The sequence below is a fragment of the Lottia gigantea genome (genome assembly GCF_000327385.1).
Source record: "Lottia gigantea unplaced genomic scaffold LOTGIsca_72, whole genome shotgun sequence".
In the NCBI taxonomy this organism is placed as follows: Eukaryota; Metazoa; Mollusca; class Gastropoda; family Lottiidae; genus Lottia; species Lottia gigantea.
The window spans coordinates 458,289-530,377 of record NW_008710427.1 but is presented as its reverse complement, the minus strand read 5'-3'; the positions used below and the strand labels follow the sequence as shown (position 1 = coordinate 530,377).

Here is a 72,089-nt window from a genome sequence, read left to right as displayed (position 1 = left end):
CAGAAAAATGTCTTTAATGCTAAAAAGTTTTCACATTGTTTGCAAAACATAAATTGTGTGCTTTCACTTAATTTCACAATTTTCAGGAAACATTTGAGAATTTTGAGGTTCTCAAAATCTATTTCAATATTCTAATGAAAATAATCAGTTTGATCTTGAGGAGACAACCAATGCCTATTCATCTCAAATAGTTATAACTGTACATAAGATAACCTTATCATTAATGACATAAAAAAGGAATATCAATTTGTTAAAGAATGTCCTGCTTAAACTTGTGGCCATGATAAATTTTATCTGGTTTGAACCAGTTCAGAACCTTTCAATGATACATAATACAACATTGAAATTGCTTTTTTTTTTTTTATGAAATTGTTGTTTTGCATTGGCAATGACAACATAGATATTTGTCCATATTGATAATAAAAAGGGAGGTAATTGTGACTGTGGAAAACTACAGCCAAGCATGAACACATTACAAGTAATACCCAGTCACAGTAGCAACCCATCACCTTGCAGATGACTATCAAAATATAGGCCTACTTGATATTTATTGCAATGTTTTTAATTTTCTAAAATTAAAACTTAGTTGATAAAAAGTTCAACAACCTGTTTGAGACCATCAAAATCCAAACTTCCAGATAAAAAGATCAAAAGACAATATTCTGCTAACATGTGGAAAGCTTTATCTGTGTGCACTGAAAATTCCGGAGTGAAAAATTTGTTCATTTATATCAACAAATAAATATGCAGAAACAGACAAATAACATCTAATAGGACAAAGGCAACATTGAATGACCTTGATGTTGTAGAGGGATTGTTCTAGCAAAACTAAGAACAGTAAAAAGCTATAACTCATCTACACACACTAACATCTACTTAAACCAAACAATTATATAAACATTTCATCTAATAGTAAAATATATAGTTTTGATTAGAAAACAGGGGAAGGCCATATATATCATAACAATGATAAAACTACATAATACTCAACAAATAACAAATATAGTCCTCCTCCTACAGACAATAGTATTAGCCTTTAACATATCTCATAGAAAAAATAAATTTCCGATACAGTCTTTTTTCATTATGATGGTATGTGTATTCAAAAGGTGGAAAATAATAGGCACTGGTTTCCAATATTCAAAATAATGGGCTTCTTTATTTTTTTAAATCAAGGTTGGATATCAGAAATACACAACTGCCTGTGAAGCATATTTCATTTTATAAATTCAAATATATTTCAAATCTCCCTAAAATATATGTCCTAGGTAAAGTCATAAAAAAGGAAGATCAAGCAACACTTTAAGGCAAGCAATATATATCATTTTGGACACAAGCAACATTGTTCAAAAAAGAACCATTATATAAAAATTGTTCGCTGAAGCTCTAAAGTTTTCAATAATCATCTTCTGACCACTGTAAACTGAATAATATTTTGTCTATAATTTAAAACTGTTCAATATATATATATCACAATCATGTAATTTGTTTTTAAATGTCTACGAGTCAGAAATATAGCATGCAACTTGCAAGTTATAATAAAAATATTAAAAAGTTTTAGCTGTATTAGTGACTCGTTGTAAACCCATATTCAATGGTAAAAAGTCCTTTAAGAAATCAGTTGGAAAGGCAATCTAGGACAACCATTAATTTGAAGTTGATATCTAAGTAAATGATTGACAAAATATCATTCAACTTCTTGTGACACAAGAGTCCAGTGGTTAAGATTTTTTAGCCCATTTCAAATCATCATCTCTTGGTTTACATCCAGTGTATTTTTCAATAACATTCTCCAATACTGGCCAAAATCGTATAGCCTCTAATGGATAATTCAGCCAACCAGTGGTAATACAGAAATAAGTTTCATGTGGTGATACATGATGTATTCTATGGTGTTTTCTGGGTAGTATGATGTGTAAATCTTGAAATATGGTGATATATCTCGGAAGTCCAAAATAAGTATGGGACCATTTATGACACTGAAATAAACAATAACATGTAGCATATTGTAATAAAATTTCTAGAAGTAGCCATCCATAATAATTGTCTGATTTATCTTAAAAGTATGTATTCATAGATAAATATTGTCCAATCAAAATTGGCCCTGCTGTCTTGCTAGTATAATCTCAGCCAATCAAAACAAATCACTCATTACGAAGCAGCGTGTCATCAAATGTTTTGATTAATATGGATGGTACAGAATTACATAACATTTTCGATAAAGAATTGAAGTCGATAAAAACTCAAACCTTACTATTTAATGTATTTTAGTATTACTAAATACTACTAGCAAAGAATGTGTTATTATCCCTTCAAATGAGCGGCAGCAAATTGATTTTGTGTTTTGTTTACATGACTCATTTCCTATTTAAACAGCTGCAATCTCCTTTCCATGCCAACAAATGAAAGTGTAGTGGTCTTAGTTTAATATGGGTTAATAAGACCATTGCAAAATCCATATTTCTGATACTTGTGCTTCTAATATGCCATTACCATTATTATCATAGAGAACATTCTTTAATTGATAAATAAGACAATTATATGGATATATACTTCTGGAATATTTATTACTTCAACGTTTCAATGTGGTTCTCACAACTTCATCTATAACTTGTGCTTCTTATATGCCATTGAAGGATTATTCTTTAATTGTTTACAGACTAGTTTATTTATCAGCTCATGTTCACTGTGACTGAACACTGCTTTATCAGAAACTAGTTTGATTGTAACATTGTTCCAGGTTGTTATGATATTTTTAGCTAAATCTATACTCAAGATGATCTTACCTGGTTTGTAATACTGATAAATATTGCTAATAAGAATATATACCAATATGTATTAGTATTGGATTGTATAACCTCAAGACTATGAAATGTGAAGCCATAAGCTATATAAGCTAATCCTGGTATAACAATAGCAAAATTATCTCCATTAGTCTCAATAAAATCATGACGCGTGATTGAAGTGGGATCTATATGATGCTCTCGGAATGGACGAAGTAAAGTCTGAAAATAATATTTTTTAAAATTAATACCACTAAAGCCGCTTTTTTTACAATGAAAGTTACATCTGTGGACATGTAAATTCTGCCAATTTTGTCGCGTTGAACCAGATGAAAGCAATCAAAACTTGCTTATAATATGTTGACAACCCAGAAGAAAAGCTTAATAGAAGTATGCAAATAAGTCATCCAATTTCACTTTGTTTTGATTATAGTTCCAAAAGTTTTCAGACAATAATAGAAGTCAAATAAATCCTTCAACTACTTACTTTTCCTATTATTGGTAGATCTACAGATCCCCATGTATCAGCACCCCAGTGAACTAAACCACTCATAAAATCTGCTGTTACAATACCAAGCACTATCAATAAAAATATATCCAATAATAAATATAAGAAATAAACATAATATAACAAAAGAAAGAGCCTTATACCAGTCAATAGGAAATATTTACAAAAAGTATTCACAGAACTTTTCAATAATTTCAGATTTCGTAAAAATATTCAGGTGGGTAGTCAAGAGCCCTGAATATTCTCGTAAGTCATGAACATTCAATTTCAAATAACCCAATATCACCCTGCCACATCTTGGGGATCTACAATTCAAATAGAAGCACAATACAATTAAAGAAATAAAAGTAGTAATGCTTTAGATGATGATAATATACATACCTGCTGATATTAATACTGTATAAACATTGTCTAATCTAAATGTTGTACATAAATTATAAAAACAGTAGAGAAACAATCCTATACTAATCACAACACAAACAATCTCTTGTCTTCTTTTGCCTAAAAAATGAAAATAACAAACCATCAGACATGTTTACAAAAACAGCTAACACAAAGCATCCATATTCATATTAAATATATTGATTAGCTTACAGTAAATTATTATTAAAAACAAGTCTCCACTACCTCATTGTTTGTTGTTTTTAGTTATATATGGTTATATATATTGTTAGTGTTTTAATTCAATCTTATTAAAGATCAGAGTACAATTTGTTTTTTTTTTCATTTTTCTAATACAAGAAATATCAGGTTATGTTCAATATTCAAATAGAATCAACATTGGCACTTGTTGTTTGAGTAAAGTAAAATTTTGTCCATTACTTTTATTAGAATTGGAAAAGCAGCCTCAAATACCTCTACAATTGCATGTTTTGATAAACATGGGTTATCTGTACCATGTCAACCTGCAGAATATTTTCTTGTCATTTCAAAGCCACATCAAATTTATCATTTATTTTTCACATACAAAATGGCAGATTTTGGTTATTACCAAATATCAGTAAACGAAGTCACTTGACAAACTAGCGGATTCCGTGTCAGGATTCTATGGAACACAATGTGGGCCATATTCTTATGTTGTTTCAGTGACTTATAGAAATAAATCACTCTTACTTTTTACTTATCTAATTTTGTCAGCCACTATATTTTTTTAAACTATTGTTCTTTGAAGGAATTGTCACTAGTTATAAATTTTCGATCATTTGATCGTTATTAAAACAAAACCACCCCTAGTTTTCAATATAACATCTTTATTTCAATAATTTGTGTAGAAGAGTTAACTAAAGGTTGTTGACAAGTTAACTGAAGGTTGTTGACGAGTTAACTGTCCATGAGTTGACATGGACCCGCATGGAGACAAGTTGACTGAAAACCCCCATCTAAACGTCAATAAGTTTAAGCTTACTCTATTACTTTATCATTAAGACATTTTAAGATCAAAAACCTTCAATACAAGAAGGATATGAGAGGAATCATGTTCTGAATTATACGGTTCAACTATAATATAGAGGAGAGGCCCTACTTACATAAATGATAAAGCAAAGAACACAAAACAAGTTTTTCTAGCCTACCTGCCGTGTATTGACTTGCTAATTCTTTTGCTCCAGCGTGTGAAGGCCCCCAACGTGGTTTTCCAACAATGTCATTTTCTTCGGAGTACTGAATGTTTGAATTTGGATCATCCTCTGTCATAGAATGTTTTTGTATCTCTTTCTCTGACTGAATGCCCATTTTCAGTTCTGTTTTCTTCTCTTTTGACAACCAATGTATTAACTTCCGGTATTTCTCACCTAATGCCTAATGGCAGAAATAATTCTGTTCCCTTTTGATTAGTTAAAATAGAATATCATAAAAATAATTTTTACATTTATCAAATTCGTATAGATCTAAATCTAATATGTAATTATTTGTAACAGATAAAATAATTTTATCGATAATAAACTCTACCTAATCTTTTCATTTCAAGAGTTTTCTATTTGATACGACCTTGAACCTTTACCCTAGTCAAGTGTAAATTGAAAGTAGACCTTTGAGTTTCAGAGGGTGACGTGCTCGTTTGTTGTCAACATCGTTGATAAGGTGATCTAATCACACTTCAAGTTCAATATTATGTGATTGAAACAAGTGTCAGTATTGTGTCTATCAGCCCATATGATGTTAGTAATTAGTAATTAGGCCTAGATCTACATAAGCAGCCTTTCTCATTCTACTCTCATGCAGTTATGCATGAACGAGTTGAACTTAATTATTTTTTTGATGAACATTTTTTTAGTTATTGCCCTTGACTTAGTGAAAACACATCAAAATTTGTTTGTGAGCATGAAAGAGATCACAGTTTTTTTTATCTGATATTAGTGAAATTTGGTGTAAACATCTATATCAATGTTGTCAGATTTTTTGAAGAACTGTATTGGAGTTGCCCTTGACTTTGTTAAAAAATATGTTTGTGGATATTGACAAAAATTTGTAATATTATTCAATTATTCATTATCAGGGATGGCCGTATTGAGATCAATAAATATTATTTTAAATTGTATAAATTGATGGATAGTTATGATATAAAATCATATTTTCACATTATCAATTGTTTCATTGGTCTACATTTTCATCAACCCAAAGCCGATTGATGAAAATCAGTGCTGCTAAGTGTTAATATTGCAGACAAACAGTAATTATTTTCATATGAAAAGAAACTTGGCAAAGTTAATTACATGCTAATGGAAATACATTTTTAAACAATTTTTCTAGATATTGGAATAGAAGATGTTTAGTAACAAATACTTTAAGTACCTAATTGTCAGAGTAAGAAATGGTGTGCAAGTGTTTGATTACACAGCGAAAGCCTTGAAGCCTCACAAGCCAAAAGGAGTTGAAACTAAGGTATTCTATATTAATATAATTGTATTCTCAAAACATTTCAGTTATTCCTTCATGTATTTTTTCAAAATACGTGGCATTTGTGACTATTTTGCATTTATCAACATCAAGCTTCAAATGAGTATGTGTCACTTTCATAATAACAAAAATTGTTCAAAAATCACATCTCCCTTTGGTACACCTAATTGTAAATTAAATTCCCAACCATTTTGTAGAAAAAATAAGTCCTAAAAAACTCTAAAAATAAAACCTTGTTTAAGGCTGACTCCTTAATATTAGATATGTGAAAATTCCCTAATCAAGTTTTTAAATGTATGCATAGTAACCATACTTTATTTCCCTGTAAAATTTTAATAATATATACCTTGTTAATATTTTGATCAAAACATAAGTTACTCGAAAAGGTAGACCAATATTGTGAAGTAGTTCAGCGATGTGATATAACCAAGTAAAATGCTGGTCATGCTGCTATTTCCAGGTTAAACATTTTATTGATTACTGTAAGACTAAAGTTATTGGTGGTGCTGGGGGAAATGGTTGTATGTCATTATCAAGAGTTGATAAAAATGAATTTGCTGGTCCTGATGGAGGCAATGGTGGAAATGGAGGCCATGTAATATTTCAAGGTATTGCATGTCATTGACTTCTCTAACAAATTTACTCCTCAAAGCATTGTGTGCAGAATTTAACGTTTGAGTAAAATCTAATAACTTTAGGATTATTTTGCTCAACAATTTTAACTTGTGACTGACACTGACAGGTTATTGGCTGAGAAATTGTGCAGCAATCTTTTCTTTTCCGTATCATTATTTCTGTTGCAAATATCCAATTTTATTTTGATATTATATAAATATGGCAAAATTATTAATTAGATAACTCAATTAACCGACAATCTAATAAATTGATATTGTGTTTTTTTATAGCAAGTACAAATGTCAAATCCTTATCTCACTTATGGCCTATCATGAAAGGGAAAAATGGTAAAAAGGGTGCTAATAGATGTTGCCATGGTAAAAATGCTCCTCACACCTATATTCAAGTGAGTTTTTAAATATATCTATTTAATTTGTACTTTTTTAATGTGCTCATTTCAGTGATTCATTTCATTCATTGACTTGGCTTGAAAGTATCTGCAATTTTGGTATGGCTATGGCGTCATATTCATAGTCATACAAAGAGAGGTCGGGTACAAAAACCTGGCTTTGAGGCTACTAACCCTGTGACCTAAGGCATCGAGTTTTTTACAGTAAAACGTGAACAACCGACGTATATTGTCGGTGTCCCCTTCTGTTCGTTCACGTTTCTTGTAGTCTTGATAGAGATTACAGTTTTTATCTGAACTCGATGAAACTTGGTATGCATGTATATATTAATAAGATCTCAGTCAAGTTGGAATTTGGTAACTATAGGATAATGGCTTCAGGCTTATTGTCCTTAACTTAGTAAAAAATTTGAGATAGTATATACTTTTGGGTTACATATGATTAGATAGGATGCTTTATTTAGTTCAAAGATATAAAAGAATTACTTGATAATTACATTTCCTTGTGGTCATATTGACATAGTAGCACCTCTATTATTGTAGACAAAGCAAAATATCATTACCTTTCTGCTTAATCCTTGAAATAAACTATTCTATGTAAATTTATTGTATTAGCTGGCTTTTTGCTTTCCAATGACATTATAAAACATTATCAAATATTATAAAAATCATCACATTGATTGTATATGATGATATGAATAATTCAAAGTTTAAGAGAAACTAAGATACAAGATTCTAAGTTAAATTATTTAGTTACAAACATTTAAGGCCTAGTTGAGCCTGTTTTCTATCAGTTGATAAGTCTTTTATGTGTTTCTTTAGGTGCCATTAGGAACAGTGTTGAAATCAGAAACTGGTGAAACATTATGTTATCTAGATAATCTAGATGGCTATTTTATTGCTGGTAGAGGGGGGGCTGGTGGAAAAGGAAATGCTTTCTTTGCTTCTAGCACTTTTACTACTCCCAGGATCGCTGAAAATGGTGCTAAAGGAGAAGAGAGAGTTGTACATGTAGCCATGAATACTATGGCATATGCTGGATTGGTAGGTATTTTATATGCCCCTGTCTGTGGTTGAGTCTGATATTGGTTACAATCAAATTAATGGTTTTGGAGTTATTGGCCTTGACTGCGTTAAAACCTGATAAATTTAGCTTGTAGGCATAGTAGTGTAGTGTAGTGTATAATTTTTATCCGATCTTCATGAAACTTGGCATGTATGTATATATTGATGAGATAACACTCAAGTTCGAAATTGGTAACAATCAGATGAATTTTTTTTGAGTATGTTCCCCTCAAATTTGCGTCAAATTTGGCTTGTAGGCACGATAGAGACAACAGTATTTATTCCATCTTGATGGAACATGGTATGCATATATATATTGATGAGATCTACGTCAAGTTCTAAAATTGGTAATATTTGGATGAACGGTTTCAGACTCATTGCATTTGTGTGTACGTCTTGTTCATGTTCGAATTTGGTGATAATTTAATGAACTGTTTTAAGATTTTTGCCATGACTTATAGATATTTTCAAGATAATTTGAAAATTCATCATTAAGTCACTAAAGACTTTGTTATCATTTCTGACAGCTGGTATGTTACCTTGTCTGGCAAGCTATCTTGAGATTATTGAAAAACTGGAATTTAATACAGTACTAAAACTGTAAATAAAAACTAAAATTGGAAAATGATTGTGAAACCACAAGGGTTTATTTGGGACAGCAGGTGATCTAGATGAACATCTATTCCGGCACAAATGCTTATTAAACATGATTTTCATTTCTAAAGCTCTAGTAGTAATTGACAGGTATTTAATTATCTAGTCTGAAGATGTTCTTAATAATTAATCAGCAATATTTTTATACTTTTTTTAGATAGGCTTTCCAAATGCTGGTAAATCAACATTATTACGAGCTATATCTAGAGCTAGGCCCAAGGTAGCAGAGTATGCTTTTACAACCTTAAACCCACATATAGGCATGGTAATATATGATGATCAAAAACAAATATCAGGTCTGGTATCTTGCACTTATAATTACACCCCATGATTAGCCTATCCTTAATTTAACATTTACTTTACAAATGATGTTTCTATTGTGGTGCCCTAGAATGGAGACTAACCGGGTTTTTGCCATATTTTCATGTTCAAAGACGTGAGAATTGAAGGCTATCAACCCATCAATAGTTTAACAAATTGTATATATACCTCTTTTATAAATGAGCATCTTGAATGGTGGCACTAAACCTCTTATTTGAAGCCACAATTATACTACAGCTGGTAAATTATCTCTTTTATGTTTTAGTTGCTGACATTCCAGGTCTGATTGAAGGTTCACATGAAAATAGAGGTTTAGGAATAGACTTTCTACGACATATAGATCGTTGTTCTTGTTTACTGTTTGTGATAGATCTTTCTCGTGAAGAGCCATGGACACAGTTAGATTTATTAAAATATGAGTTAGAGCAGTATCAGAAAGGTTTGTCAAAAAGATCCCATGCTGTAATTGGTAATAAAATAGATATACCTGGTGCTGAAGACAATTTGGTTAGTCTTAGGGAACATGTAAATCTACCTGTAATAGGTATATCTGGTAAATATGAAATAGGAATTGATGAATTATTGACTCATTTACGTGAGATGTATGATGAATACCTTGGAAATGACGACACATCTTGAACAAGCACATAAAAGTATGGATGAGTACTGGTATAAGTGGTGCAACTTAATTCTGTGTCATGAATGGTTGAGCAACAGCTCAGTATTGAATTCACTGGTGAAGATGATACATCTGAATTGAGACTGTATCTTTGATGAACTACATAACTAAAATTGCTTTGAGTATCATTAAAGAATAAGTACAGTGTTATACAGATGCCAGAAAGAGGTATTTGGTAATGCATCTTGATAGTGATTGTAAATCATTGGTGGACAAAACGTGTTACTTTATAGATAAACATTGATCTGTCGGTAAAAATGATACATCTTGATTGTGATTGTTTATCTTAAGTAGACAGAACATGGTACTCTATTGATGAACATTAATTTGTTGGTGAAGATGATACATTTTTATTGTGATTGTGTGTCATTAGTGGACAAAATGTTGTATTGATGAAATAAATATGATAAATATAACTTATAAACATGCCAACAGAAATACAATGCTTCAAATATATCTAGTAACAATATATCAAGCACTATTCAACACACAGGCCATTACATGATTTAGTAAATGAATGGTTATATAACAATAATTTATCTTATGTTATAACCTTGAATAAATAGACAAATGCCTGATGCCACTCTGCATCTGAATTCTACATATCTCTATTCCTTTGGAGAGTCCTAAAAACTGATGTTTTTTTTTAAGGATAATCATTATCATTTGAATGAGTTTCTCCAATATGATATTTGTAAGTGGTTTTAAGAATAAATTTGACATTGTTGTCGAGGGAGGAGTGATAGGGGTATAAAAGAGCCACACCAAGGTAATAGATGTTTAATCATAACAAAAACCTGAAAGTACAGAGAATAACATTACAATCAGGTAACACATATACAAATAAAATAGAATAATCTCAATACTTTTACTTAATATATTAAAACATTAACAATCAGTTTATATATGCAAACATCAACACCTAAACCATGAAATATATGCACTTATGCATAGGGACAAATATACACAAGCTTAATTGAAATGATGAAATATAAAGAAACCTACCCTATAAAGGGGTTTTAAACTAAACTAATAACTAAAGGCGTTTTGTGGGTCGATTCGATTAGGTAGTACGATTTGGTGTAATTTGGTTTAGATTAGCAGTGGTCCACAAATGCGAATTTCAAATCGGCGATTTGGCAATATGGCTGCCTCCGCTGACAACCAATGAAAGACCGCTATTTTGATTACATTAGCAACTTCCACGTGCCGCCATCTTGGAAAAGTCTTATCGAATCGCCTAACCACATCCTGGGACGATTAGGACGATAAGCCAAATCAGTTTAGGTAACTGGCTCACAAATGTACTGATAAGCCTACTGATCGTCCTGGCTCGCAAACGCACAAAATAGCTAATCTACCTAATCGAATCGTGCGACAAAAGACTCAAGGTTGAGGCGAATCGAATATAAGGTGTAAATTTTTATAGTTTTAGTAAGAGTAAACTCCTACTCTGGCATTAGCAAAGTGGACGTGGGGTGAAGAACAGCAGCAGGCTTTTCTTAAATTGATGCACTGGTTAGTCCACCTATACTAGCTTATGCAGATTTTACTAAGCCTTTCATATTGCATACTGATGCTAGTGGTGACGGTTTAGGTGCTGTTCTCTATCAGGAAACTGATGGTAATAAGAGGGTAATTTCCTATGCCAGTCGATCTCTGTCTAAATCAGAGAAGAATTACACCACTCATAAGCTTGAGTTTTTAGCACTGAAATGGGCGGTTTGTGAAAAGTTTCACTAGTATTTATTTAACTCAAAGTTCACTGCATATACCGACAATAACCCTCTGACATACATCTTAACTACTGCCAAGTTAGATGCTACAGGTCACAGGTGGTTAGCTGCACTAATTAATTATAAAATTTCTTTCAGATTAGGAAAGGTAATAAGTTTGTCTCGTACTTTAGTGTTCAATTGTGTTTGACTTTGAATATTATTTTTTTTTTTTTAGTTTTGAACTTTGAATTTGGACTTTAATTACATTTGTTATTTGTATTTCAGTTTGTAATTCGTGATTGTATGTTGGTCATTTATTCAGTTTTTGAATTTATTGTGATTTTCATTTGTGATTTTGAAGTTGAGTTAGGTTGTCGTAGTTTTTGGTCTGTGTATTTCTGGTCTATCCCTGTTTCTTATATTCTGTTCTATTCAATTCTGTTTGTCACTGAGTTCATTTGCAATCTACTAACAAAAGTAAGCACGTGGATAGTGGTTATGGCTGTGTTGTCATTTTCAGTTGATTGTATTATGGGTTTCGTGTTTTGAGTTGAGTGTGTTTACAACTGATTGTGTTTTGAGTTGATTGTTTTTTTCAGTTGAATGCGTTTTGTGATTTGAGTTTTGGTATTCATTTTGATTGTAGTTTTCACCAAGTTAGTATATATTTGTATTTGTGTATCTTGTGTTCTACAATACTACACTGTGGGTGTTGTATTTGTTTGTACTTGTATTGAGTGTCATATCTTTGATCTTGTGTTCGCAATACTGCATTGTGAGTGTTTATGTGTTTATTTGATTGATTTTGTATTTCAGTTATTATGACTGTGTTGTGTGATTTTTCTATTTTTGTATTCATTTCAGTGTTTGTGCTAATAGTTTTCAATATATGATATTGTTTATATTTGTGGATTGTGTTTGTGATATTGGTGATCTTATTTTGTGTTTATTACAGTAACCTTGTGAACATCACTGTTATTTGTGTTTGTATTCTGTGTTTGTCATTGTTGTATTGATTCCATCATGGCTTCTGGAGGTTAGGATTTACCATCTCAGTTATTGGATCCCTTATCAGAGGAGCAGCAACACCTTGTGGATTCTTTCACCCGGATGGGTATGATAGGAGTGTTACTTAAGGCTCAGACGTCGGGTCAGCTGAATGATTGGATGTTTGGGTATTTAAAGGCACAGGGAGTTATACCTGAGGATGTAAGTCCTATTCATTCTGTAAGGAAAGAGGAGCAATCACATTCCAGTCATGATGCCTCTCCTACTGTAACATCACCTAAAATGATAAACTTATACCCAACCACCCAGGATTTCCTCTTTCTCTGGTGATCCTACTAGTAAGGATACTCCCTTTGATTTATGGCAATTCGAGGTGAGAAGTCTCTTGAAGGACAAGCAGTATGCGCCTGAGGCCATAAAAACTGCAGTGATTATGTCACTGAAAGGTGAAGCTGGAAGGGTGGCAATGAGGCTTTGTCATTCCGCAACTACTCGAATGCTGTTGGAAAAGCTAGAGAGCAGGTTCGGTAAGGTAGAGCAAGGTCAGTTTTTATTGTCACAGTTTTATTCAGCAAGTCAGCAGGCGGATGAAACAGTGTCTAAGTGGGCTTGTAGGATTGAAGACATATTAGATAAGGCACGTCAGGAGAGTGAAGTTGACTCAGACTCTTTTGAATCGAAGTTGAGGGTCAAGTTCTGGAGTGGACTTCGTCAGGAATTAAAGGATCGTTCCGCTCATAAATTTGACAGGTTGACTGATTTTGATGATCTCCTGAGAGAAGTAAGAAAGTTGGAAAAAGATGCTACAAGTGAGGGTAAAACTCCTAAACAGACCAAGACTCATAGTAAAATGGTCCAACAGTCGGATGATGACCTTAGGCAGTTAATTACATCATTGACAGGAATTATTAAAGAACTTAAGGGTGAAGGGGCTCAGTTGAACGGACAATGTCGGTCTTCAGAGAGTTTGTCTGCTACTGTCTGTGCACTGCAGAAAGAAGTGAGGGAAATGAAGGCAGGAACTGGATCTTTTGCAATGGAATCCAATGTTCCCAAGACATCTACTCCGAAATCTTCGACCTCTGTTCCTAGGAAGAGACAAGTTACTTGTTTTCATTGTGATCAGGTTGGTCATATGGCTATTGGGTGTAAAAATCCTAAGAAGGATTTAAACTAGCAAGTGTCACGAATGAGGGACAATTAGTTGACAGTTTGATACCCAGTCCCAATGAGAAGAAATTGATAGGTCACAGTAATACCACAGCTATGGAGATTAATGGTTGTATGACAACAGGATTGTCAGACACCGGGTCTACCATTTCAACCATATCACAGTCTTATTTTGAAGATTTTCTGGAAACAGAATCTTGTAGTTTGATTCCATTGACCGAGATACTGGTAGTTGAGGGTACAGGTGGAGACATTATACCCTATCTGGGTTATATTCCAGTTAAACTTAAGGTTCCTGGTCTAGGATCCATTGATTTGGATTTTTGTTTCTAATTGTACCTGATACACCTTTTAACAAGACAACACCAGTACTACTTGGCACTAATGTCCTTAAACCACTGAATGAGCAGTTTACACAGAGTGGTTTACCCAGTTACACTTTACCAGATGTTTGGTCATTTACCTTCAACTGTATGCAAGTACAGGAACGACAGTTGTCTGGTAAGGTTGGGTGTGTAAAGTTCTGCGAGAACAAATCAGTAACAATAGGCAGCAACAAGACTCTCTGTATGGTTGGTAGGGTTAGCAACTTGTCCGTGCCTTGCAGGCAAAGGGTTCTCTTTCAGAGGTCGGAGGATTCAGCTCTTCAAGCTGGTGTGGAGGTTACTCCGACTCTGATTGAGGTAGATCCAGGTGTGGCTAAGCAAGTTGTTGTTAGAGTATCTAACCTTTCCCTATCACCAGTCAGGATCTTCCCACACTCAGTCCTGTGTGAGTTGCATGTTGCTGATATTGTTAGGAGAGCATCTGTTAATGCTTTAACCACTGATAGACCTAAAGAATCGTCAGGGTCGTTCTTGGATGAGATTGACTTTGCATCTACAGCATTGTCAGATGAGAAGTTGGGTCAATTGAAAGAGTTTTTGTTGAATTGGCAGTGTATTTTCCCAGAATGACAAGGACATAGGGAGCGTCAGTTTGGTAAAACATAGGATTAGACTCACCGACGACATACCGTTCAAACAACCTCATAGGCGAATACCACCAGCTATGTATGAGGAAGTTAAACACCACGTTGAAGATCTTTTGGACGGAGACATCATTGAAAGAAGTCACAGCCCTTACGCATCACCGATTGTTCTGGCCCGAAAGAAAGATAACTCTCTTCGAATGTGTGTGGATTACAGGATGCTCAACAACAGGACTGTAAAAGACGCTTATGTGCTTCCAAGGATAGAGGAATTGTTCGACAATCTAGTGGGATGTCAATATATGACTTGATCATTTTCAGTAAAACCTACGATGAACATGAACATGAGAGGTTAGACAGAGTGTTTCAGAAACTAAAAGAACATGGAATAAAGTTGTCGCCTAAGAAGTGTGAGTTCTTTAAGAAGGAGGTTCGCTATTTAGGTCATATAGTGTCAGCAGAAGGAGTTAAGACAGATCCTAAAAAAACTGACAAGGTTGCATCTTGGTCTGAACCATCTAACCCTGATGAGCTGAGAAGTTTTCTTGGTTTTGTAGGATACTATAGGCGTTTTATCAAGCAGTTCTCTGTTATTGCTAAGCCTCTGAATGAGTTATTAATTGGAGGACCAATTTCAAAGAAGAGGAGAGCAAAGGCAAAGGAGGTTAACAAAGGTTAGCAAAGTGGACGTAAGGTGAAGAACAGCAGCAGGCTTTTCTTAAATTGAAAGAAGCATTGGTTAGTCCACCTATACTAGCTTATGCAGATTTTACTAAGCCTTTCATATTGCATACTGATGCTAGTGGTGACGGTTTAGGTGCTGTTCTCTATCAGGAAACTGATGGTAAAGAGAGGGCAATTTCTTATGCCAGTCGATCTCTGTCTAAATCAGAGAAGAATTACCCCACTCATAAGCTTGAGTTTTTAGCACTGAAATGGGCGGTTTGTGAAAAGTTTCACCAGTATTTATTTAACTCAAAGTTCACTGCATATACCGACAATAACCCTCTGACATACATCTTAACTACTGCCAAGTTAGATGCTACAGGTCACAGGTGGTTAGCTGCACTGGCTAATTATAATTTCATCATCCGGTATAGAGCTGGCAGATGCAGATGCTGATGCTTTAAGTAGACTAAATACAGAAGAGTTAGATGAACAAATTTTGGGTGCTTTGAAGAACATTGATGTGGATGATGGATATTGCCAAACGATCAGTATGTCCCATCAGGCAGCCCCAAGTCCTATTCAAGTAAGTTCATCATTGGTGGAGTCTGAGGATTGGAGGGTTAGACAGATGGAAGACCCAATACTTTCTAAGTTCATGCAGTATATCGAGAAAGGTGCTAAGGGTAAGATAGAAACCTCAACACCGCACGAATCCTCACTCTATAGAGAGCTAGATCATTTGGTCATTCGATCTGGAGTTTTGTTTAAGCGAGTGATGGATGGAGATGAAGAAGACTTAAGACTGGTATTACCATCAAGGTTTAGACAACAGGCACTTCATGGTATCCATGATGAACTAGGTCATCAGGGCAGAGACCGAACAGTATGTTTGGCTCGAGAGAGGTTCTATTGGCCGAGGATGACTAGTGATATTGATGATTATATAAGGAATTGTCCACGATGTTTGAGACGAAAGGCTATTCCACCAGCTTGTCCATTGCTAAATATCAAGTCAAGTAGTCCACTTGAACTAGTCTGCATGGATTATATGTGTGTAGAACCTAGTAAGGGTGGGTACGATAACATTTTGGTACTTACAGACCACTTTACAAGATACACACAGGCCATTCCAGTTAGGAATACTACGGCTAAAACAACAGCTAAAGCCTTGTTTGATCACTTTATTGTGCATTATGGCATCCCTCATAGACTGCATAGCGATCAAGGACAGCAATTTGAGGGAAAAGTGATTAAGGAGTTGTGTCAGCTAACTGGAATGACTAAGTCCAGAACAACTCCGTCCCATCAACAAGGAAACGGACAGTGCGAACGATTTAATCGTACGTTACTTAACATGTTGGGTACTTTAAACTCTGAACAGAAGCAGGATTGGAAGACGTATGTTTCCCCGTTAGTACACGCTTACAACAGTACCACCCATTCAGCAACTGGATTTTCCCCTTTCCAACTTATGTTTGGACGGAAGCCCATTCTTCCCATTGATGTTATATTTGGACTCGTGAATAAAGGTAAAGAGGACATTAAAAATTATAACACCTATGTGGATAGTTTGAAGGAGAGGCTTGCTTACCAAACAGCTGCTAATGAAGTGTCAAGGAACCACCAGAAACAGAAAGGTAAGTTTAATCTGAGAGCGAGGACCAACATCCTTGAACCTGGTGATAGGGTTTTAGTTCGCAGGTTAGCTTTCAAAGAAGGACGACACAAAATAGCTGACAGATGGGACAAGGTATTACGTCAACCACACACAGGAATTCCAGTTTATGAGGTGGTAAAGGAAGATGGAATTGGTAGGGTGCGTACTCTCCATAGGAATCATCTGTTACCCATCAGTTCGGTGCCTATTGAAGAAGATATAGGAGTCAAAAGACCACAGCCCAAGCCCAGAACAAGGACAAGGACAAGGGCCAACACAACTCATGAACATCTTGGAGAAGATAAAGATACAGGAGAGAGAGACGATGGAGATGATGATCGTGGGTATAGGGTGGAATTGGTAAATTACTTACCAAAAGCTAGCTCCACGGATAGCCCAGTGATCGTTGAAGATTTGACTGTTGTACCTGACCAAGAGGTAGCTCAGGATGATGTTGACAGGCCTACAGCATCAGTTGCAACACCAGATACTTCAGATGTATCAGAGGTTTCTGACGAGTCGTCTGCGATACTCCCTCGGAGATCAGAGAGAGCAACTTCTTTAAACGTCTTATTTTCAGATTTCTCCATTCCTGGTTAGGTACTTTACTGCCCACGGGTTCTTTAGTTTAAAAAAACCCTGTACAGGGTAGGTTTAGCTATTATATTATATTATTATGTATTTAGATTTGTCCTTATATATTGTAATTATGCATGATGTCCTTTCACGTATTTCATATATTTCATATGTTTATAGATATAAGGTGTAAATTTGTATAGTTTTATTAAGAGTAAACTCTTACTCAGTTTTAATATATATATATTTCATTTATTTCCTGATTGTAATTGCATTATTTGTACTTACAGGGTTTTGTTCTATGTTACGTAATAAACATCTAGTCAACTGAACCCTTGGTGTGGTTACTTAACCCATAATCCCCACCCGACAACATTACCAACAGGGATCTGGAAATCGAAGGATAAAGAATATTGTAGTGTAAGATATATTTAAAATGGAGAGCAATGCTGGGATTAATATATAGAAAAGTAATTGTAGTAATTAAGTATAATGTATGCAAAACTATTTAAAAGTTAGGAAGCCAGATGGCCGACAACTGGTAACCAGAGTAAACAAAAAGCGAGAACTATAAAACTATTAAATACAACATGCCTTAAACAAGAATATCCAAAATATTCAAAATACCAAGCTTCCGGAGGACACAACAGACTGTCCTTACAATATTAAAACACTGATTAATATAGTTCAGGTAAAATTAGAAAACTATGAGGTGATAGAAAATAACCTTATAACAATTAAATACATTTAATTTCACCCTTCAACAACATGAAAAAACAACCAAGTCATAACTGTATGGAAAATATAAACAAAAAAGATTTATGCCTATCTAGAGACATTGAATTTCTGTTGAAAATAAAACATAATTCAAAATATGTATACTTTTATGAATTTTATGTTAGATCTTTGAGAAGAAAAAGATTAATGAAAATATAATCAATGAGTTAGTCATTCAATATTCTTTCACAGGAAATCAATTGCACATAATCCCAGAAATAATATACCTTATAGCCTATAGTATATATTACCTCGGCTATGATATCTCTCTTGACCATGACTAATATTACTGACCTATATTTTATCAAAATATTATCAATTCATTAAACCTCTTCAAGTATGAAATACAATTCACCCAATTACCTCCCTTGAAGTGTGTTTGACCCATCTCAGAAACTTGAGAACATTTTTTTCTCCAAATTATCTCCCTTCAAGTTTGAAATCTTTTCTATCATTGAAAGAAGCTATGCTAATGTCTTTGATGATTTTGATTATGAAAGTCGAAAAATAAGTTTGTTTATCTTTCAAAATATTAGCTTAAGATCGATGGTTATGGGACATGTTTATGATTGTTTTATCAATATAACTAGTCTCTTTATGGAAAATATAACGCAGATCAAACATTTACAAAACCTCCACCTCCCCAAAAACATAAACAATTTTTCCAGTTTCGAAAAAAGCATAATTGCGAGGACAACAGGTGCTAATTACAAGGTTACCGTACCCAATATTACTACAAATACAATTATTTTAGTTCAAACTAATTTTGTGGTAAACTGTTGGTAAAATAAAACTAATTACTATACATGTAGTTGACTTCTAATTTGTCAAACATCATCAGATTTTACCAGTCGTTGAAAATGTGGGATTTGCAAAAAACAAAAACAAAAACCTGTTCTGTATTGTATTCGGTATGCTTACTAGAATTTACAGTTAAATGATAAAATACGCAAATATACCAAAAGGAGTCATTCAACTACAAGAACAATCATAGACAAATACATCACTGAATGTACATGAAATATTATGTACACTTTTATAAATGTACAACTCTATTTGTAACATATGCTGCATTTCCCAAGCGAACAAAGAAAAACAATTGGCAAATGGCTTCTGTTATTTAATTATGAACTTAAAGGATTTCTGGTTATATTTCATACAATTATAATAAAGGCCGTGATTATTGAAATTCATTTGATTTCACACAGATATATTTTAAGAATAATTATGATGATACATTCTGAATTCAAGTACTTAAAATTGTTAATAATACTCCATGATAATTAAATCTTTTTGTATGTACATTACAATTGTTAATTATGCTCCATAATAATTCAACCAGATTGCATGTACAATGAAATTTTAATTATGCTCCATAATAATTCAACCAGATTGCATGTACATTGAAATTTTAATTATGTTCCATAATAATTCAACCAGATTGCATGTACAATGAAATGTTAATTATGCTCCATAATAATTCAACCAGATTGCATGTACATTGAAATTTTAATTATGCTTAATAATAATTCAACTAGATTGCATGTACATTGAAATGTTAATTATGCTCCATAATAATTCAACCAGATTGCATGTACAATGAAATTTTAATTATGCTCCATAATAATTCAACCAGATTGGATGTACATTGAAATTTTAATTATGCTCCATAATAATTCAACCAGATTGCATGTACATTGAAATGTTAATTATGCTCCGCAATAATTCAACCAGATTGCATGTACAATGAAATTTTAATTATGCTCCATAATAATTCAACCAGATTGCATGTACATTGAAATTTTAATTATGCTCCATAATAATTCAATCAGATTGGATGTACATTGAAATTTTAATTATGCTCCATAATAATTCAACCAGATTGCATGTACATTGAAATGTTAATTATGCTCCGCAATAATTTAACCAGGTTGTATGTACATTAAAAAGTTATTATGTTTCATATTAATTCAAACCGAATGAAAATACAGAAAATGTTAATTATGCTCTATTATTATACAACCAGAGTGTATGTACATGCAATGTAAATGGTAAACGTAGTACTAACGAATCCCGAAACAACATATAGGCGAAACATGCTAGGTATGCTCTACAAGACAATACATTTTATGTACATGAAATGTTAATTATGCTCTATGATAATACAATTAGATTGCGTGTACATGAAAATGTTTAATATGCTTAATGGCAATACAATTAGATTGTGTGTACATGAACATGTTTAATATGCTTTATGAAGATACAATTAGATTGTGTGTACATGAACATGTTTAATATGCTTAATGGCAATACAATTAGATTGTGTGTACATGAACATGTTTAATATGCTTTATGAAGATACAATTAGATTGTGTGTACATGAACATGTTTAATATGCTTAATGGCAATACAATTAGATTGTGTGTACATGAACATGTTTAATATGCTTTATGAAGATACAATTAGATTGTGTGTACATGAACATGTTTAATATGATCAATACAATCTGACTGTATGTACATGAAAATGTTGAGTATGCTGTATGAAAATGCGATTGCGATTGAATGTACATGGAAACGTTTAATTATACAAGTAGCATGCTTTATGATTGTACAGTCAGATTGAATTGAATGCAAATCAAACAAGAAAATGAGTATGTTATATGCATGGAAACGTTTAATTATGCATGCTTTATGATTGTACAGTCAGATTGAATGTAAATCAAACATGGAAATGACAATGTTCTATGACAATCAGATTGTATATGCATGGACATGTTTAATTATGCTCAATGATGAAACAATTAGATTGTATGTACATGAAAATGTTGAGTATGGTCGATGCTAATACGATCACACTATAAGTATTTGGAAATAATAGGCATATACACATGTAAATATAATTTACACGATTGATTTAATCAATATTTTACTTAAATAGGAACAGACTTGAAGAAAAGGATACAATAATATATATGAAAATATTTGATAGAAATACAAATCGATATGAAAATCATCTAGGTAGACAAAAACTATATATGAAAACTATTAAAGTATTTAAATTATGTACAAAAATCATTAATGATATATTATATAGCATGAAAATGTTAATGTTAATGCACTCTACAACTATATTTAGATATTTTTGTAAAAAATATTTAGAATTTTGAACCAAGTGAAGTGATCTCTTTATACACCTTTAAAAACTGATCGATTTCATCGGATTTTGAAATCTGTACTGATGACAAAGGACTATTACCAGAAACCTGGAATAAATAGATTTAAATATAATGTGATTATGATATATTTATACCCGAATCAGTTGTTGATTACATTAGATGTTGTTCTTTGATCATTTACCATGTAAATAAAGCGACATAGCCGACGACCTAAGATACCAACAACTTGAGAACGTTTACATAGAAACAGAATACATAGAGTCTTTATGGATTAATTTTACTTCATTTCTAAGACTCAATGTGAGCTTCGGTATCTCAACTGAAAATAGAAAACTTCAACATGTACATTAATGAACCACACCAAAAATACCATATTACTTACCTTTGAAAGTTCGTAGATTGCTAAAGGATGGAAGATGGTAGCCGATATTAATAAATTATGATAAGCCTCGTGGTTATTTGTCCATTTTTGTCCAAAACCAAGTAACACTTGAGCAGATGGCTTGGGCCCCTGACCATTCACATAGTTATGAAGTGCTACCCTAAACGCTTTATAATCAAATATTTTATGACTTTGTTCATTTCTGTGTATTTTTGTAGGATTACTGGACTCTGGTGACGCAAAGAATACAACCACCCTGAAATAATAAGGACAGATGGTTTAGGATTAAAACAATCAAGAAGTACCTGCTTAAAAGGGGGAATTTGGGTTTCTGTTCAGTCAATATTTTGTTCTATAATATCAGTTTTATAATCGTACGTAACAACTATATATGAAATTAAACTAAATCTTTCAGTTAATCAGTATACTCGGCTCCAACCACATGTCAGTTATGATGGACCGATTGGATTTTTGAAGGAATATAATATTGTAGCTCAGAGAGGATATTAGTTCATTTGTGATACAGTCCATGTAATTTTAGACTAACCTGCATTTTCTGGTGGCATATACATCCCCATTTTTGCAATGAATGGATAATCCTCTATCTAAATGTTTCAACAACTCTTTAGTATAGCTGTGTTGTTCTGGGTTTGTTATTTGATGTAATGGAAATTCAATCGATTCTGCTAAAGGAAATCCATAAGCCTGAAACAAATAGTTTAAGACTGAACGTCTAGTTGTATGTGAACCGAAAAATACAATTGAATAGTATCAGTACCCAAACCCATGGTTTCCGCCCAACTGTTTTACCCCCGTGTTCAACCCACAAGAAGAAATCCAGAATGTTCATGTAATCAGAAAACTGGGATAGATGATGTCTGATCTGTAAGTAGTAGCAAATAGAGCAGATTTCATATTGTAGTAATAAATTATTAGTCTCTATGACTAATGAAATTGATCACTGTACATTACATTGAGAGGTGTTTTTTATATAGGCTATATTAAACTCATAAAAAGTCATAGTCAAAGTCATAGTGTGACATTGACATAAGTGTAGTTTACCCTATTACGATCTTCGTTTGTCATACAATTCATCTGCTGACCATAACATAATCTAATACCATCTTTATTGGTAATATGATATTGATCGGCAACCTGTTGTCTAAACTGCAATCTAACGATCAGTTCATGATCTGCAAAAAAATATCAATGACAAATGATTTTAGGTGGCTAAGAAAATCATATTTATCCCATGCTATGTATAAAACATAAGGGGAGTGTGTGTCGATTTCATAAAAACACGCGACTAAAATCTAGTTATAGGTGTTATAGTAGATATTCTCCTATAGAAGCACAAGCCTAGGTCACAAGTAGAGACTATGGATTTCAACATGAAAACTATTTTAATTCAAACAGAATATGTTTTACTGAATATTATTGTTGGATAAACAAAAAAATAGTCCCATTAACGATCGGAACCGCAAAAACAACCCCGAAATCCAAAACAACATCTTGGCAAAACCTTGGTAGCAGCTAATAAACTTTTCACATGAGGAAGTATATCAATAATTAAAATACTTGACATTATATCTAATGTATGGAATATCTTGCGTTTAGATCGGCCAGTATATCTGTTATGTATGGAATATCTGTCGTTTAGAAAGGTAAGTATAACTGTAATGTTGTTTAGAACGGTAAGTATATCTGTCATGTATGGAATATCTGTCGTTTAGATTCATTAGAACGGTAAGTATATCTGTAATGTATAGAAAATCTGTCGTTTAGATTCATTATAACGGTAAGTATATATGTAATGTATGGAACATCTGTCGTTTAGAACGGTAAGTATACATGTATCTATAATGTCGTTTTGAATGGTAAGTATATTTGTAATGTATGGAATATCTATCGTTTAGATTCATTAGAACGGTAAGTATATATGTAATGTATGGAACATCTGTCGTTTACAACGATAAGTATACATGTATCTATAATGTCGTTTAGAATGGTAAGTATATCTGTAATAATTATGATCTATTCGTTGCATTGAATGGTAAGTGTATCTGTAATATGATCTATTTGTTGCTTTGAATGGTAAGTATATGTAATAAACTAATATATTGTACACAATTTATGGTTTATTTGTCGTTTAGAAAGGTAAGTATATCTGTAATTTATGGTATATTTGTCGTTCAGAATTTTATGTAAACATATAGGCCTATCTGTAATGTCATCTTTACAATGTCAAGCTTAACCTCGTCTTATACCTTGACTGCAAAAGACAACTTTCTTGTATCACGATAGTCTGTAATTATGTGCGGTACATCTATCGTTAAGAAAAGTTAGTGTATCCTGTATCTGTATCCTGGCCTGAAGAAATGTATTTATATCTGAATGTTTGGCACATCTGTCGTTAAAAAAGATAAGTATATCTGTGTGGCACATCTGGCGTTAAGAAAGGTGTCTATTTCTATTTACCTGCAGGTTCCCTGTGACAAGGAAATTGCGAGACTGGGTTGATGTAAGGTGAGCGATCTCTGTTTAACATTCTTGACGACTCCGTTGAATAATCCAGAGGATATTGATTTTCACCTCTCGAAATAGAGCCATCTGAAATTATCAAATTATTATTATTATTAATTTTCATCTTATCTTCATCTGTGATTTAGCATCGATCGGTCTTGGTGAATTCCAATTCCTACATCTGACAACTGTTCAAATATCAGCCGAATGTTTTTGTGTGAACCAGTGTGCGTGTTCATAGATTAAGATTATTAATGTTAAAAGTAAAGGTTGTCAAACCTGTAGTATCCATGTCCTCTTCTTGTTTTATACCATCAGCTTTGTGTGTATTTTCTATACTGTGAATTATTCTATTCATAAAAACCTCGTTACTTGAATTACGTGCTCTCATTCCTACCAAATCTTTTACGTCTATTACACCTAAATCTGATGTAAGATCTGGATCGTCAACTGAAAATCAGAGAAACATCTTATAGTAATAGTAGTACGTATGTTGTTGTTATCCAGAAATGTAACTTGGCCAATCATTCCACTAGTTTGAGTAGCATGCAAATGAAAAGTTGCTTACCGGTATGTTGTTCTTCATATGAACAGTTCATGGCTCTTACAGTCTCTGGTATACATGGAGTTATCTTTGAAAGAAAAGAAAATCATATTATATTACTCGATACTTTTTCAGATAATAAAGGTTTATCGCTTGATAAAGTAGTTTAGTTTGACTACATTCACTACATTGATTTACGATTTCATTCACCACTAATTTGAAAAGGTTATTACTAAAAGTTTGACAATTTAATTTCTATCCTTTATTCCCAGTGCAAAACAAAGGTTAATTAGTAGGGGTATGGGATTATCATAACTGAAGTGAATAGCAAGGTCTGCAATAAAGGTCTGCTGATAGAGAATTGAATGTCGCCTGATTGACCTGTATACGTCCAACCAATTTTTCTCGAGAGGTAAATAAATTTCATATCAGTTCGAGAGTGTACTCAAAATTAGAATAAGGAAATTAGATTCACAGTTTTCATTGGACTAAATTTGATCTTCGGGCAATCAAAGCTGGTTATGCACGCGTCCTTCGGATTTCCCGGGGTGGTGACAACAGTCGATGACGTCTATATTTATAAATTTTATCCCTGAGAAAATTCATATTGTAAATTTATTCTTGGAGTAAATAAATATGTTTCAAACATAGTCAGAAAAGCTGAACTAGATCGCTTTCCTCTTAGTATAGGCCTATATCTGCTTTATTACAGGCAATTAAGTACTGGCTTCATCTGAATGACAATTTTCAATGCAGGTCCTATATATGGTCGTTCAAAGCCCTGACTATAGTTAGAGCCCACACCAATACATTTAATAACCATATAAATTCCTTCCTAATGATATTAGGCTTTCCTATGTATGGGATAACAAAGGCACTCCATCTATCCCAAGGCTGTTGTTCTCCAGAAAGAGGGCTCTCATTGAGATATCGACAGTGTTTTGTAAGATTTATGAAGGGTGAATTTAAATCATCTTCCATAGGAAACAAATGACGAACCTATTGTCACTTTAAATTTAAGTATGGTTTAGATGTCTGTAACACATACATTAAGAATTTCACAAAATTCAGAGTAAGTTGCCATTCATTACTTATAGAAAAGGGTAGATTAAGATACGCCCGTCGAAAATAGAATTTGTAATCAATGTCAACTGCCTCAAGTAGAAAATGAGATACATTGTTTGTACTTGTCTAAAATACAACACACTAAGGACCTTTCTATTCGAGGAAGTTCTTCACTTTGTTCCTGATCTTTCAGATATGTCGGATTTTGCCAAATTTGAATTTTTAATCAGTTTTGAACAAGGAGATATTTTAAAACCCACCATTATCTTTGTAAACAATGCTATACTGAGAACCTAAAAATGTATAGTATAATACTTGAAATAGAAATTGTTAACTTATTATAGCCTCCTATATAATAAGATAGTCTTTTTGAAGTATGGAGCATTTAGAAACACCATAATTATGTTCTTTCTATTTCATTGTAGACCTATATTTACTAAACATCGTTTATTGGATACCAGATCTTTATTAGCCATGAAGGTATTCTCCTTCCAACATTATTGTATATGATCCATGTCCTGTTTTGTCTCTGGTGACAATTCTCTGTATTGAATTATACGCCAATAAAATTATTATTATTATCAGACGTCATTGACAACAATAAACAAGAATTGCAAATGGTGGCATCTTGACATTTCACCGGCTCATGCCATTGACGTATAAAGCCGCGAATAAGACGGTGCGGAATAATGTCAACCTCGCCAAAATATATAAAGTAATAGTATAAAATATGTATGTAAAAGACTACCTTTTGAGAAGATAAATTCAATGGACCGTCTACAATTCTCTCATATTTTGGTTCCTTTTTTAAGTACTGATTTTCACCATTTTCCGCCATTTGAACTGAATTTGAATCTGTAAGTAGTAGTATTGTGGATATTTCGTTTATCAAATATAGGCCTACATAACAATCCGATAGTTCTATATATTATGTCTGTCCTGTACATCAAGCTACTGTGCTGTTATATTTGTAATTATATATTGTTAGAAATCCTTTTCTCTTAAAAAAGAATAAGCTTTAGGTATCCTATATAACTATCTGTTAACGCGATGAAAACTTCTTCCTCCGACTTTCATTCACAACTTTTCGTATTCCAGACAGTCATATATTAAAAATATGAGCAAATTACAAATGAATGCAGGGGTGGTGTGAACTTCAGCAGTGGTCACCTCGACCGGTACATATTACTTAACTGTAGACGAACATGACTTTCGGATTTTAAATTTGAAAAATGACTCTGACAGCTGATAAAAATAATACACAATGTTATGTCATCAAAAAACTTACTGTTTAAAAATTGATACACTCTATATGGTTCATCTCCATCTAATTGACTTCTTTCTTTTATTTCTCGGATATCTGGTAATTTATTCATCGCACATCGAAACCTCGTTTTCCAGCCTGGCCAATCTGCCTTATCAACTCCTTGACGAAATCTGCCTGTATGCACAGCCCATTCCTATATAGTGAGATATGACAGGATATTGTATAATATTGAAAGTAAATATTTCCTTATTTCTATTCAAGTTAAGCGAGATTATTTCGTGAAATCATCGTAGGCTTAACGAAAATGAATACATTTATTGGCTTTAATACACAAAATGAAATCAGATTAATATTAATAAACTTTCGATTAAGATTCAATGTGCATTGAAAAAAATCACAATAGTTCTAAAGTTATTCTCGTCATCGTCTTTAGAACCAAAGCAAAACAATGCAGATTAATAGAAAAGTTTAGATCAAATTCCATTGAAATGTCTTTATTCCAAATAAATACATTAGTAAAGGTGAAAACATGCTTTACAAACTTAGTATTTTCAGGTCCTATGCTTTTTTACCTTGAAAATTAATGAATTTTGTTCAGACCAATCTTGCTTTCCACCATGTTTCCACGGAATTCTGAAAATGTTTAGGTCTCGATCAATCCATTCAACACCAGGGAATCTGCAACTGTCAATTTTATTGGTAAGCCAAGGTCGGAATCTTTGCCTTCCATGGTATTCAGTGTTACATCCACTCATATCGCCACAACAGACCTGTAATAAGAAGCATAAACAATTTCCAAGCACGGCCCCTTAGTTATATTTAACCTATATTTTGACTGATTTGGACTGTTTCATAGCTTTTCAAGTGGCATACACGTCTCAGTAACACACCAATATATCCATATAGCATTGTCATATTATAGGTTTAAAATTGTCTTCATCTTCAAAAAGATGAATGCCAAAAATTAAGATTTATGAGTTTGCATACTTTTCAACATAACTAAAATTATTAAAAACTCATGCCTCCCTTTGGTTACAATTAAATCATATATCAGTTGAACATTTTAAAATTATTCTTGGTTTGTACATTAATATCAATACAGTGTGTAATCCTTTTTTTAATATAGACTTCATGATTTTGCTTTTAACTTTCAAAAATATTTCACCATAACATTTAGCTTTTTAAACTGTTATGTATAAATAAATAAGTTACTGGTATAGGTATTACTTACAGATGGAGAATAATTAGACGCCTCATCGTTGAACATTGTAGCTTTGTTCCGTAGTATAATTTTCCGAACTATACAAAATTCGCCAAATGCAGGCATTTTATGAGATTATCTTTAAGTCCCTAAATATTACTTATCCAATGAAAACCTTAGATGATTCAGAATTTAAATAATATTATGTGGGTTATCATTGTCCCAGAAACCCCGTTAACTCATACTAATACTATAGTCAGTGGTTTCATACGGAAATAATAAAATATCGATGAACGCTTTCCAAATTCATCTCGCCGGGTATTAATTCTAGTCTGATAGATAAGAACATTAAAATCATTCAAAAGTTAAGCACGATTTCCTTCAAAAGGAGGAAGTATGAAACATAGGGGGTGGGGGTTAATATTATGACACCCCCTCCCTTGGTAATGGAACAACAATTTTGGTGAACAATTAGCACGAAACATAAACAGATGAATTGGGCAATTTTACGTTTTGCTCATCTTTCCCAATAATTAGCTTATTTAAGATAGTGGGCATATCTATTGACAATAAGAGATCGGTAGTTGCATGTAAATATACAGGAATCGTGTAGTAATGATCGAGGCATTTATTGTGATAATGTTGAAGCAAATGGGGATACACTTTCAACTGAGACTGACTAGCCTCTGTCATTATTGTGATCCGTATACTACACATGTACAGACATTATTTTAATGCATGCTGGGTATATCGATCGCTTTGAAGCCTTTGCAATGTAAACAGGTAACGTACAGAGAGCGATAAAATATTTGTCTCGATTTTCTATTGAATATATAATATGTTGTAGCCAATATTGCATTGAGTTGGCTTTAACGCACCAAGATTAAACATAAAATTGTAATCAAATCTAGGAACGTCTAATAATGTTTCACCCAATTGCTTTTCTGTTCGTTACTGTTTATAACTTTGCTACTTTGATGCAACTTAATTGGCACAGATTACTCGAATATATGATTTTTTTTTTCATATCTACCCCAAAGTTTTTGTCAGGACAATCCCAGACAGGTGTTTCAGAGGAGGTTACATTTTGAATTAGAATAAAATCAGTTGCAAAAAGTCATGTCTTAGATGAGGTGTATGGTGTCAATGCTGTGGAAGTCTATTTGACTTCAATAAGAGATGATTTGATGATATCTTTCATAATATTAAATAGGCCTACTACTTTGTGGTCGTTACAAAGTTTTTTATCAACTGAGAATTTGAAAGGAGTGTGAAATGATAGCCTATGTATCATCGCATCACGAATACGGGTTTTGACATTAACCCGTAGGCTATTAAACTAAGCCCGCTACACTTCGTTTTGTGGGCGTGGAAATGAGAATTCAGAATGAGGCATTTCCCTTATGTAATTACAGCCTGCAAGCCAGTTTTCATTTTTTATGTAGGCCTATACTCAGAAAATCTATATTGCTTCGCCTCACTGGCGCGTGTCATTCGTGATAAGAAAATTATCTTCAGAAAATCACGCAAGCATGATAACCGCGTTGCGCAATACTAAAAACTAGGCTATACCTACATCAAATGTAATGTAATTCAAAATGATTGCATATTTACTGAAAAATCCTTTGAACTTATCAAGATCATAATGGACAAGCACAGGCCTAATTTCTTTCGTCTTTTTTTTTTAGATTTCCCCAACATTCCCGTGATATTATCAAAAGGACAAACGGTATTGCAAAATATTACATCAGAGCAGTGACGATTTATTAAAAGAAGATTTATAACAATAATTAATGAAATGACAAATCAAAATTACCTGCTAATTTAGTTCAGATAAAAATTTCCTGTCGTTTCTGACTCACCAAAGTCCCCTTATGCTGTAGCCTAAGACACCTTAAACATACTATGCTTTGGTGTATATACATGTAATTTCTTGTGAACGTTCTTTAGTTTCATTTTCCCCGAAACTAAAGTATTCTTGGAAAAGCTGAATTAAATCTAATATTAGAACAAGGTCGATAAGATGGCCTAGTTTCACAATGGTAGATTATTCAGTATAAATAGGTTGAACAACCAGGAAGTTATTTAAGCAGACGCCATATTTAAGGGACGCCCTTGTAAAAATACATTATCAATAAGGTAATAAAATAGCTAACCCACAATCACTATGTTTAACTGCGAGTGCGTGTTAGTTACAGGCATACAACAGGAATATTCATTCCATTTTCCTACTATAGCCTAAACCTTCAAATTCAATAATAGAATATTTTCATTGTTAATATTGCTCAATAGGCGTAGGCCTATACATCAGTTGTAGAGCGATATAATTATAGTATACATTCGATTGACAAATAGGCCTACTCAAGAACGATTCATCTAGAAATTGTTAAAATCCGAAATTTATTTAGCGTTGACATCCCTTTAATAATATGAATAATGTTATTGTAGACTATGTGCTTTTTATTCATGCGTAGTGCCAAATCATTACTAAGATTTCATGGGAAAAAAGAATAATACTTGGAAGAAATTGTAGTAGGCTGTAGATACCAAGCTTGGCAAACGATATAGACTATGCCTTCAATTCAACTTTCTTTCTGTCACATTTCATCCCTTCGGACCGGGAAAATTGACTTGAGAATGTGATGGAGATAAGAAATTTGACAATTTTATAAATCTTTTATGATTATACAAGACGTAGGATGCAAATTACATCACCCCTATCAAGCATTTTCCAATTTCGCTCCTGAAAATCATTTTTTTGCTGTATATTCACCGCATATTTATTTGTATTGGGAAACAAGTGGTTGCCTAACAAGATACGCCCATTTTCCCAATACAATTTCAGTATATCAAGGGCAGTCACCTATCTGTGTCAAATCATACCAAAAATCTTATTTGTGCAAGATATTGTTGATTTAAACCAACACACATTATTCAATAAAATTCTGACATAAACTGTCAACCTCTATCGTCAAAAAAATTCGATGCATTTTTAAGTCAAGGGAATAACTCAAATTCCGATAATCGTCAAATTCGAACTCATCATTATATATTCACACCAAATTTCATTTAAATTGGATAACAACTGTAGTCTCTATTGTGTTCACAACCATATTTTGACGCTTTTTTCATAAGCCAAGGGCAATAACTCAAAAAACGTTCATCGAAAGATCGTCAAATTCGAACTTGTCCAAGATCTCATTAATATAAATGTTCGCACCAAATCAAATCAAATCATTATAATGTAGGCGTATAAAAGCGAAGGTACAGAGCCCCCCCCCCCCCCTCCCCCCTCATTCCCCCTAGAAGAATGGTTTGTACCCCAAATTCTCGACACATGAACGGCATACGTTTTTGCCCGAAAATAAGTGTACGAGAATGCACCAAATCAATTCTATTTCTTAAAAGTCATGGAAAGAATCCCTTCAGAGGTTCTATATGGGAGGGTTGCACCACTGGCCCTTTTACAGAGCTGCCGCAGTTAAAATACAACATCGACTGTTGTCCCTCCCATTAAGTCAGTCTGCCCCCTATTTATACCCCAACTCTTGGGTGGCTGGCGCCGCCACTGATAAGCAAGCATGTACCAAATTGAGTCCAAATTCGCGAAAACTCGCTCCTTTGGGCTGATTTTGACGCATTTTTCAAGTTGATAGCATTAGCAATAACTCGTAACCCGTTCATCGAATAATCGTAAATTTCAAACTCGTTCGAAATCTCAGCAAGATAGAAAAGAAGCTGAAATTTGGTGACCGGTGGTATGCGTATGTGAATTGATAACAGACCAATTTTGACAACTTTTACGCTAAATCTAGGGTTATATACCACAACCATATACGCCTTCACGGCATGCGGATGGTCAAAACGAACCATCCAATTTAAGTTTCATCAAAATCGGTTGAAAACTAAGAGAGTAATAGCATACTCAAGATTTTGGGGCAAGGGCAATAGCTCAAATTCTTCGTTTTATGAATATGTATTTGATTCCATCAAAAAATCTAGTTTTTAGAGTGTTTACAAGCAAATGTTGACGGACGGACGGACGAGATGTGGGCGTATAAAAAACCGTTCTTTGTCAAATTTTAAGTCTATTTAGACCTTAAGCAAAAAGATTGATAATATTCCACTCCTATAGTGCTAGCAGGAAATGTTGACCGATGGATAGGGATGCTAAAATTATGCAATTAAACTTTCGCATACACTTGATGTTTAAAAAGTGATAACAAGTGGTTGTCTAGCAAGATACGCCCACTTGCCTGGTGCATTTTCAGTATATCAAGGGCGGTCACCAATCTGCGTCAAGTCGAACCATAAATCTAATTTGTACAAGATATTATTCATTTAAACAAACACACAAAATTTAATAAAATTTTGACATAAACTGTCACCTCTATCGCGTTTACAAGCCAACAAAGTTTGATGCCTCAAGGGCAATAACTCAAAAACCATTCATCGAAAGATCGCCAAATTCAAACTTGATACAGATCTCATCATTATTAATTTTCACACCAAATTTTATTTAAATCGAATGAAAACTCTAGTCTTTATTGTGTTCACAAACAAATTTTGACGTGTTTCTAAGTCAAGGGCAATAACTCAAAAATTGTTCATTGAAAATTCAAATTCAAACTTGACGAAGATCTAATGAATATAAATGATCACCCTAAATTTCATTAAAATCAGATAAAAACTGTAGCCTCTATTGTGAACGGACGGATGGGACGGACAGGGGTGACCACGTTATAATGTATATATAATATAAAATTAAGGATTAAACAACCTAGGTCTTTTAATGTAAATGATATTTTGATGCAAGTTGGTATTCTAGAAATTGTGATATAACATGCTGGTCCAAAGAGGTCAAGTCATTGCATGGTGAAAGAGTTTGGTGAAGATTTTTCAATAAGAAACACTATTTCAAAGGCAACCATACGATTTGCAGCTGCTTGAGCGTTTAGACTTTTGGTTGCGTCCATTTTGTAATCCATTTTATAACCATGTAATATATTGATCTGGAAATGGTAGACATCTCTATTATTATTTCAATTTAAGTACTATTTATAATAAACAAAACAACTTTATTCTCCTCAGGTTTAGTCTCAAGTCTTTAGTATCAATAAATATCAGGAAGTGTGTACGGTTCAGATAAAGTTAGCTCAAGTTAAAATTAATAGTAGTTTTAGCTGACTACCTAACATTTGAGTGTGTCATTTGATCAATACATGCATAACATTATTGCATAAGAGTATCTGTTATAAAATATAATATGCTACAATGGTTGTTTACACGCCTACTGTGTGTTACAATCAACATTTTACATGTAATCTACCTTCTTCAAAGTTTCAATTTTAGATTGCTTTTTAGGGTTGGCATTTATCCTTTATCCCGCATAAAGTTACTTTCAGCATTTTTTTCATTAGAGGAAACTATTAGAAATTGAGACACAATATTCTCACAGAAAGAAAAGAAATTTTTCCCTAATTTTCCAAATTCATAGCTTGTTAATGGAATACTACTGTATAGATCGATTTTAATATTTATTTCAAGTCCAATGATGGTTCTTGGAGGGTTACTTAAAACAATAAATAAGTATAAAAGCAAAATAACACATATTATGTTAACTTCCTGCCATCTATACAAACAATTGAAAAAATTCTAGATTCAAATTATAAAGATAGCTAGCAAGGTTTTATATACGCCCACTGACAGCTTTGATTTTAATTAAAAATATTTGGCAGTACAGTAACAATTACCAGTATGAAATATTCAACCTTCAGACATACACTTCTTTTGAACTTTTTGAGGCGATACTGAATAATATATGTTTCATCAAAATCTGTAAAGAATTGGGCCTTCTAGAGTGTTTACAAGCTAAAACTTTTAAGAACAAGGGCAATAACTCATACTAAATATTTTTCGATTCTTTTGATTTTTGATAGGGTTCATCCTTGGTTGATAACAACCACTCACCATCAAGACTTGTGCCTTAAGAGTGTTTGCAGGCTTAAAATTGTATGCGTTTTCAAGAACAAGGGCAATAACTCATACTAAATATTTACTATTTTTCTGATTTTCAATGGGTTCATCTTTGGGTGATTACTAACACTCATACCAAGTTTTCTGTCAAGAATTGGAGTGTTTACGAACCAAAATTGAACTTGTTTTCAAGAACAAGAGCAATAACTCATACAAGTATTTTTGATTTTTCTGATTTTGGGTGATAACAATCATACCAAGTTTCGTCGAAATCATTCAAGAATTGTGCCTTCTACAGTGTTTACAAGCAATTGTGGACAGAATGAAATGGGTGACGGCTAGTGTTGAAACGGTTAGTGAATTTTAGAAACCAGGTAATCGTCTGCAATAACCGTTTGTTACCCGGTTAATTACTAAAGATTATAAAAGGAGTCAAAAACAGCATTTGCGGCGGTAACTCACTGTTAACTAGAGTAGGTGTAAACAATTAACATAACGGTGCACACGGCGACTGTCGACAAACTAAGACCATCATGACGCGATTATCCAGAACGAGTACTTAGTTGAACTTATATAAAAAAAGAGGCTTGTTAATCTTGACCATAATTCTTGCAACTCGTTAGTGTTTTGATAATTGATACTGTATCTAGATTTATTAATCTCAATTATTCAATCAATAAAAGATGTTTATTTATTAAAGAAAACAGCTAAAAGACTCATACAGTGACGAATTTTCTGTCAAAAATTGCTCTCTTTTTACTTCTTATAAAATTGACGGTTAACCGATTATCTCAAATCAGACCCGGTTATCCGTGAAATACTACCCGAAATCGGTTAACTGATTAACCGTTTCAACACTAGTGACGGCGATATATTCACCCCCTATATAATGTGGGCGTATAAAAAGCACTAATAAATGAGATTTAAAAAACAATATTTATCCACAAAAAGCAATTTATCAAACATATCCCTCACAATGAAAAAGTGAAGTTTATGATAGGTTACAGCAGTAAACAACAATCCTGAACTCCAATAGACTAGAAAAGATATATAAATAATAATATCATTATCATTATATAAAACTGTAGGATTTTTAATGTAAAAATTCAGGTCTTGTTTTCCAAAACTGTTACGAAAATAAATCATAAAAAATCATGTTAGATTTTAACATGTTTACATTTTTATGTTAAGAGTTATGATTGTAAAAAAGGCTTTATGAAAAAGCAAGACAAGGCCTAGGAAATTTTCTTTTCATAAGAATGTTATATTTACCTGTGACATTCATAAACAAGCCTTAATTATAAAAGCACAGAAATACAAATTTGTAATGCCTATGTAAGAAAATTGTAAAAAATCAAAACAGAACATAGATAATCATTACTAAGGTCTTAACAGTTTTTAAAAATATCTTCAAATAAAAAACTCACCATCACTTCTTGCAAGACATACATGTATAAAATTGTACAATAATTCAATTTTATTTCTTATTTCTACCTGGCTGCCTTTAATGGGTTAGAAAAAACTGGGATAAAAAATTCTTATCCATCCTTTGATTCTAAAATTCATGAGTCTGGGTTCAAGATGTCTGTGGTATCCCAAGACATCATTTAAGTCATACATTTTTTTCTATTTTTTTTATACATATTTTTCTATTAACCCATGACCAGCTTCCAAGGGCTAACTCTTTACCTCAACTCCTTTTAACAGAAAGCCATGATCAAACTCAAATGGTGTCCTTTTTTATATAAACTTTACCCATCAGTCCATAGATAGAATTTTTGTTCTAAAAACGCTAAAATGAAGTTCCTCTTCGTTGCTTTTTTTTAGACATGAGTATGGAATTTACCATTTTGTTGACCTTTTAGATATTGAACTATAGTCTAAACATTACAGATAAAATTTCCAGTATTCAAAATCCTTCAGTAGCAGCCATAGATTTAGGTTATTGTTTGAAATAAGGTGATGAAATTCAGTCTGCTTTCTTACTTTCAACTGTAGAATCATCTTTTTCAGCACCATTACTAGCTTTGTTACGTTCTGAATAGGCATTATGAGGTAGAGGGTACAGACCTTCATCCGCAGCAGATGGGTTACCCAAAACAAAGTTCTGATAAGCTTGTAAATTCTGCTTACAATCATCTTCATCTTCAAAAGTATTTTTACCATGGACACTCACAAATCTTTTCTTTTCCTACAATCATTCAAAAATAGTTAAAACACCATAGAAGACTCATTACCTATTTGATACAATAACTTTTACAAGATCTTTTGAGATGATACTATTCATTGGTGCAAAGTCAAAAACTTTTCAGTTTAGAGACAATGCTTGGTAATAATATTTTCACTTTCAGCAAAGAATCAAATTGTATCTGGTGTGTTAGGAAGGTTAAAAGTGGAAAGTATTCTGTTGGGAATGAATCAATCCAGATGACAAGCTCAGACTAAGCTGGTGTCATTTAAAAGGAATAAATGATGTCCCCATGTAAGACTAGGTCGACTGAGGAACAAAGGGAGTTAACAAAACTAACAAGCTCTAATTCCATGAAGTCTTCTAGAAAATACATGTAATACATTAACTCTGACTATAAATATGGCTCAAATAAATAAATACTTACATCTTCTAACTGTTCTTCTTGAAACTTTTGCAACTGTCTTTGAAAACCAAAATTTGGGTTTGCACAAGATCTGGCACCTCGAATAGAATTTAAAGTATCTCTCCATTTTAAATCTGTTACTGTCATAATATATGCTGCTACTAAAGTTACACTTCTAGAAACACCAGCTAAACTGAAAGAAAAATGGATCCAATATTCAAGTGATACTACGTCTTAGAATTAACATAAAATTTAAGAATTTTAAACTTGGCGAATAATAGCCAGTAGATATACCTGGTGTCATAAATAACATAACAGGATCCTTATATAATCTGATAGATCCAAAAAACATAGTAATTATCCATAAATATGTAATTAACAATTGAAAAACGCTAAATATCAAGATTACGCATTTTTCAATAATTTCTTTTTTTATGAATTTTCCAATTTTCCAGATTTTACAGGGATTCTGTTGTAACTTTATGACACCAGGAACAGGTAAGCTAATAGACTAATATTGACCTTTTCGAGAACTTAAATTTTATATTCATTCTAAGACGTAGTATCACTTTAAGCTATTGAAGATGGGCATCACCATATCATGGCTAATTTTAAAATAAAAATTTTGATTGGGCGATAAGTATTTTTAAATTATTTAAAATATTCTGTCTATTTGTGATTGGGCGTAAAAAATCGCCAGTGATTTGAATAAACTTATTCGAGTGAAAAAAATACGCTTGTCTTCCCCTAGCATTATATCAAAGGCTTCGGCTATAAAATGGAGATTACATGTTTAACAATAACTTTTAAAAATATCTACCAATGAACAACTACATTCCCTCCACTTGAACGTGCTTTATGTATAAAATCATTGGATTGGCTAAAAAATTGCGTGAGATCTTGAGCAGGACAATCACTTGCAATAAGGCACAAATATTCTTTATTCTGAAAAAAAATGGTAATTGAAATATCAAAAGAAAAGGAGATGAAAACACTGGTATGATTTTACTCTGAATTTAAGAGTATATCAGTGTTATAACCAGATATGTTATCCAGAAAAAAATCATTGTCAATTATAACGTTAATAACTTTCTGTTAATGACAACAATTATTATAGAGTAATTGGTAATAATTATACACAAGAATGTCAATAACACTCTTAAAAAGACTGCAGTCTTATTTTGCTCTGTAAAATATATTATTTCACCTTTGATTTAGACTTATGCACCATTCACTTTGGACTTTCAGTACCTGAGAATCATAATTGGCTGAAGTGGCCAAATTCACAGCCCTTCTAACCTAAAACTGTTTTAATGTCCACTATATTATCTTAGATTCATATGATGATATTTCATTACTCACAGGCAATATAGGCGTTGCATTATCATGAATGGATAATATATGAGTTATGTTGTTTTCTGTTAGCTGCTTCTCATCTTTAGAATCACGAAAATTTCCAATGTACACCCCCTTAATAATCTGCAATAAATATCATAATAGTGTAGATAAAGAAATATTGTATGTATATATCACTGCCTAGCTATTGTTGCTGTATTTCACAGATCTTTACTCAAAGCACAGTATTTGGAATAAAATTAACTTACCATGAAAACTTTTTCCTGACAGTTATTAAAAAATGGCATGCATATGTGCCTCCTGTCCTGTTCATGCAGTGATATGAGTTATCTTAACTGGGAATTTACCTTATTCATTCCATTCCCCATGATCTAAATTTTCAACTCTTTAGATTTCACCATCTATACTACATTTCCACCTGTTAAGAAATAGTAATTGTAGAGTAAAATATAATTTGAGTCTTGAAGATGGTCAGTCATCAATGTAAGTTTCAAACAAAGATATACATGGCTTCTGACAGTGAGCTGTGAACACTTATACTAATTAGTTTTGCTAACAAATCACATTTCTGAGACCAATTTCTGTACCTAAGGTACAATTGACAACAGAAAATGGTCAACTGATCTTTTAGCACCAAGTACACATTTAAGTCAAAAGTTTTCTTGGAAGTTGACGGTAGAGTACTGTTAACTACCATCTTCGTATAAGACTAAATCACTGATAGTTTAAGGTATGAAAAATGACCAAAAATCATGATCACTTTGTATGAACAGGAAATATAAAGTCACGCAACCTAATTTTGTGCGAACCTAATTTCGGGCATCTCTGGACATGATGAATAATTCACATGTGCGACCTTGTGTGACTTCTACATTTGCATGTTTTGATAAACAAATTTCCTTATAATCCCAAGCTCTAATCGGAATTCCAAGTGTCGTCTGCTAGAATATATTCCTGTAAACAAAGTCACATGACGAACTAGCAGATTCCATGACAACAAAAAAATTCAATGAATTTTAGCAAATAAACTACTGTTACATTTTAGTCTATTTATATTATTTTGACAGTCATTTTTTTCTCAAATCATTGTTCTTTAATATCAAGTCATGACTATTGACAATTCTTTCACAGATAAATACTAAGATATGATAATTATACCACTGGATATCCATACATGTTTGGCTCAACTTATTTTATAGATCTAACATTGTACACGAAAATAGGTGATGCCTTTTGTGGCCGTTGTCAAGTTGGTTGCTCATGAAATATGGGTGAAAGTGAACCAATTGTAGTTATTTTATAGAATATCTGATGAATCATGTAAGAAACAACATTTTTTTTTTTTTTAAATTTAACTAAATTAATTCGATGTTGAATCCTTAAATGCACGAATTAAGATTAGTCACACAAGCTGTAATTTACCTATTTTGACTCGTGATGAGCAGATTTCTTAAGTCTGAAGATAACAATTATATATGATATATATGATATGCAGATATATCTCAAAACATTAATTTTAAAATATACTTGGTAAAGAAATAAAGTTGTCTTTAAGGTTTTTTACACATTCAATTGCTAACAATACAGTCAGTACGTTAGTAAGGCTATCATATCAATATCATATTCATAACATTTAGTCCTCATCCAACAAATCAGTTTTTCTGAGTAGGCCCTGTGATGGTTTATATCAAATTCATCTTCAAAGTTAATGCGTCAGTAGAGATATAAAACTGAATTAAGTTTTCTGTAGATTTACGGTGAAAATAGAAATTATTTTATTACCAAGATTCTATTTTTGTTTTTACTCGCCGAACTTGTCAGAAACTCGCTAAAGCTCTACTTCCTACTTGGATTCAGACAACAAATCCTGTTCAGATAAGAGTCAACCATACACATTATATGATGATTAACAGCATGCCTGCCTGGCGCCACATCCTTTCTTAAAATGCAAAATAAACACGACAAACAAGTCAGAAATAACAACCTCATAACACCAATGACCAATTTCAAAAGTTCAAGGGAGGTAACTGAGGAAACTATTTCCATTTAATTTTAACAGTTCAAGTGAGGGAACTGGTCACAGGAGTTATATCATGGAAATTATGCCATAAATACACGTAAATTGTTTATATGCAATCTGGGCCCGGGACCGTGCTCTCATCTTGATGAGCCACTATATCCAAATGAAATCTTTCTAGTGAATATTTCGGACAAAAAATGAGAGATTAATCGACGGTATAACAAAAGTGAAGATAACCTGATTTTGAATAAAAAATATTTGGCAGTATCACTATGAAATATTCAACCTTCAGTCATTTACTTCTTTTGAACGCGTTTTTAAGAACAAGGGTAATAACTCATACTAAATATTTTAAGATTTTTTCTGATTTCCAATAGGGTTCATCCTTGAGTTGTTACTAACAAACATGTTTCGTCAAAATCAGTCAAGAATTGTCCCTTCTTCAGTTTAATAGAGAACATTGATGACAATTGCACAGATAAAGTCCTAGAATTCATCACTGATGAAAGAGAACGCATCAAAATAGATCGTGCTCATAGTAAGACACAGGAAAAGGTCCGTTTATACTGAGCGCGACTACGACCGCGACCGCGAACGCGGCGTTCGCATTAGACTGTTTAGCCTGATTTTGTATGAGGTCGTTTATACTAGGGGCGAACGCGAATGCGGCCGAATTTCTGTTCGCGCGGAAAACCGCGGAGATTGCCTCCAAAGTTCATATCCGTCTGCCAGTTAACTCTGAGCTCGTTTCATCAGCGAATTTACGCGCATAAAGGTGCATTTATACAGAGCGCGAACGCGAACGCGACCGGCGCGAACGCGACTTTTCATCAGTTCAGTCATTCAAATAGAGCGCGAACACGAACGCGGAAAACCGTCGACGGCTTTCAATGCGGATCGCCTTTTTTGTTGTTAAACAAAGTGTGACAACAGTCAATTAAAAAGTAATTAATTAATGAATTGGTCCAATGTTATTTTCTTTATAAGTTCCATACCATTGATGAAACACGCAAAATAAATTGAATTTTTTTTAATAACACACCTTTCAGTCCAACCTTCTCTCCGATTCCCTTCCAAATATCTTTCTTTTTTACGAAGTTTTTTCAGCTTTGTCAAACAAAACTGGATTCTTTTCAACTTCTAAAATCAAAACTTCCGTTTTATCCATTGTTTGTACCCTACAAGCAAATTGGAAAAGCCATGTGCACAAGTTTCTATTTTAGGAAATGATGCAAGGGAGGTGGTACAAGCTGATTGGTTGATAGCAAGAAATCCGCCGCGACTTTCTGAAAAATTCGCTCTTGGGGCAATCTCGGCGGTCGACCGCGCGAACAAATATTTGTTGTTCGCGTTCGCATTCTATTTGAACGGTCTCTCTATAAAATGATGAAACCATTCCATGACGAAAAACCGCGTTCGCGTTTGCGTTCGCGTTCGCGCTCTGTATAAATGCACCTTAACGCCGCTTTCAATACGAACGATGATGCGTGCGGGCATATGTGAACATATGGTTTAGTCGTACTGAAGATAAAGTTAATCACAACAATCCAGATATTTATTTATGTTGTGTTTATATACCACATGAACGATCAAACTATTATAAATACATAGACCTGGATCTTTTTAACCTTATTGAGTTCCATTGTTTAAAATATAGTAATCTAGGTATACTTCTTGTAATTTGTGGTTTTAGCGCTAGAACGAGTGCCGACTCCGAAACAAGCAAGGACAACTTTGCATTCTAAATGGAAGCCGGCTCCTTTACATGCTTTACTCCAAACGGTTCAAGTGTTATTATGCATTGACTAATCCAATCTATCTTCAGTCTTTAAATTTAGTATCTTGAACACCTCGAAGTGTACTCAGACCATACACCACTTCACCTTGAGCTACCCTTTTCAAAGAAGTCCTTAATACCTAATAGTGATTACAATACACCCACTGAACCAGTAGGCAGTCAACGTTTCTTAAAGTGGAACTCTGACAAAGCTTCTGAGTTATACACTTCATTTACTGCCACAAATTTGTTCACAACAACCATTCCATGTACCATAAATCAAACGATTATAGATGCTTTAATCAGTGATGTGAGTAATAACATATTTGAGCGAGCTTTCATAGTTCTAGGTATTAGTGTCAGTTTCTCAAAAAATAAACATAAATTAAAGAAAAAATCAAGTGCATGGTTTGATAGTTCATGTCATACCTCGAGAAAACTATTTATTGACAGTAGAAATATTCATTCACATTTATTCCCATAAAGAATTATTCTGAATAAATGTTTTTTATTTAGAGGACTACAGGATGTTTACATTATTCTTATGTCATGCTCATAATATTTTGTCCTGTGGAAAACTCCACTAGTTCAAGGTTGTGTCAGCGTGTCCCTGCCTGGAGATTTTGAGTACATTCACTAGGTGGCGGTTACTAGGGGAAGTGTACCGATATTGGACCGATACATTAATTGGACCACCAGCATATCTCGTTATGATTTGGTTGGGTCAGAGGTCATCACTATGGGCCTAGAAGGTAGGTCACGTGACTGTCTGCCAAACAGTCTTGTGGTTAGTAACGATAGTGGCTGGATGAAAAAGAAAGCCCCGGTCTATTGATTTTAGATGGTCTAAAGGCTATAGATTTTACTCGTAACAATGGAATACTTATGCTTTCTCTCCCACCACACACTACCCATAGACTTCAGCCACTTGACCGAACATTTTATAAATCTCTGATGCCGTTCTATAATCAAGTAAGCGACACACATATTCGATCTGAAAAAGCAATCCTGATGGAATCGATGGATCGGTCAGAACGTTACCCTACAAATGATTGATAGAGATGATGACTTCTGACGAATTTCAATCGGATTGCTGTTGTTAGAACACTCCTATCACAGATGATAGCGCATATTTTGGAACATTTTGAAACCTATCGAGATGTTGATGAAAGTGTGGTGGATGCAGATCTTCCCTTGCACCATCTCCGATATGCATCGATAGAAGACCGTGTGGCGGCGATGTCAGAATATGCTGAAATGGTCTGCGAACTTGACATTTTAGCAACAGCTCGAGCGTTGAAATACATATGTATGTAAATGATGACATCATAAAAATTGGACCCGAGATTGACGGAGAACCACTTATGATGAAGTACACCATTGGTATTGAGGATAAAGGGCATTATGAAGCATTGGTCATTGCTTCAAGTGTTGCGCCATCCTCCCCTTCAAGTCGCTTCCCAGTACCGTTTGTGCCTCATCAATAACCACCCGCGACTGGTTCGCCATGTTATCCCCTATACCTAAGGTTCAGCCAGCAAAACAATCGGCGAGAACAATCTGTGCAAAGATAATTACATCAAGCCTATACAAAGCCAACCTTCTTGCGAAGGCTCTGCCTAAGCCCAAAGCACGACGCAAACTTAAAGTATCAACGAAGAAAGATACAGATAATAATATGGCAGTCAAGAAACCACCTAAGCGTAAAGCGAGTAAGTAGATCTTACCGGAGAGCAACCAAGAATACGATTCGGACGAAGATCCTTGGTTTTTTCTGGCTTGTGATGAGGATAGAGTCGAAAACATGGTTCGTTTCTCATCATGTGTCCAATGGATACACGAGGCATGCGCGGCTGGTATTCCACCATGGTATGAATGCCATGCATGCCAATGAAGACAATTTCACATTTTCATATTATACATGCTTAAAATTAAAAACAATGTTTCATGGTTTATTATTAATTTACTATCAAACCAAATGGAATATATTCAAATTGGACCAATGCCCCAAATCACTGAATGGTGATTTTCTTTGCCCGGGGGTAAGATACGGCGTTATATCCATAGTATGTTATGGACACTTGTATACCTCATGTTTACTAGGCTTTGAGACAGACTGCAATCTTTTGGTAGGTTAGAAAATTTATATTTTGTCAGTGTATTGATTTTTAAAGATTATTCTAACCTTTATAAGAAAGTAGTATTTTCTAGTATTCCTATGCTGATTTTCAAATTTGAAGGAGCTTTCTACTTCTAAGATTAAAATAGATTAGATCTTATTTTTAATTTTTATCATGCCATGCCATGGATGATTTTCTTGAGAATCCTGGAGGATGTTATATGAATAGAGTTGCAAAATATTTCCAATTCAATTGATTTTGTTATTGATTTCAGAATCTGAAACACAATTTTTTGATTTTTTCATTCAATTTTGGATCAAGATGAGGAGACCTAGTAAAAGTCCTTACGCCAAGAAGCCAACAAATCCAAGTAGATCTAAATCAACCAACAAGAAACTCCTTCAGTTACAGAGGCAACAGCTCCACAACAACAATCTGCCAAGGAAACATTATCACAACCATCTGGTGTGACATTTCCAGACACAGTTGACCAACAGATTACTGATGTCCACCCAACAATTCAAACAAATGGTAATGTCCCTTATATTATTCATTCTTTTACACATATCCCCCCTAATGAGTTTCCACTGTTAGGAAATAATGTATCCCAGTTGATAAAGGCAAAATTGCTCCAGGGAAACTTCGTAAATTTAGCGTCTAATGTTTATCAATCAACACTATTTAAAGCTGTATTCTCATTAACTTACTCAATCTAAAACTGATCAATTTGGCCAAGGAGTTACACTATCGATTCCAAAGACAAACAATCCTTTTGTATGTCCTTTTCTTAACCTCCAAGAATTTCTGAGAACTCGCCCTAAGCAATCTGGTCCATTGTTTTGCCATTTCAGTGGACATCCTCTCACTGCCCTTTTTTAACAAAACCATGAAATTTTTAAATTGTGAGGCATCTCGCTATAAAGCTCACTCCTTCCGTATAGGAGCTGCTACCACTGCAGCTTTGATAGGCATACCAGTTGACATCACTATGCAGGCCGGGAAGGGAAATCATCAGTTTTCAAATCTATATTAATCATATAATTTGTCAACTTTTTTCAGAAACAATCAAAGTTTGGTGTGTGGGATCCTCATTATAAAGAGAGCCTTTTGTTTTTTAGTAACAAAGCTTTTTAGTCATTTCCACCGCAGTGAAATAATAAATAGTGTGGAGGCCCTTCTAATTCTAGTAAATGACGAAGTTGGTATTTGAGTTAAAGTATGGGAATTTGAGCCGTTGTACATCATTTTTGTTCTTTGGGGGCTTCCATAAATGCCTTAGCATTGAGTTGTATTACATTGTAATACATTGTTGCACATTGTATATAATTTATTTGTTAATCCTGCCGTGACATTTTTTATTAGTGCCAATAAAATATTTTAATTCAATGCAATCTCTTTCTTCAATAAATATAACAAAGACAAATGTGTAAAAACTAAAGCAAATATGGTATAATAAAACTCCCAGGTTGAAACAAGTTCCTTAACCTATAATGATTTTTACTTGCACTTTAAGGGAATTTACGATAATCCCAATGACCCTGTCTATTCCGATGTTGACCCCCTTTGGATACCGTCTATCGTTACCGACTCCTCGCTTGATTCCGATTACGATACAAGAAGTTGAAAAAGCAATTAAAAAACTGAAATGTGGTAAAAGCTCTTATTTGATGTGGTCAAACATCTAAATAATTTACTTTTTAAACAGTATTTATTCAATGTTAATTAATGACATGAATGTCTATCTGTCCAAGAAATATGCAATTTGGATTTCAGAAAAGCAAAAGTACCGCAGATTGTATCGTAAATTATTACTTCAACTCATTATTTGGAGTGAAACAAGGAGACAACTTATCCCCTTTGTTATTTTTACTGTATTTAAATGACTTTGATGAATTTTTAAGTGAAAATGTGTTAGATCCCGTAATTATTAACAAAAGCAATTAGTTGACATGAAAACCTATTGTGACCAATGGAAACTTGAAGTAAACATAAAGAAATATCTCGCATACATCGACAATCCAGAATTGGGATGGTGCAAATCGAAGCTTTCTATGTCCCAAATACACACAATCGGATGATTATTTTTTGTGTAAATTAGTATGCTATGTGGTGAAATATCTAATTCTGGTCAGGAAAATTGCAGATGGATTAGGGTCTGATGCTGCCGTGTAATACACTCCAGAGGGGATGCAGATGTAGACATTGCAAAAACAGCAGTTTTAATGTCATCTGAGAAAACAACTGCATTGATAGGTGAGGACACAGATTTGTTGGTGTTATTTCTGCATTTCACCTCTCCCAGAGAAAAAAAAGCTATACTTTCATTCATATAATAGTGGTTCGATGGGATGTACCAGGTATGACATAAAGGTCATGAAAATTCTAGGGAGTGATATATGTCACAATTTGTTGTTTCTTCATCCTTTTTTACTGGATGTGATACAACCTCCAGAATCTTTGGAATAGTAAAGAAGTCTGTTTTGCAAAAAATGATAAAAGGTGATCCCATCTTAATAATCAATAACTTTTCACAAATTTACGACATTAATTTTGATCAGATCAGCCATTGTTTTGACCCACTGATGCCAGCTAGTTTCACACCTGTTTATTTTTTCAATTACTACACAAGCCTTCCTTACGTCAACAAGTAGTTTTATGTTAAAAGGCCCATTTGTTTCTTCTAGTTTATAATAAATCCGACCATTTTATATTTTAACAAATTTTTAAAGATCGAAATACATGCTAATGCAAACGCACAGATATATTTTATATACGGCAGAACTCCAGAATCACAAGATGGCATCTATTGTTTCCGCACTAGATAAAAACCAAGCTATAGAAAATATCAATATAATCCGAGACATCCATGCAGCTATTGGCAGAAACAATAGAGGAGATGAAGTCAAAAACTCAATGAATTGATATCCTGCTTGAAGAAAACTTTTCCAGAGTGTTGGTCTGAAAGTTCCAGAAAAAATATTGATGAATCCATGACAAAGTTCAAGGGCAGATCAAGTCTCAAGCGATACTTGCCTATGAAACCAATAGAGAGGGGCATCAAAATTGTGATTGTGATTCTCTCACAGGATACACATACGAGAAAATGATACTGCAATGGTATTGAACACATCTTTAGATGAAAGAGTCCTGCAGAAAATTCCATTCGAATTCCTTGTTTCTCCCTCTGCTTTGACAGATATTTTTCCTCGGGTAATTTATTGTGTCAAAAATTATGACTATCTGTAGGAAGTTACATGAGAATCAGGTGCTCAAGGAGTGGTTAAAAAGTAAAAAAAAAGTAAAACAAAGTGAATTTCTCAAATAAACATAATTAATTCTGTTGAAGACAAGTTTATAGAAAGTTGTAGCCCGTTTTTTTAGACTACTTATCCTAACTGGGTTCGGACTGTTGGTATTCTCTATTTTCATCAAACATTGAGTCTATACTAAATCATGAATCTACCACACGACCTATCAAAAGCAAGATAAAACTCTTCATTCACATTTATCAAATCAAGAGACACTGAAAGATGGCGAACAACCGAATCCTCCGTTAAATTAACAAATGAGCAAATTTGACAAGAAAGAGTAACACAGGGTAGAGTATTCCTGCTAACAAAATCAGAAGGAACATTGCAGAGCCAGCCAAATGCCGCACTGAAGCCTGGTAACGACTAATTATAGATAAAAACGTGGATAAACGTGGACTTATGGAAAATTCGCCGCGACACAATTTTTCATACGCCTGAACGATAGGTTTGCTATCAGTGAGAATACACGCCTGATGTTTTGATTGGATAATGAATGGGCTAAAGTGTTTAGTGGCTACGGCGATCGATAATGCCTCAATTTCACATGGGATCCATGTCGGTTGGCGACTACTTAGTTTAGCGCTAAAAAACCCGGCGACCCTTTGCTTTCCACTCCTTGTTACATAGAGGGTAACGCCTATACCATAATCCTTAACTGCACCATCTGTTATGATCCACAAAACGTCATCCGGACGCGGTAGAACAATTGTTTTACTAGTGTTCAATGCGGATTGAGCGCGTTCAAAAACCGACTTGAGGTGATCAGAACAAACAAGTTTTTCATTCGATTGTCTACCAGCGGAAAGTTCACCAAGGGGTCCAATCAGATCCATCCAAGTAATGAAACTGATTTTGGACAAACAGTTTTTTTTTGCTGACAAATTAAGATCGTTTTTGTGTAAAGCTGCTAGTACCCTTGACCAGTTATCGTATAACTCTTCAATTGTGTCGCTGCCACAGTAAAGATCGTTGGCAAGATTCGCGACGCAACCTTTTTCGGTTAGTTGACCCAATACTCTACACATCATTTCCTCTAACGCGGTTTCTGAGCCTGGCATGCCCATCGCAGACCGTGCATACACAAAAACGCCACGAAATGGTGAAGCGACTCCGCAGTACTTCATGGACTCTTTCGAAAGGGGTTTTTGGTAAAAAGCGTTCGTGAGATCTGTGGAAATGATGTATTTCCATTGGGCAATCAAGCGCAAAATGGAGTCAACATCGGCAAAAGCAGTAACGAAACGATCCGTTAGATTTCTTAACTAAGAAGGACGGATTCACGTATTCGACAGTTATACCAACATCTTCGGGTCTGACAAACACACCCATTCGCTAGTTCGGTAAATTTTGATTGCAGTTCAACAAGCCTATTGCGCAAATACTGAGGTACTCTACCCTTGCGTTGTGGAGGTTGGACGGGACCCATGTTGAAGACTGCTTTAAATGGACCCGATTGTCCATTGTAGCCAGGAAATTCGGGACTGAAGACAGTGTCATACTGTTTTAGTAACTCACGAAATTTTTCCGTAGAGGAAGCTGATAAGAGTTGATCCGGATCAACCTGAACCTGATCGGAAGAGGGGGTTTCCGAGATTTCGGTTGCTCTATAATTCAAAGTCTGAACATTCAAGGAAGGACCTGTGGACTCATTTGGGATCATCACTCTTTGGACCTGACAAAAATGTTCATTTTTCTTTAGGATCTTAGGAGAGGAAGACATATTGGGAATCCTGATTTTTCCGGAAACAACTTGCAATAGATCGGGCTGTGGCCAAATGATATATAATACTAGATATAACACGTGGTTCTAAGGCAATTTCCGGTTCGTCTATAATACCGTGGGGGATTTCAACTTCAATGAATTTCCCTGGCCAAATAGTGGTAGTGTGAGGTGGAGCGCGCAGTACGTGCGCTCTGCGAATAGTATGTTGACTCAAATTCTTTTCGGGGGAACCGTAACTAAATGAAATCATCACCTACGATTACTTGATGTTTCGCTGGTCTAACACTCACATCATTAATCTCCATAAATGGTGTCCCAGCTAATATTTCAACGTCAAGTGTCTCTACAACCATTCCTTCAAATGTAAAAGATCTATCATCTCTAGTGAATATAATATTAACTTCGCCAATGACTTTGAGTGGTGATTGGCCATCTGCCTGCCGTGCTGACTGGGAACTTTTGGACATTACGATGCTGAATTTTTTAACGGTAGAATGGCTAATCAAGTTTCCTGTAGCACCACTATCTATGGTTATGTGTGCTACGTGGTGGGCATAGAATGCGTTGAGATAAGGTGATTGTCTTACTTGTACACGTAATGTTGTTGCCGGTTCCGAATGTGAAGGGCCAGTATTTTCTTCCTGAGGGAATTCAGAAGAATCGTCCACGACCTTCGTGATCTGTCTCGCGTTTGCCAAGAATTTACGATCTTGGTCGGGTAAGAATCGACACTCACTTAAAAAGTGATTAAAGTCTGATCTCTTAGCTTGAGGACATACCTTAGTTGAACTAACACCAAACGAAACTGCATAAAGCCATAATCCACTACTGCACTAGACTAAGACTAATAACATCCCAAAAAGTGATTTTCTGAAAAATGGTCATATTCGCCAGTTCGTCAACGATATATATGCATGTAATTCTAAACCATGTTGAATTTATAACTTGTCAATATATTTTAGATATAAGTTAATAAGCAATTTTTGTTTTCTATTCTTACAAATGTACGGTAGCCTCGAGTGGCGATGGGTTTTGAAGAAACCACTATCGTCGATAATGTAAACAAATACTTTTTCATTTGAGCTTGAGAAAACAATTTGTTCGCTTTTATTCACAATGTTTGCAAAACCTACCACCAACGGTCCTGTTACAAATACAAAGGTATGACGAAAAATATTGGTCTGTCCTTCTCTCTACTCTTAAGGCAGCCTCAAATTATTATTCAATGAAATTCAAGATATAAGCTTAGCTATATCTCGTAGTAACACTAACATCAGTAATTTCAAATAAATTTTCTTTAGTTACGGCAGTCTACACATACCCTTTTGTTTTTTTTAACAGAACAGTTCTAAACCCTGGGCCTAAAACTAACCCTCGGTAGGTAGCGAGTTGGAATGTCGTTTTCTAAGCAATTCGATTCCTCCTTAAAGTGATTGTGAAATGGTTTTCTAAATTTAGTATGTGTATCGGGGACACTGAAAGCATATGATGACGTATATTTTGTGATTAGTGACGTCATTAAAAACTTATTTTTTGTGAAATTGCAGGAACCATAGACATCAGATTGAAAATTGGAATTGATGCTTTCAGTGTCCCCGATACTTTTTTATATGGCCACATGAAATGGCGGGTGTATATTGCCTTCCAATGTCCGTCCGTCCATCAATCCGTCCACAATTGCTCGTAAACACTCTACAAGACACAATTATTGACAGATTTCGACAAAACTTCCACGCTGAAGATTGAATATTTGCCTTCTAGAGTTTTCACGAGCTAAAAATTGAACATGTTTTCAAGAATAAGGGCAATAACTCATACTCAATATTATTCAGTACCGGTACCACTCTAAGTTGAAAAGAAGTGTATGACTGAAGGTTGAATATTTCATACTGGTGAATGTTACTGAACTGCTAAATATTTTTATTCAAAATCAAAGCTGCCATTGGGCGCTGCCGGGCAAGCTATCTTTTAGAAAACTTCTTAATACAAATTTGAAAAAAGGTCTGATGCTTGTGCTTTGAGAGTCATTTCAGTATCGACCTCCACCTCTAAAATACCTAAAAAAAAACACTCTGTCCCTACCCTTATTAATAAGTCATTACATAGTTGACACCTGCTGTGAATATATTGTCACTTTCTTCTTTTTTAAGCTACCAGGTTATATGATATCAAGAGGATATCAAAGACCAAAAGCACATATAAGGTAATCTAACTTTTCTTGTCATATAGCTCCGATTTTGATGATTTCATATCTCAGAATATGTGCACACCTTATTTACTATTATAGACTGTATTGACTAGATGTACAGTTAGTAACGAAACCAGTCATGATAGAAATAAAAGGTGAAATTTCCAATTTTAGGTGTACTTGGGGAATTATGCAATATTTGAACATTCTATTACTTCTGAAGACTATTACTCGTTAAAATGTAGACAGAACTCTACCTTGTGAAATATTGGGTACGGTAACAGAACTGATACATATAAATATGACAATATTCTTTAAACTTGCTAAGACTCTAATAATACCGTCTTTATTACAGTGATAGAGAGATATACTTTAGAACATCATTACAAAATACAATATTAGATGTCTTAAAATCACGACCAGGATGGCAAGAAGCTCCAAGGTAATTTTTTTTTTTAAAAACTAATAACTGTATTTTTTACATGATTATCATGTTAAGATATGATATGGGTTAGTTGGAATTAATTTCTGTCTGCTATTTGTTTTTATGTTTTCTTGGCATAAAATGATATGGAAGTCTGATTACCTTGAATATGTCATTTTTAGAAAAGATCACCATAACACCAAGTTGTTGTTCTTGTTTAAAAGGAAATTTGGTTGCCTCCGTGATTTCTTTCTAATCTCAAATCTATTTTTTAGTGAAACAGAATGGGATTTTTTCTGGTGTGATCGAGAATGGCTACATCAGAATTATGACACAACATTCTTACAAGAAAATCAGAAGATTTTACATTTTAGAAATTATTATGAGGTATTATTATTTATTTGTTTTTTATCAGCACTTTGAATAGTAGTGAAAGATGCATGGATAGGCTTGGTATAATTGTCTTGTGAAATTATTTTATTCTCTTATTTTCAACATTTCACTACTAAGCCTTACCTATGGGATCTATTTCATGTGATATGAGCTTGCAAATCAAAGTGAAAAAGAAATAGTAAGTCCTGAAGTAATAAATTATGCTGTTCTTTTAAAAGATTCATAAATGAGTAGATATGGTTAGAGTTGAAATCTGAATTTACATTTGTGTAGACAAGCTACAAGTTGTATTGAAACATAAGGTTTAATATTGAATTGATATCTCTTTCATCAGTTAACTAGAAAGAATTTAATGGTAAAAAATATTAAAAGATTGAAGAGACAGACTGAAAGGGAATTTGGTAAATTAGAAGGTCAAAGGTAAAGAAGTCAAATACAATATTCCATCTTCATTAGCCTAATTTTGCATTAACTTTGTTGATTACTATTAATTGTTGATTAGATTTTATATTTGGACATTTAATGAGACTATTGTCTCTAGTTTTACGGTTGTAGATAGAAATATGGGGAAGAATTCTATGTATAGTCTTCATTTCATTTCTCTAAATATATAAGATGAAATTAACTCCCTTACTTTTTCTTCTCTGAATTAGATTCAGCCATCTTTATTTCTTTATACTTATCCTTTCAATTTACTGTTAAGACTTTCTTGTTTTATTTTCAGTTTTGATTTTTATCCAACTACCTATGAATTACCTGTAAGTAATTTTAAACAAAAAAAAATTATCAATATTACTTGTTTAGTAATCTTTAAGCTAAAAAGCATTAAAGAGTGTCACTAAAACCTAACTTCACAGAGAATATGAAAGTCATTATGTATCCTGAGAAATAATGGTAAAATTTATGAATCTAATATTTTGTTTTGTATTCTTTGTTTTTTATTCAAGAGTTATTCGTTGATACCCCGAGAATAATTCTTGTGAAATCAATGAACAAGATATATATCATTAATCGTAAATGGTTAACAGTGTTTTTCAAATTATGATGAACAAATTGAGTCAACTCTTTTCCAGTCAGAATATCATATATTTGTGGAAGAATTTAAAAAGAATCCAGGTATTATATGGATTATGAAACCTGCAGCTAAATCCCAAGGTCATGGAATATTTTTATTTCGTAAATTGAAGGATATCACTAATTGGAAAAAGGTCAGTATAATATTTTAGTTAATGTTACTGCATATTGAACTTACAGTGAAAAACGAAATTAATTTAATTAATGGAAACTGCCTTATATCATGATTTATTTTTCTAGATGAAATTGTTGATTTTTTCACATCATGTTTTTAGGTTTTTTTTTTCCAAAAAGCATCCCACTTCTTTTGAAGTCTTCAAAAAATGCTAATATTAGGCATTCCTTGAAGACAGTACAGTTCTCAAATCTACTGTGTATTTTTGACTGACTGACTTCATCAATTCTTGAAACCATAAAAAAGCAAAAGCACACAATAGGATGATATTTTGATGAGTTAGTTGATGAAAGACAATATTTTATTTTAAAGGGAGACTATCAACCTCTAGCAGATCAAACTAAAGAAGCTCCAGAGCTATATGTTGTTCAGAGATATATTTCAAACCCTTATCTTATTGGTGGTAGAAAGTTTGATTTGCGTGTGTATGTTTTAGTTGTTTCTGTAAGTCTTAATTGTTTAACTCTATTACATCATTGTTTTATGTTTATTAACAGAATTCATCTTCATAATGGTAATCTGTAGAATACATTAAATATGTACCCTAATATAATATCACATAATGGAAGGTGTGGTGGCCTAGTGAGTTAAACATTGGCTTACTTACCGGGGATATCAGGGTTTGATCTGTGCATGGTTCGAGATGCAGCTCAGAGAGACTGACATGGTTTAAGCAGCTAGTTGTTTGGATTGGACAATAGAAAAGGGGTACTGCTATAGTTGGAAACTTAAAAAAGAACAGTTGTGACAATGTTTTAACAAAATTTGCCACAATTCACACTGCAGGAGTAGATTTCATTTCATTTTAATCTAAATTTAATAAGTTGATTTTTTCATTTACAATTTGAAATAAGTAGATGAAAGCAATGGTATCATACATCTATTCTTGATCTTTTTACCAATCTTGTTTTAAGACATTTTCTTATTGAACTTGTAGTAGAATAGATCACACAGAAGGTGGAGAAAACTCATGATTTTTAATTTCAGTATAACCCATTAAAAGCCTGGCTATATCGAGAAGGATTTGCTAGATTTTCTAATAGTAAATTTTCATTAGATTCAATTGAAGATGCTTGTATCCTTTAAAGAAAGTGTCTATGTTTGATTAATGTTAATGATCATATTATGTTTGAATTATGTTGCTAGTCTATATTTGATCGCTTAGTACAAGAAGATAGATATTTTAAGAGCAATTTATATGGATAGAGTCAAATATCAAAATCTAATTTCCTTAACAGCTGATGTAGATATCCATTTAACAAATGTTGCTGTACAGAAGACAGCTCCAGACTATGATCCTGAGAAGGGTTGTAAATGGTCTTTACAGAGATTACGTAATTATCTAATAGCTAAACATGGTATTGAAGTAGTGAGTATTACCAGTTGTATAAACTGTACTATTGATTACAGAAGAATTGCTGCAACCACATGATCATTTTTGTTTTTGATGTTTATCAAGATTGTTCTTATAGGTCCAGGACATCCACTTACTCAGTTTATTGTCAGTGTAATTGAATGAAATATAGCCAGATATAGAGAAATGCTTAGTCATCTGAAGAACATTTAGACACTTCAGATAATGTTAGAAAGATAATGGCCCGTATGCACCATATAAAATCAAATTAAGAAAAATAGAATTATTTTAAACCTTAAATAGATTTAGTTAAATGTATTTAAAGATAATTCTATTTTTTGTATTGACCAACTTACATTTAACTAAATATATTTATCTGTACTGTAATTGAAATTCCTTTTTCCATTCAAACCACCATTATACACAATATATATATGACAAAAGAGTCTAAAGATTGGACACTAAGACATATTCTTATTTAACATTTTAATCACTGCTGTATGTAGTGTGGATGTCTTGTAGTCCGAATCTCTATAGACTCTCATCTGGTGTCTTACAGCTTTTATGACAATTATCAACAAGAGTAAGATCAAACGATATCTTTAATTCTTTCTATTCTTCGAAGGAGCAAATGAACGTCATAATAAATTTGATATGGAATCCATGTCCTGTTTCATTTTTGCCATGTGACCCCATGTGAAGGGGTCCAGGCAATCCCTGACATGTCTATTGATGGGAATAACATGGTTGATTTCACCAAGTTCATCTAAATCGTCAAAATAATCGTCCATTTTGAAACATCGAAGAGCCACAAAAGGAATTTCTACTGATTTACAAATAGAATTAAAAGTTAAAACTGGTCTCGACCAACTTGAAGTTTGGCATTAAATTAGCCAATTTTTAAATACATTTAAGGTAATTCTATGTGGTGCATACAAAATATAGAATTAAATTAAAAGTTAATGTTATTTGGGCAGAATAGAATTAAATTAGGCTTTATTTCATTTGATGCATACGGGCCAATATCTAATGGAAGCGCAACTCATCTACCAACCAATCTTTTTAAAGATTACAAATGACAAATGACCAGTTGATTTGTCATTTCATTCAGACATTTCATCCAAATGAGGCCAGTTAATGCCAGTTCTAAAGAAAAATTAGTACAGTCTTCATTTTCACTTTATAATGTCTGTGCTATAAGACTATAAATCAATATCCAAGTCTATTTGTTAAATTGGTCAAATTTATTACTATCATATTATTCTGTAACATGAACAGTCAGGTATATCAAATTACTGCTATTATCTATATTTATTTCAATTATCTTGGATGGTTTACTTTTTTTAAGTGCTTGTGATACTACATTTAGCTGAATTCAAACTTAAATTTACTTTTTTTGGGTATTAATTTCTACTATATTTGGTCAGCTGAAATTTTGCAGCTTTTGGATTATTGTAAGAAGATTTTGGACAACAGTGTCTAAATACTCTAACTATAATAGGCATTAATCAATTTGCCAGTTCAAATATGCTCTAATGCATTCTGAGACCCCACTGTAAGACAATTTAATGCCTGTTAAAATGGAAGATTTTAAGATTTTCAATCTGTAGTTAATTCTATTTCACTCATTTATATATTGCTGGTTGCTTAGTTTGACTATAATTTTATACTTTGGTGGTGGGGGTCCTTATGGGTGAGGGCCTGTTGTCTTGGTTCAATTAGCTACTGTATATTTTGTTAAACATAAAAAATTTCTTGTTTCAATAGGTACAGAAAACCTATAAAGATATTGATAATATTATTATAAGAAGTCTACAGAGTGTACAGAAAACTATTATTAATGATAAACATTGTTTTGAAATGTATGGTTTTGATGTTATATTGGATTCCAATCTAAAACCGTATGTATATTTATTGTAATTAAGGGGACCATAGCAAATAAATTTAACATTGATATCCGTAGTCCAAAACATCTGACTCTATTCGAGCCTCTGATAGATATTTTTATAGTTATCATTTGGAGCAGTTTCAGAAAACTATGATCTGTTTTATGGGGATTTTCCACACCACTGAAGATATTTTTTTTAACATATATTAATTTATCTTTATGATGATCGTAAATTAGTGTTGGGTTACTTTCGTTTTGTTAGTATCATGTAAATGGTATTGGAGGATTATGATTGTATAACTGAATTAAAAAAAAAACCATCTTTTTGAATATATCTGGGTTTGGCAGATCCGATTTGAATAAAAAAGAAAAATCCCCACAAGACAGGGTATTGTTTTTCTGTCTCTACACCAGACAACAACTTTCAAAATAGCTATAAGAGGCGGAAACAGAGGCAGATGATTCGGTCTACCATATCCGGTGACTTCATAGTAAATTCTGTTAAAACCTTTAATTATGCTTTTTACTACACGATAATTGCATATTTGATTGATGCGATGAAGCTAGTTTTTATTTGGTATTGAAGTCGGTAAATGAATAATAAAAGATCAAGAATGAAATTGCTTTAAGATTTAAAGAAGAAAGTAATTTCAGTTGATGACAAAGCTCTTGTCACAAGAGTATTAATAATAGATTGAAAACTTTTCATTTTAAACATTTTTAGATGGTTAATAGAAATAAATGCCTCACCATCACTTACTGCCAGTGGTAAAGAAGACTATATATTGAAATGTGGTTTATTGAATGATGTTTTAAATGTTTTAGATCTTGAACATAAGTAAGTTTTAAGTGCGTTTCTTTCTTTCATACCTTACTTGCATCAACCTGATTTTGGTAACAGAAAATAATCACTAACCTGATTTTGGTATCAGGAAATAATCATCAACCAGATATTGGTATCAAGAAATAATCATCAACCTGATTATAGTATCAGAAAATAATCATCAACCTGATTTTGGTATCAGGAAATAATCATCAACCTGATTTTGGTATCAGGAAATAATCATCAACCAGATTATAGTATCAGAAAATAATCATCAACCAGATTATAGTATCAGAAAATAATCATCCACCTGTTTTTTCGTATCAGGAAATAATCATCCACCTGATTATAGTATCAGAAAATAATCATCCACCTGATTATAGTATCAGAAAATAATCATCCACCTGATTATAGTATCAGAAAATAATCACCCACCTGATTATAGTATCAGAAAATAACCATCCACCTGATTTTAGTATCAAGAAATATTCAGCAACCTGATTATAGTATCAGAAAATAATCATCCACCTGATTTTGGTATCAAGAAATATTCATCAACCTGATTATAGTATCAGAAAATAATCATCCACCTGATTTTGGTATCAAGAAATATTCATCAACCTGATTATAGTATCAAGATTAAACTTAAGTTCTGTTTATGATTGTTGAATTTCTCTTATTATACGTACTGTGTATGTTATTTGAAACAGGTTAACTGGTAATGAAAAACGTGTTGGTGGTTGGGATTTAATGTGGGATGATGGTCCAGTATTAAATGATGATCAACTAGATAGTCAACAGTCCATACTGACATTACCTACTCCCAATACTTTCTTAGGTTTGTTTATATCTTCTCATATCTGTTGGAGCCTTTTAGAGGTGGCAAAGTAAATGGGAAGACCTGAAGAGAATACTCGACTCAGATATTCATGTATAGGAATCACCCTGATAGTAATTTTGAAATTAGTTCATATATTCTCAGAATTTTGATTAAAATTACTTCTGGAGACTCTTGTATGTAAATCTTAGTTTGAACATCAAGTTAATTACTTTGCTGAATTAAAATATAACATTAATTTGATTAGTGACTTATGGTTTATGTTGTTTGTATTTATTTATCAGCTGCTTTGAAAATGAGTTTTTGCTGCTGTTATTGTTCCTTACAAGCTGTATTTTATATTGTATTTACTGTAAATGTAATTAATGTTTTATTCTAGGTTGCTTCAATGATAGAAGAGGACATCTCAAAGAAATGTATGATACTATAGCTAAAACAACTAAATATGATGCAAGTTGATAACAATCTTATATACTTTTACTGGAAATGAATCTCAAATAAATAATACCATTACCAATCTATATATTTACAGTCTACTTTATTATTCACTATTTCAGTGGAAAAATTCTTTTGGTTTTCTGGAATGTGTGCAAGTCTTAAATTTGAAATTTCTTCCTTAAAAGCAATGATTAGTAATTATGTACAATTGGGCATGGTGCTGACTTGTATAGAATCTCATTTCAAATGAAAATTTTAAAATAAGGGTATCAGATGAAAGTGAGCAAGCTTTGAACTTGGAATCAAAAAGATTTAAATGTTGGTTTAGAGTATTAATTCGTCTATTTTAAAGTTATATTAATAATGTGGTGTTTTGTAAACCAAGCAGTATTATGTTTGTGATCAACCTCAAATTTATATATTTTTTATATAATTTATTTATGTTTTTAATTTAAACAGTATAAAGTTGTTTCACTATTTTAAATTTTATTGATCTTTGTAATGGGGAATTCATTTATTAGTTCTGTGGAGGTAAAATGGATTTTCACATCTTTAATCAAATTGTAAAAACACAATGAGCAATGTGTGGTCTATATATCTAACAACATTCCTTTCACGGAAATCTCTAATCTGTATCACCACAACGAGAAAACCAATGATGTAAATTATTTCCAATACCGGTACTTTTAATGAGGCAGGTTTTACATGATGGATCTAAAACAAAGAAAATGTGGTTTGCTGCAAATGTTTTAATGACTGCAATAAAAACGATGGGCAAATTTGCAGCCTCATCGAATAAACAGCTGTCACATCGTCTTTTACCAGTCTTCCGCGGATATGCCACGAGACATAGTGAGTTGTATTACTGCAAAATTCTCCACCTATATATATATATAATAACGAAATTCACTGCACAATTCAGTTCACATTATCAGAACCATATATTATACATCTGATACACACTAAATGTGTTGTTTTTGAGATAATGTAGAAATCAATAACATTGTCTCTATCTAAATAGTTTGTTTTCTACTGTCAAAGATTAAGTAGAGATTTTCACATCTAATAGTTTTATAAACCTATTACTCTTGCCAGTCATCATTATCTTAGCTTTGCTTTCTTTATCATTCGCTATTCGGCCTGTGAATGCTTTTAAAGTTAGGGAATATAATTGAATAAGCATCAGATTTCATTGATATTGTTTTTCACTTCTTTTTCTTTCTTGGCGCCTTTCTGGTACAAAAAGAAAGAAATTTACGTCTCTGTGTAAATAGATTTAGAATAAGTGTTAATTGTATTCACTTATTCTAAAAGTCCTTAATCTTTTATCACTGCTTCTATAACATACATAATTATGAATTGCGTAAAAACTGTAACTGAGTTTACTATCAGTAGTTTAACAATGTTGTGCAACCTGCACTATCGTGTAACAAATTTGCATGAGCTCAGAAAAATAAAAATACTAATAATGTTATTCAGTCATTACAAAGTCAATGCAATTGAAATTTGTCGTTTGAATTGTATATATTTATTCTACTTTTGATAGATTGTTGGAATTATATTTAAACAGAGAAATATTTTGACCCAGTATCTTCACGAGTAGCATTTAATACGCTATCATACAGAAGACATTTAGTTTTGTACTTGTCTACCTTGTTGTAAGCATATGATTGACAACCATCAACACGCATACATAATCTGGTGCAGACTTTTCGATTCGCCGTAACAACATTACCAAGGAGATGGCCTTGTGAATTCGGTGGAATGTAGCCATCAGATACTTTGCTGAAATAAGCTGCATCCTGGTCGCTCTGTGTCCAGTTGAAATACATCATGATAAGATCCCAATGATAACCATTTGTCAAACAACGCATCTCTATTAATTCTTCACACGATGGTAGCTTAATCTTTGTTTCATTGGTCAGACATTGTTTGACAGAACCTTTCACAATCTTCTCCTCGTACATCACTGCAAAATATCGAAGAAAAAATCTTTAACCGCCGCATGCACAAATTCTCTCTGATCAGGACATAAGACATACCAGAAAATGTGTTATGATGGTTCGTTAATAACCATGTCATTTTATGACCAATGGCTGAAAAAGATCAACCTACTGCAATTAAAACTTATTAAAGAATGTGGCGTTAATGCGCACAGATTTATGTATTCTGTTGTACTTAAAGATATCTGATAGAATACTTACAATTAGGTTGTATCGTCCAAGTATTGGGTTGACAGTATTCACCAATATTACTGATATCACTTGCAGTGGGTAGGGTGTCAAATAACTGAAAACACGTTAACTTTCCTCGAAAACCATCAGTTGTTTTATCATGTGATCGTCCAATACGTAATTGACCAGAAACTGGTAGTTGAATGTTATTAGGGAAATCATCGTCTAGTTCTTCCATAAGCTTCCCATTATGGTAGACGGCTATAGTCCCTGTAGCAAACTCTCTAGAGACTACCAGTTGATTCCATTGGTTGATAACCAGAACTTGAGGTAAAGCAGTTGCACCAACTGATACTCCATATTCATCCCAGAATGATACAAATAATATACTCTCCATGATAGACAGTCTAATTATGTTACCAGTATCATACAAATAATGGACCAATGTACCATCTTTAGATCCTTCTGGATACAGATAGAAGGATATGGCTATATCTTGAAAGATGATTGTACCATCTAAAGATATGTCTACATACGATTCCTCATTGCCATCTAATCGTATAGATTTATACGGTAATCCTGGATATCCGTCTTCAAATTCAAAACATAATCCACTTTCAGGCATACTGGCATCATGACCCTTCAAAACCTCTTCCGTTGCAGTTGAGTTGCCTAATGGCCAAACATATTCCGGAACCAAACCAAATGAATTGGCTGAAAGAAAACAAAATAAATTTAATGGTGACGGATTAATAATGTGAAAACTAGCTTTCGACGCCAATTCAGGATGATACTTCAGAAGTTTAACATGATATTTTTGAAAAGAAAGTGTAACTCTTCCCAAAAGCGCAAATCATTGCTTCCTGTGTCTATGAAAAAAGGTGTGAAGGATAATTTAAACGTAAAAATTGTTTAAAAACATCACCACAAAATATGAACAGCAATATAAAAAGCGACGTGTTGTTGATGGTAGACATCTTGGGAATGAGATATTGGCTATTTCTGTTATCAGAACTAGAGTTTAAGCTTCTTATATTATCAAACCTAAATCTCTGTTATTTTTTATTATTGTTGGAAAATCAATTTGTATGATCTGGATGACTGTCAATCTAGATTAGACAAGATTGGAAGTTGGTCCATAGGTTGAACCAGTCTTGATGCGGCTGTAAGGCGACCTTTGTCCAGTTGGCTGAAATCATAGACAAACATTCAGAAACTAAACCTCATCATTTGGAAAAAATTCAGCAGGAATTAGAAGAGGCTTTACTTCACAACTTGTCACTCAAATGTCCTATGCTGTTTGTAACCACTTGTTGAAAAATGCTATAATGACAAATAAGAGAATAAACCTTCTGTTCACATGTACGTTGGTGGCCGTCTACTGACACCGCTATTTACAGACTTGACCTACATAAAAAGCAATTTCATTAAGCTGGAAAGCAATACAATTTATTTTGAATTTGGTCTCGCAGGAGAACAATAATGATTCTATATAATAAGAGCATGAAGTACGCCAGAGATAGGCTATATTTAGAGTTAACTATAGGGATATATTTAATGTAAAGGTTTTTGCTGTTTTGACAACAGATCAATCAGCTCTCTATAATTAACCACCCTTCCATGATTACATTACTTACTGCTTCTTTGTCACATATTGGGTACAGTAGAATAAAATATGTTTTCTGCGATCTATCTTTACTGCTTTATAATAGCTCAATCAACCTCACATGTACTCAATGAGAGGTACCTCCACCACGTCACATGTACTCGATGAGAGATACATCAACCGCCTACCATGTACTCAATTAGAGGTACATCAACCACCTCACATGTACTCAATGAGAGATCATCAACCGCCTAACATGCACTCAATGAGAGGTACATCAACCACCTAACATGTACTCAATGAGAGGTACATCAACCACCTCACATATATTTTATGAGACATCAGTCAACCAATTAACATGTTCGCAATGAGAGGTACATCAACCATATCACATGTACGCTACGAGAGGTACATCAACCACCTCATATGTACTCAATGAGAGATACATCAACCACCTAACATTTACTCAATGAGGGGTACATAAACCAATCCACATGCACAATGAGAGGTACATAAACCACGTCACATGTACTCAATGAGAGATACATCAACCGCCTCACATGTACTCAATGAGAGGTACATCAACCGCCTCACATATACACAATGAGAGGTACATCAACCACCTAACATGTACTCAATGAGAGATCAACGATAACCTCACATTTAATGAATGAGACACGAACCAACCACCTCATATTATACTCAATGAGCCATGAGCCACCAATTAACCAACTCATAAATACTCAATGAGACATCAACCAACCACCTCACATATAATCAATAAGGGAATCAACTTAATATATTAAAAATACTCAACGAGAGATCAATCAACCACCTCACATATACTCAATGAGACATAAACCAACCACCTTACATAATAAATGAGATATCAACCAACCAACCAACCCACATATTCTCAATGAGACATCAACCAACCAACTCACATATACTCAATGAGACATCAACCAACCAACTCACAAATATCAAATGAGACATCAACCAACCATCTCACATATAATCAATGAGACATCAACCAACTCACAAATACTCAATGAGACATCAACCAACCAACTCACAAATAATCAATTTAATACATTAAAAATACTCAACGAGAGATCAATGAAACCACCTCAGATATACTCAATGAGACATAAACCATCTATCTATAAACTGACTGAGTAATTATACAAAATTTCATTTATACTCCATAAGAACACAATCAATCGTATAACATTGCGACATTATAAACTCAATCAATAATTTGAGTAATCTTCTGCTTATACTAGTCAGGAATATGTATGTTAAGTGCATCACCTGAATGCATCAAAAGTAAAAAGCAATAATAAAGAAAATTCTGCCAATATCTAACTACGCAGTGTAATAATGATGGAATGTAGTATAAAAATATTCAGTATTGGTTTAACTATCTATCAAGTCATATATTATTTCAGTATTACTTTTATCTAAATTATTTCAAATAGCACCTGCCACAAATGATTTTCACACGCAATGTCAGGACTATAGATCATTACAGTTAATTGGTGCAATATAGTCTGATTGTAACTTAACTGGAAAGAAAAACGATAACTAAACATCGGTCAAATAATTTGAAATGAAACCAATGTTTACATGTTATCTGAAGCCATTCACACTTTTCTATTGTCATACTGGTTGTCGGTATATTTTAACTTGTCCCTCGAGAGAAATGATGGAAACGAAGGAATTAAATAAAGATCAGGTCAAATGCGTTTGATTTATTTCAAATCTGACATTGGACTAGATACAAACAGTATGTGTTGGTTAAAAATGAAAGAGGAATTGATACATCAAGCTAATGAATGTAACGGTATTGTAGGGTAACAAGTTATATTGTGTTATCATTGAACAACAATGGTGTTGTTATTAAGACGAAAGAAGCAAACTCAGAAATTGAGAGGTAAGATTTTTGCATATTTTTTTAAATGCTCGTAAAATATATGATAATTAATAGGATAGGAGTGGGGCAAAAATCTATCTTTTAGAATTTTTTTTTTTTCAAATATTTAAGTGATACAATTATGAGGATATTACTAGCTATGCGGTTTCAATGTCCAGTGAATGAATAAAATCGATTCCTAATGCAACAGATTTAGATTTAATGAGATTTCAGCTGACGTGCAGACATCATCTACTAGACAATATAACAAAGACATACACCAGTTGCTCATTATCGAACGTTTCTTGAACATTATACCATTAAATGGCGTTTATCAGTAAGAAACTTCGCTGTTGGTTATTAATGATACTTTTTGTATTATTGATTATCAATACAATCGATTATATGGCACAACAAATCATTGTCAACATTAGAAAGTAGGGCATTTTGTACAGGTTGATGATAAAAATTATACACTATTACATGGCACATGAAGTTACTCTTCCAAATGGTTTAAACTGCCCTCCGTTATTGATGCTCGTATCAATTTTCATCGGTCAAAACTTGCTACATGGTGAAGCTGCAAAAAAGGAAAAATACTATTTGCGCTATCCAATCAACGAGGGTGTGAATACTAACAGAATATGTGCGGTTACAATTTGAAATGAACCATAGTGATTTGAGTAAGATTTTATGTTTGTTTACTATTTAAATTGAGTAATGAAATTTAGAGGAAAACGGGTAATTCACAGAACAATAAAAGTTGCATACTCCCTGTACTGAAATGTTTACATTTCTTTTATTAATTCAATAGAATCATTAGGTTCTTGCCATTAGATATTTATCTACAACGAAATCCTCCTCAATTCTCAATTTTGTCTTATGTGTGCTGGTGATACACCTAGCTAAATAATAAATCGTGAAGGGGATTCTAAAGATATTTTTCATTCCGGGTAAATAATCGAAATAGAAGACAAAAAAAACCCCCACTTACAGGCACTTTGCAAACTCGCGTTTAAGACTCCTGAAAATTTACAGTATGTTTCTGATAGCTTGTTTGTTGTAACTTCGATTACTTCTGTTTCACAACTGGCTACCACAATGTGTTTACACATAGGTATGCTTTATAAAACTTTCCATGAGGCAAATGTTAAACGAATTTTTCTGTGGGGACGCCAGATTTTTTTTCTTTCGTATAATTGGTGAAACAATTACGGGACAAGCACAATCACAGTCAATGTTTCGGATGTGTCTAGCCGGTTTTCTATGCATTTAGTAATGAAGTGTGTTTCGCCGGACGGACGTATCTCGCTATTCGGATATGACAAACCACAGAGTCTCCACATGATACGTGGGGTCAGACTCTTTGTTCTTTGAATGTAAGGCAAGTTTGTATGTAGCTTAGCGCTCTATTTTTTCCCCAGGAGACTGGTGCTGAAAAGCAGTCAGTCTCTCTGATGACAATGTACGAACGTTTGCCAAGAGTGCCAGAGACTATATGCTTTACAGATTGTTGGACAATGGAAGACATCTATTTTATGAGATCATCTCGGATGTAAGCACTTTTCCCCTTTACCTACCTGGGCCACAAGTTTTCCAAACTTGTACTGTTATATCGCTATAAGTTGGTTTAGATATATTCAGAATGGTACCGTGTAGAAACGTAAGAGTATCCTAATAATTTTTATATAAATATTAAGAATATAAAGATGACTTATATAAAATGTTAACATGTAGTAATAATATTATGATAAATTAATTATAGATGATAGATTTGAATCTATATTGATTGGTGTGTATTTTTTATGTTAAATGTGATGAATAAAGTCTGGTTCCTGTGTTCAAGTCAATGATAGAGATTATTTTATTTATAGGTTTCTAATAATATCAATACATTCAATATTTACATTACCATCCCTCTATTTATTCTTTTACTACGGAATACTTCTCTTTCAATTCATTTTGCTTCACTTAACACATGATTTCATTTAAAAATAATTCCATCGTTAATAAGAAAGTATTTCCCTCTGTAGAATATTTATATTTATAAGTTTTGTCAAGAAATGAGCATGTAATAAAAGAATTTGGATGTAAAGTTACTTCTATTTTGTTTTACTTTAAAAATATATATATATTCCACATATAAAGTGATTTGGATTAGTATTTGGATATGGAATGTATTGTCATTGTGAATCTTTAAGAATTATGAAACAGAAGGTCACTATAGTACCGTACTGGTTTTAAGGAATTTCAAATATTTATATTTCTTAAAGTAATATCATAGTGAGTAAGAAAGAGTTTTAAACTTTTATCTTCAAATATATCTGAATTAAATTTTTCTTCTATAGGAATGAAAAATGAGCAGCTAAAGAATATTTAAATTTTTTTGCATTGTACATGATTTTTCCATTGAAGAATATATCCATTCCATTCTTATATCTGAATGTTCACTTAACGATGAATGTTTGAGAGGGTTAAATAGGATTATTGTTGCCATTTGGAATCAATTAAAGTATTTTGCTTCATTAAACATATGATCTCATTTCAAAATAAGTCAATCCTTAATAAGAAAGAGTTTTCTAGTATAAGACGTGTATTAAATGTACATGTATTTATATTCGACTATGAAAGGAAACATCTGATTACTCCATTTTGTTTATAAAATACGCTTCCATAATCTTATTGGCATTGTTCGTTTAAAGTAACTTTTGATCTACTAAATACTTTTATAGTTATTACTTTGTTTTGGAAAGGAAGGTGTGGAGTGTTCATTTAAAAGTCCGCATTTAAAGCTTCAAACGTAATCTTATTGTTCATAAGGAAGTGTGGGGTGTTCACTTGGAGTATTATAATGCATTTTAACGGTGACTGACCAGAACTACGAATGTAGCGTTTTTAAAGATAGCTCTATGTGAACCGGATTATAAAACTAGTAAAATGGTTTTGTTGTCGAGAAGGAAAAGGAAAAAACCAAAGCCTGTAGGTAGGTATATGACAATGGATAAAAATTGTTCGAAATTGTTTGGCATTTATCTTGTTCCTCCTGATCACAATCAACCCTAAGGTTTTACAAATATCATTAGTTTACTCAGGGGGTTAGTTCAAACTTTGTCAAATCTACCCAACGATACACGCAATTATTTTTTCCACATCCATCACTATCAATTCCGAGGAGTATTCTTGCGCCTCAATTATATTAGAAATATTTTTTTTTTTCAAATTGATTACATGCACTTGCAATCACTAAGAATATACATAAGCATCCTAATAAAGTTGATGACAACCACACCCATTCCTAATCGAAAACCGAGAAACCTTTCACATCAGTGCAGTACATGAGTGAGATTGTAAAATTCTGTTACCGATATAACGATACAGTCATGTGACAACTCTGCGAGGATCTAAAGTAAATTATGATTATTATATCTGAACTATGTTAAGTACGCCTTAAATGATTGCCTATGGATGAGAATACGTTATATGTTGGTATTTTACACATCGTATAGAATATTAAATATAACAATATTTTACCGTATAATTAGAATATTACCGACTTGAACCAAAATGTCATTTATAAGCCGAATTAGACCTCGTTGTTTTTCGGTAATGTTTCACACTGCCGGATATGTGAATAAGAATGTAGTTTGATTGCATTTGGATTGCGACATAATATTCCCATGATCGTTTTATTAGTAAACAAAGTTTGTATAGTCTGTGTTTGTGTTAAAATCAAAACTTGTACAGACATAAAAATATCTTGTATCTTTGCTATATTTAGTTAATTTGAAATATCGAGCGTGTCTAATTGTGGTACAATAATAAAAATAGTGTAGTAGGATATCATTATACAATCATTGATTGGCTGTCACTTAGGATTCTAAATAATTAACTTTGATGGCTATTGTATCTTACTTGTCAATCGATATCTATTGAAACTAATGTACTTAGTGTAATGCAATCAAAGGTGCATAACCCTGAAATCAAAGTGATATCCTGTGATTATTAAAAGAGTCCTACTTTCAATTCCATATCAGCGATATGTCATGCTGTTTGCTTTAAAAAAAAATGACATTGAATATTCCCAATAGCGTTTTATCAGTGAAAACGATCAGAGAGAAATCTGTAAAATCTTCTTAGTCGTACAGATTGGAGAACAAGATCTTGTCATTATAATGTTTTATTTCAAACATGGTATAAATGTATACGACATTAGGATGATTTAAAAGTTTGGATCAATTTCAAGTTGGGACACCGAATTCTCATGTGAGTCTACTTATGAAATTGTACAGTACAGTAAAGTACAATTTTACGTTTGTTTCTATAGTGGGACTTAAAATCATGCTTAAAAAAGTGTACAAACAAAAACTTCTTTGGACAATTTTATTAACACTCAAGTATTTGCTCTAACTCTGCCTAGTATAATCTCATACTCAACTATAAGTAATGCTTTTTTAAAAAAAAAAAGTTTGAGCATTTGAAAGTGATTACGTTGGCAATACTGACCAGAAAAATGATTCACTGGCTATAATTCGTAACAAAATATGTGTATTCTTAATTTTGATTATAATTTTTTTTCTATTGTCTGGATTCGTTCAGATGTCGACTAAAAAGACGGAAACAACGTTTTAGTCATATGATTACAATTCTCCTTTAAGAAAATTCAACAACCTGACAAATGGCTTTTTGTCACTATCATCTGTATCAACTCGCTTCAGATTTTACTGTTTGACCTTCCTACTGCAACTACACACAAAATAACACCATTAATGGGAGAGAATCTCTGTGTGAATTACGCAAATATAACTCCAGTCACAAATATATCAACATTTAAAAAAGGGTGTAGTGGCCAATTTCAAAGTTTTTAAGCAGAGGGTGTCCATTTTTGTAGTATTATATGAATATTACCAAACTACACTATACTCCATTCAAATATTACCAGAATGTGCAAATTAATAGAGATTTATAAAACTGTCTCTATAATATTGAGTGGCCATCTTGTAACTTATAACAAGAGTTAAGTTATTGTATGAAACGAACACTGATTTACGTTGATATTATACTATATGACAGAGTTTTATACCAACAATACTGTCATACTAGTACGCTGTATGATTTCGATGTCTCGAGCCTGTGAAATATTATATCGATGTATTTTATCAAAATCATTCGCGTTCAGTCATTTACAATGACTCTCTGGTTGCAAGCTTGCCATCCTTTTGACCCCATAACCTTGAATAACACGACAGAAAATGTATGCCATTAGAATATTTTAAGCCTCACTAAATTTATGATCAAAACATTGTTTGAGTTTAACATGAAGACTCCCTTTTTGGTCTGTGACACCTTGCCAGACAAGGTAATATACACCCACTGACAGCTTTGATTTTAAATAAAAATAGTTGGCAGTACAATAACAATTACCACTATGAAATATTCAACCTTCAATCATACACTTGAACTGTTTAGGTCGATACTGATTAATATTGAGTATGAGATATTCCCCATGTTCTTGAAAACGTGTTTTAGCTTGTGTAAACCCTAGAATGCAAATATTCAACCTTCAGCACAGTACTGAATAATAAAACAAAGTTTCGTAAAAATTCGTCAAGAATTGTGCTATCGAGAGTGTTTAGGTTTGAACGCGTTTTCAAGAAAAAGGGCAATAACTCATACTTAATATTTTTCGATTTTTTTTTATTTTCAATAGGGTTTATCCTTTGGTGACAACAAACACTCACACCAAGTTTCGTCAAAACCGTCAAGCATAGTGCCTTCTAGAGTGTTTACGAGCTAAAAATTGAACGTGTTTTCAAGAACAAGGGCAACAACTCATACTAAATATTTTTCGATTCTTCTGATTTTCATTAGAGTTCATCATGGGATGATTACGAACACTCACATCAAGTTTCGTCAAAAACCGTCAAGAATTGTGCCATTTAGTGTGTTTATGGGCTAAAAATTGAACGCTTTTTCAAGAACAAGGGCAATAACTCATACTAAATATTTTTCGATTCTTCTGATTTTCAATAGGGTTCATCCTTGGGTGATTATGAACTCTCACACTAAGTTTCGTGGACATCCATCAAGAATTGTGCCCTTGTAAAGTGTAAACGAGCTAAAAATTGAACGTGTTATCAAGAACAAAGGCAATAACTTGTCTTGTAGAGCAATTGTGGACGGACGGACAGACATGGGTGACGGCAATATAAGCCCCCAATTCTTGTGGGCGTATAAAAATGAATTCATTAATTTAGTTTTAATTGAAAGAAATAAGTACAATGTAATTAATCATGTATATTAGTAATTTCACATCCAAAAGATAGGTTTAATCTTTTATACTAGGGTAATACAATATATTTCCAACAACGCTGAATTATAGACTGCATATACGTAATGAGAACATCAATTATATATGACATCTTAATGCAGATCTGGCAGCTGAACTGTAACAGAAACTACAACTATGTTCTGACTCAATATACAATCTAGGTGTGTTTGTTTTTTCAAGAACTTCTTTTTGTAGTCAAAATGTATTGAATAAATAAATAGGTTATAAGTAGTATTTGGGTTGTAAATATATTTAAGTGGTAAATAACACTACATGTTGTTATTTTATTAATTAGATCAAGGTAATTTTAGTTTAAGTCAATTAATAAGATTTTTAAAGGTTTTTGGTGTCACTTGATGTTCATATAATAAACTGATTCAGTCTTGCACTGGACAATATTTTAATCTGTACCTGGAAAAATTTAAAATGTTGTCGGTTTCTCTCGAAAAAGGTAGGCTATTTTTTCGATTGATTCTTGAGTAACTTTTTTTTTTTATCCAATACACTATTTATTGTTGAAATTTCGAAGCATTGATAACAACCTCGGTTTATGTATCTCTATCATTAAGGATTATTAAAGATAGAAAGTCCTTTGGAGATTTTTTATAAACTATTACTCGAATTCTGTAAAGTGAAGCACTCATACTGCCACACAATTACTCCTTTCGTAATGTCAGAAATATAGTTATTTACCAGTTCTCTCCCATTTATCTCTTAATATCGATTCTTTGGCACAAGACCTTCTTCCGAATCTGATTTTAATTTAGAATGCCGAGAATTTGGACACTAAAAATGGAATAAATATTTTAAACCGAAAATTGATTGAAATGTTTTATATTTTCAGAGGCGAAGGCCGCAGCTCACAAAAAATCGGACAAGGATGACCTGAAAAGTCAACTATCAGAATCAAAGAATGAAAAAGAGCAAGAGGTTAGTGATTTTTTTTTCAAATTCAAAATT

The 72,089-nt window shown here is 33.1% G+C and overlaps 8 protein-coding genes across 8 annotated transcripts; 3 read left to right on the top strand and 5 right to left on the bottom strand.

The window, feature by feature from the left end:
- Positions 1 to 1,721: 1,721 nt before the first annotated feature.
- On the bottom strand, positions 1,722 to 5,077 carry LOTGIDRAFT_221531 (hypothetical protein; the record flags this gene model as incomplete). Its single annotated transcript, XM_009065965.1, has 5 exons — positions 4,863 to 5,077; positions 3,673 to 3,792; positions 3,271 to 3,362; positions 2,787 to 3,005; positions 1,722 to 1,979 (listed from the first exon to the last, which is right to left on the bottom strand). The coding sequence occupies exons 1-5, from the start codon at positions 5,020 to 5,022 to the stop codon at positions 1,722 to 1,724; spliced, it is 849 nt and encodes a 282-aa protein (XP_009064213.1). The 5' UTR covers positions 5,023 to 5,077.
- Positions 5,078 to 6,054: 977 nt separating this feature from the next.
- LOTGIDRAFT_168090 (hypothetical protein) lies at positions 6,055 to 9,889 on the top strand (the record flags this gene model as incomplete). The annotated part of the gene is made up of 6 exons (XM_009065964.1): positions 6,055 to 6,171; positions 6,647 to 6,794; positions 7,092 to 7,207; positions 8,033 to 8,254; positions 9,087 to 9,225; positions 9,516 to 9,889. 6 exons carry the CDS (start codon positions 6,055 to 6,057, stop codon positions 9,887 to 9,889), a joined length of 1,116 nt encoding a protein of 371 aa, XP_009064212.1.
- A 12,226-nt stretch (positions 9,890 to 22,115) lies between these two features.
- LOTGIDRAFT_85054 (hypothetical protein) lies at positions 22,116 to 28,152 on the bottom strand (the record flags this gene model as incomplete). Its single annotated transcript, XM_009065951.1, has 4 exons — positions 22,116 to 22,290; positions 22,582 to 22,678; positions 27,455 to 27,626; positions 28,006 to 28,152. Coding segments are annotated over 4 exons (591 nt in total), but the record flags the coding sequence as incomplete, so codon positions are not given.
- A 7,367-nt stretch (positions 28,153 to 35,519) lies between these two features.
- On the bottom strand, positions 35,520 to 36,801 carry LOTGIDRAFT_168088 (hypothetical protein; the record flags this gene model as incomplete). Its single annotated transcript, XM_009065963.1, has 2 exons — positions 35,520 to 35,647; positions 36,597 to 36,801. Coding segments are annotated over 2 exons (333 nt in total), but the record flags the coding sequence as incomplete, so codon positions are not given.
- A 391-nt stretch (positions 36,802 to 37,192) lies between these two features.
- LOTGIDRAFT_131060 (hypothetical protein) lies at positions 37,193 to 38,928 on the bottom strand (the record flags this gene model as incomplete). Its single annotated transcript, XM_009065962.1, has 4 exons — positions 37,193 to 37,397; positions 38,025 to 38,149; positions 38,567 to 38,683; positions 38,908 to 38,928. 4 exons carry the CDS (start codon positions 38,926 to 38,928, stop codon positions 37,193 to 37,195), a joined length of 468 nt encoding a protein of 155 aa, XP_009064210.1.
- Positions 38,929 to 43,864: 4,936 nt separating this feature from the next.
- On the top strand, positions 43,865 to 45,510 carry LOTGIDRAFT_168086 (hypothetical protein; the record flags this gene model as incomplete). The annotated part of the gene is made up of 3 exons (XM_009065961.1): positions 43,865 to 44,069; positions 44,752 to 44,847; positions 45,329 to 45,510. 3 exons carry the CDS (start codon positions 43,865 to 43,867, stop codon positions 45,508 to 45,510), a joined length of 483 nt encoding a protein of 160 aa, XP_009064209.1.
- A 5,091-nt stretch (positions 45,511 to 50,601) lies between these two features.
- On the top strand, positions 50,602 to 58,721 carry LOTGIDRAFT_221527 (hypothetical protein; the record flags this gene model as incomplete). Its single annotated transcript, XM_009065960.1, has 13 exons — positions 50,602 to 50,672; positions 51,662 to 51,714; positions 52,055 to 52,141; positions 52,399 to 52,510; positions 52,851 to 52,936; positions 53,241 to 53,274; positions 53,590 to 53,724; positions 54,078 to 54,209; positions 54,753 to 54,840; positions 55,013 to 55,134; positions 56,887 to 57,020; positions 57,732 to 57,845; positions 58,541 to 58,721. The coding sequence occupies exons 1-13, from the start codon at positions 50,628 to 50,630 to the stop codon at positions 58,719 to 58,721; spliced, it is 1,323 nt and encodes a 440-aa protein (XP_009064208.1). The 5' UTR covers positions 50,602 to 50,627.
- Positions 58,722 to 60,668: 1,947 nt separating this feature from the next.
- On the bottom strand, positions 60,669 to 61,905 carry LOTGIDRAFT_168084 (hypothetical protein; the record flags this gene model as incomplete). The annotated part of the gene is made up of 3 exons (XM_009065959.1): positions 60,669 to 61,075; positions 61,149 to 61,202; positions 61,311 to 61,905. The coding sequence occupies 3 exons, from the start codon at positions 61,903 to 61,905 to the stop codon at positions 60,669 to 60,671; spliced, it is 1,056 nt and encodes a 351-aa protein (XP_009064207.1).
- Between the last annotated feature and the right edge of the window lie 10,184 nt (positions 61,906 to 72,089).